At 46.0% G+C, this 59,612-nt stretch overlaps 3 protein-coding genes across 3 annotated transcripts in view; 1 reads left to right on the top strand and 2 right to left on the bottom strand.

The window, feature by feature from the left end:
• The first annotated feature begins 1,979 nt into the window (after positions 1-1,979).
• On the top strand, positions 1,980-28,616 carry LOC309873820 (alpha-2-macroglobulin-like protein 1). The gene is made up of 36 exons (XM_082751572.1): positions 1,980-2,066; positions 3,874-4,060; positions 4,379-4,541; positions 5,335-5,387; positions 5,671-5,691; positions 6,829-6,982; positions 7,425-7,509; positions 8,056-8,176; positions 9,018-9,135; positions 10,138-10,247; positions 10,586-10,753; positions 12,006-12,230; positions 12,341-12,404; positions 12,925-13,070; positions 13,214-13,363; positions 14,168-14,362; positions 14,834-14,918; positions 15,514-15,667; positions 17,512-17,740; positions 18,041-18,164; positions 18,326-18,447; positions 18,868-18,919; positions 19,324-19,407; positions 19,840-20,016; positions 20,342-20,423; positions 21,072-21,228; positions 22,085-22,159; positions 22,367-22,538; positions 22,967-23,181; positions 23,452-23,667; positions 24,393-24,508; positions 25,172-25,262; positions 25,562-25,630; positions 26,844-26,946; positions 27,663-27,704; positions 28,554-28,616. The coding sequence occupies exons 1-35, from the start codon at positions 1,999-2,001 to the stop codon at positions 27,701-27,703; spliced, it is 4,392 nt and encodes a 1,463-aa protein (XP_082607698.1). The 5' UTR covers positions 1,980-1,998; the 3' UTR covers position 27,704; positions 28,554-28,616.
• A 1,798-nt stretch (positions 28,617-30,414) lies between these two features.
• LOC309876867 (alpha-2-macroglobulin-like protein 1) lies at positions 30,415-53,544 on the bottom strand (the record flags this gene model as incomplete). Its single annotated transcript, XM_082757702.1, has 35 exons — positions 30,415-30,455; positions 30,595-30,697; positions 31,010-31,078; positions 31,699-31,789; positions 32,096-32,220; positions 32,332-32,547; positions 32,686-32,900; positions 33,360-33,522; positions 33,894-33,968; positions 34,368-34,524; positions 35,332-35,413; positions 35,554-35,730; positions 36,599-36,682; positions 37,717-37,771; positions 38,284-38,405; positions 38,991-39,117; positions 39,245-39,470; positions 40,154-40,268; positions 41,093-41,177; positions 41,401-41,553; positions 41,850-41,999; positions 42,388-42,533; positions 42,922-42,985; positions 43,224-43,454; positions 43,703-43,870; positions 44,346-44,455; positions 44,882-44,996; positions 45,964-46,075; positions 47,976-48,060; positions 48,519-48,678; positions 49,186-49,206; positions 50,854-50,906; positions 51,467-51,629; positions 52,363-52,546; positions 53,486-53,544. The coding sequence occupies 35 exons, from the start codon at positions 53,542-53,544 to the stop codon at positions 30,415-30,417; spliced, it is 4,302 nt and encodes a 1,433-aa protein (XP_082613828.1).
• Positions 53,545-58,948: 5,404 nt separating this feature from the next.
• LOC309873825 (alpha-2-macroglobulin-like protein 1) overlaps positions 58,949-59,612 on the bottom strand; it is a gene marked incomplete at both ends in the record, with an annotated part of 26,275 nt that continues 25,611 nt past the window's right edge. The window contains 3 exons of the mRNA XM_082751580.1: positions 58,949-58,989; positions 59,082-59,184; positions 59,396-59,464. Coding sequence (XP_082607706.1) covers positions 58,949-58,989; positions 59,082-59,184; positions 59,396-59,464 — 213 coding nt within the window. The remainder of the gene's footprint in view (positions 58,990-59,081; positions 59,185-59,395; positions 59,465-59,612) is intronic.

Raw genomic sequence — 59,612 nt, 5'->3', positions numbered from 1 at the left:
CCTCCCCCTCCCCCAAGAAACAAACAAACAAACAAACAAACAAACAAACAAAAAAGCAGAGAGCACATGGAAGCAAAGTGAGAAAGAAAACAATTATTTTCTGCTTCCCATCAACAAGCAATGTTTGGCCACGTCCTGGGAAGCAGGGCCTTGATATGTGTAGCAGTTGTTCAAGAGGACAGATGTCTTCATAACGAGAGCCCCCCATCCTCCTTCCCCTTTCCCACCATTTACTGCTGAGTGCTGAGTATGACACCCCATGGTATGGAATATCCCTTTGGTTGGTTTAGGTCAGCTGCCCTGGTAATGTCGCCTCCCCACCTCTTGCCAACCCACAGCCTACTGGCTCTGGGGAGCTTTGAAGACAGTTTTGATGCTGTGCCAGCACTGCTCAACAATAGACACAACGCTGGTGTGCTACCAATGCTGTTCTAGCTACAAGCTGTGATTCTGTGAAGTGCAGAGTGCAGCACTGTATGGGCTGCCACAGGGAAAGTTAAGTCCATCCCAGCCAGGTCCAGTTCACAGCTTCATCCAACCATAACGTATTTCTACACTGACACCACCACCAATCTGCTTCAGACTCCTACCAGGTACTGCAAACTTCTATTTCATTTTTCTGAATGGCAGCAGTGGCAGATGAAGTGAGCAGGGCTTGGACCTATTTGCCTTCTAGGTACAACCTTATTTGAAGGTTGTTGTCCTCATCTTGCTTTGGCCACAGCCGTGTTTTTGCAGATCATAACCAAAGGTACACAATATAGAATGAATCTGCCGTCTGCCCACTCTTTGATCCCAGCTGAAGCAATCCCATGGATTTACTTTGGCATGGAGTCTGTGTATGTGTATCCACTCTCTGAGCTCACAGAGCAATGTAACTGCAACGTGCACCTTTAACCTAGCACAGATATTCAGATAATCTGCAGGTTTGAAGCACTGTATGTCACTGATCTGGGAATACATTTGATTCTCTGAAATAAACAGGGTTTTGACTTCAAGCCTAAATTAGCCAGACAAAAAACAGAATTCGATCTGATTTCAGAAACATTCCCCACAGCTCTGCAACTCTGAATGGTCATCAAGTTAGCTGCCTCAGAATTTAAATGGGAACAGAAAGACAACTAAAACATAATAAAGTGTTAAAGTTCTTCCCTTCTTCCAGGGAGAAGCTAGGGGCATTATGAGAGCTGTATGTGGAGCCCTGGATTGGCTTGGCCAGAGGCTGCAGGTCAGGAATGAAGTTTCAACACAAAATGAATAGTACATAAAGAAGTTCTACAGAAGAAATTCAAACCTAAAGCAAAATTAAACTTACATCACAAACAACAAATTTGCCCAAACATGTTTCCAGTGTTTCCAGGTCACTTCTTTACTTTGAGGGTGACAGAGCATTGAAACAGGCTGACCAGAGAGGCTGTGGAGCCTCCTTCTCTGGAGATATTCAAACCCCACCTGGATGCCACCCTGAGCAACATGCTCTAGGTGATCCTGCTCGGCAGGGGATGGACTAGATGATCTTCAGAGGTCCCTTCCATCCTCTGCCACTCTGTGATTATGTGATTCTGTAACAAAATCCCACTAAAGACACCTTTGTAAAAATTAAGCCCCCATACCAAATCAAGTATCTGAGCATTCCTGCTGTCATCAGCTATGCTGCATAAGATAAGGCAGAGAAACACATCTCCCAGAGAAATATCAACAAGGCTTACAAAGCCTTGGGGAAAGTGCCTTCAGTGCCTCGGCAATAAACATTGTCTCCACCCCTTCCACCCGCCCACATCCCAGCCCCAGCCATGCACAGCATGATTTCCACCTTCTTGGTTTTGAAGCCAAGACAGGCTTTCGAAAGAGACAGGCACCCTGTCAGAGCAAGAGCTGCATAGTCCTTCATCTCTGGATGAGGGGGAGAGGGAAGAAAGCAAGCAGCAAAAACAGGGGCAAAGGGGGGACAGAGGAGAGGCTCACCTTCCTGTGGAGGGATTCAACCTGCATTCAGCTATGTGGAGCATCACTCTCCTGTGGGGCAGCATCCTTCTGCCGTGTGCGGCTGGAACATCTGCAGTGATGTAAGAACCTCAGCTGCTTCGCATACGCGCACTGGTCTGGGGGGTGTTCTTGGGGGTTGGCAGTGTTTCCAAAGAAGACGTAAGGAGTTTCTTCATTTCTCATCTGCCCAAGTTTTCACTTGGTCTTCATGCACCCTCCCCACCATGCTACCCCCATTACTTGGCTCTCCCTCTAGTGCCTTTGGTATAGACCAGGTACTTCTGCAAGGACTCAGGTCATACCAAACTTGACAGCTTTCTGCATGTGTTTAATTCTGACCTGCCAACATCTCATATGTGCTCCTGTGTTCCAGAATGTATTTCCTTTCAGGCTTTGCTTTTCTCCCCGGAGCCAGAAGTTGCCATTTAAACCTTTAGCAGATAAATCTGTGTGCCTTTACAAACTGGGCAAATGTGAGTCCAAGGTATCTAATACAGATGATCTTTGTAAAGCACTGTGCTGATTCTGCCTTAGCTGGCCGTGTGCTCCCTACGGTAGATGTAACAGTATGAAGTATGTCACTGGGTCTTAGCTGTGTTTCCTCAAGCCATGTGTGGTGTCAAATGCACAAGCGTAGTTTTAAAAGCCTGTTCTAGTGGGAGAACAGCCTTGGACATACTCTGTAGGCTGATACAGCTTCCAATCAAATAAGGCTTTGCTGCTGCTTGTTTCCTACTGTTGCCTTCAGCATGAAGCTTTCCTTGATGGTTATACTGCTGGCTTCAGCAGGAAGTCTGCTGTCACACCTGCATGTCAATGCTTTTTGTAGCTTTATCAGAAGGTAATCCAGCCTGGCTCTAGGGATCCTTGAAAAACAGCCTCAGAGAGGCTGTGTGATACTTTCATAGCTCAGCAGGCAAGGACATGGGAAGAATCAGCAGAGGGGTGTGAGACAATGTTCTGGAGTAGAGAGTGCACCAAGGGACCATCAGGAGCAAGTGAGGTTTAGGAAGTTCAAGGAGTAAGCCTTTAGTACACATCACATCCTTTGGCATTGTGGTAAGCAGGAGGTGCTGTGAGTCGTCCTAAGAAGGAAAATCAAAATGTTGGCACCTGTTACCATCTCCCCTAATATTAGCAGCAGACAGGCTGCTCAAGGCAGCTTGACAGCACTCAATTGTGAAAGCATTCAAGGCTCCTGGCCAACAGGACTTTGACTCTCTCTTGCTGTGGTTATGAGCTCCAGCTGAGAACTGCCAGCAGTTCACATCTGTGAACTTCACCATATCTGTGCTGTTCTGATCTTTCAAGGCCTTGCACTCCTGTTGCTGCAAAAGGTGCTGATGCTTGACACAGCCTAGGGACAGTAAGCAGGAGTAAGTTTTCAGACCTCCTTGAATGTTGGCATTTCTTTGGTTCTAACTGCTGCAATACCATTTAAGGTGAAACAAAACAAAAAGAACAGCTTGTTGGTATTACCCATGGGCACAGCTATGACAGCAGCCACAGATGTGTGAGATTTGGAATGAGAGCGAGGGCGGGTATGTGAGGGGCTGAAGAAAACGTGTTTATGAGATGCTGTGTCTGGGACATGAGGTCGGTACACTGGGTCTCGTACAACAAATGGCATTGGTTTTGGAAGCAGAGACTGTCTCTTTCTGTAAGTGTATGCAGCATGTACTGTAGCCTCAGTGGTAATGCCTACATTACCAGTAGATGAGAACAGTGTGATCTGCTCTCACCAGGATCTTGACAGTGGAATAAAGCAACCAGAAGTCTTACTAAGAAGTACCCAAATACCAAAGTCAAAACTCATCCCATCAGAAAATCAATTTCATCTGGGTTATCTATCTATCTATCTATCTATCTATCTATTTATTTTTAAAGAAATTATGCCGTGGCAATACCATCTCAGCTCTACCACCCCTTCTCAGAGACAGTGTGCCTCCAGCTCAGCAGAAAACAAGCAGTCCCAATCCATGTGACAGTAACACTGCAAAGCAAAGCTGGGAATGCAAGTCTAATCACGCAGACCATCTCTCAGCTCATCTTCTTCCATTGCACAAGCTTCCAGGTGAGAAGGATATTTTCAAGGATTGTGAGTAGGGTGGCTATTTCATTTTCTGCTTTTGCTGGACTGGAAAGACAGTTAACTGTGTCATCCCATGGGACTCTCTTAATCAGGCTCTGGATCTTCTGCTTCAGCCTATACAGGTTCTTCCTGCTGTGTACCTTTTTACTCTTCTAGAAAACATTCTGAAAAGTACTGTGATATCTTTCAGGGCAAGAAGGACTGGAGCAATAAGAAATCAGTATAAAAATCATTATAACAAAAGACTGGGGATCCACAAACGAGATTCAGCTTCAGTTATGGTTACAATTATGCCTGCAGGTCCCTCCCCCTGTTGGACAGCCAGAGGAAGTAGCTTTTATTGAGATCACAGCCTTGGGAGCCGATTCAGAGGTTCAGAAGAAACAGAAAGTCCTAATCAAGCATGCAGAGAAGAAGACTTTAATCCAGACAGACAAACCTGTGTACAAACCTGGACAGATTGGTATGGTTATAATGCCTTGTGTTGTGAGAGGAGGGACAGTCCTCAGGCCACAAATACAGGGTAGCCTCCAGCTCCTGCAGTGGGGCCTGCACCACCTCCAGCTCTGTTGGAGGCTGTTCCTGCTTTGAGGGATTTGGGGATACCTCTGCCACGTGTTGGCATGGCATGTTTTCTGCACTATTACCCATACTCGGACAGTGTGCCAATGTGAACAGGGCTTGTGTGTTTTGGCAGAGGCATGAGAAAAGGCCCACATGGCACGGTGTTGTAGTCATGATTGCTCCGGTCAGACATGGTCTGTGACTGCCCTGAAGCCTTCTCTCCCTCACAGACTTCCTCAGAGGAGGATCATAGTGCTGCAAGCCCCACCACTAACACAATTCAGATCACCTCAGTGCAAAGCTGTTTTCCCCATTATCTCTCCACCTGCTGCTGGCACTGACCTTCACTGAAGGCAATACTGAGGGCTTCAGTGTAGGTCCAATGTCCATAAAAAATGCTGTTTCTCACCAGTGCAATCAGCCTTCCCAGAAACCCCATACTGTCCCTCCTACCATTTTTTTTTCTTATTTTTTTTTTTAGCAGGCTACCAGCTCAGAGCAGGTCTTTGAACTTAGGCACTAAGCTTCTGCCCATACCCTTTCAATGAAGCACACTGGCACATCCATACATACTAACAGACTTTCATTTAGAATCACAGAATCATTAAGGTTGGAAAAGACCTTCAAAATATCTGGTCCAACCATCCCCTTACCACCAATGTCACCAGTCCTGTTTTTCTTTTGCTCTATAGTCAAGTTGCGAATCGTAACCTTGGATCAGAACTTCATTGCCAGCAATGAAACAGTAAGTCAAGAGGGGAGAAAACTTAGTGTGTCTGAAAGTGCTATGGGTTGCCTCCACGTTTTTTGGATCAGCGTTTAGCACTGCTAGGTGGACAGCTAGTCTCAGTCTTGGTTTCGGTGCTTAAAAACACCATTGGGTAATGCAGATACTGTTCATGAGATCCTGGGGCGTTGCTTAGGGAAGGCTCATGGATGACTGAGAGACAAAAATGCTGGGGAGGGGAGAGGGGCATGAGAGGTGGCTTTCCTGAAAGTGTCCTACCACTGTTATTTTCTTCCCACAGCACCGCCTAGTGGAACTGAAGGTAAAAAAACTTTGTTGAAAGTGGCGATCTCCACCCCTTGGGGAAGACAAAGGTTTGGAGATGACTGGGGGGAGGATATGGATGCAGAAAACCAAATACCTCAGAATGAAGGAGAACAGCACTTGAATTATTGCCCTTCCTTTAGTGTCCACACAAGTGTGGCAGTGCAATGTTATGACACCAGTCTCATAAGGGTTCCTGCACTGCCAGTGAGAATCAGTTAGCTGTCCAGCCAACTTTTCTAGAGTGATCAGAATACTTTTAGTCCCTCTATCGTGTGAATTGAAAGTTTGTGAAAATATAATATCTTTTTCAGGAGATTTTTATATTTAACATACAAAAAATAGAAGTTAGATCAGTTAGTGTTGTGGCTACACAGCTTCCTAAAAGAGCCAAGCTTCCTAAAGCAGCTCTCAGGATATTGACCTTACAATCTGCTAGTCTTAATACAAAATGTAAAATATGAACTACAATCACCCAAGCTGAGTAAAGATGCCCAAAAGCAGTGTGTTTGTAATAACCCATACAGAGAGGTCCCAGTTCCAAACAGCAACAGACAGTTGTGGGCCAACCATGACTATCAATAAAGCCTCAAAAGGAGCTTACAGCTCCACAGCCTCTGCTCAGCATCACAGGTCTTTAAATCCTGCTTTCTGTTAGGGACCTCATGTTGCCTTGCATGGTGTCCGGAACTTATTTCCCCAGACTTTCCCAGGGATTCAAGCTATCACACTCCCCAGTGGTCACTCTAGTAGATCATGCCTTAGGCAGCATGTGCTGTCAGAATTGACTACTCTCGCAGTGATCTTGGGGATATGCCAGCTCAGATCACCAAAGGGGCATTTGAGAGGAACCACCTCTATCTCTTAGTGAGACCTGCTGGCAGCAAACTACAGTTTTGCAGCAGTCAGTGAGATGGTAGAGAGCAATAACACAATAGAATGGCTTTCTCAATGAGACAGGGAGAAAGGCCCTATAGTCTTTAAGCTGGGACTCACCTGAGCACCATAGCTGTGTCAGAGGTCTGGTCTCTCAGGATGACTATGTGCACTCAAGCCATGCTGTGGTAGCACAGGTATTCTGGAAGTGTCTCTTTTTGCACTTGTAAATAACCATTCTCTATGACTGCCTACACAGGACCCCAAAAGGAACCGAATTGCACAGTGGCTGAATGTTACCCCTGTGGGAGGCATTGTGGATCTGTCCTTCCCTCTGGCTGCAGAAGCACCAGTTGGAGAGTATACCATCAAAACGCCTGACCGCACACATACCTTCATTGTAGAGGAGTATGGTAAGGGTCTAGGGAGCTCACAGCAACAGAGAAAAATTCATTCCCTCCAGATTCCCAACTTCTTGCAGGGCTGAATTGGCCTTGCAGCTGTGAACAGCTGTGCTAGTTGCGCAATTTGTGCTAGCACCTCAAATGTCCCACCATATGCTAATAGGTGTTATCACTGACTTTCACTCAGACCCACTGGCTTTCTCCTTCCACATGTCTTGAGGAGGGACTGAGGCACTGTCCTGCAACTGTGCTCTGTGAAGTGGACTAAAGCTGTCTACTCACACCACACTCTCTTAGCCATGCTGCTGTTGCATTCCTACAAGGCCTTGTGCCAGTCCTGTCAGGGACAGGGACTGCCTTTCTGTGAACAACCGTCTGGGGAGGTTCTGGACATCTGGGACAAACAAGCTCTCTCTCCTTACTGCATTATATTTCTCTTGCTTTCTCACAGTTCTGCCCAAGTTCAGTGTCTCCATCCAGATGCCTCAGGTGGTCACCATCTTGGAGGAGACCTTCCATCTCCATATCTGTGGCATGTGAGCTGACTTACCTTGGCAGAAGCTGCATTCTTACTCTTTTAGAAACTGAGCAGCTATCAGTAACCAAGCGCAAAAGATCTCTGCCAACTGTCCCCCTTGCTGATGTCTGGTACCCTGACATCCTCTGCTAAGGAATTCTGCTGGACTCTCACCTTTCTCTGTATTCTCTCTCCCTATTTATTTATCTGTGAGACTGAAAGTAAGACAGTGGATCTCCTTGGTGAGGCATGTGCCATACATTACAGTACCTCTGCTGCATTGATTACTGCCACTGGGGAGGGAATAATGACTCAGACTTGTGGCCAGCACAATGTCTGCTAGCACTGTCTAGTGGGATTAACGTAAATTTAGAGAGGAGAATTCACCCACCACTGCCTTCTGCCTTAATCTGATTAAGTCTTTGTAAATTCTTGGCTCATGATCCATGAAGATATTTCCAGCTGCTGGGCTGTATAGCTGCAAACCACAGGCTAAAGCAAATATCATTTGTCTTGAGTCATTGTTTCTATGCATGTATGTAAGCCCTCTCTGCTATTTCACCAGGTACACATACGGAAAACCAGTTCAAGGTAGTGTGAAGGCTGTGGTGTGCCGTAAACATATCCAGTATAAAAGGAAGTCTCCCAAAGCCAAGCGTAGTATTTGTAAGGACTACATTGGCAAGGTGAGCACATGGGCTACCCAATACTCCTGAAAAAGAGAAGAACAGGGGCAAAGAGAAGGAATAATGCTAACGTAAGATGTGGGGTGGGGATCAGCTGTTGAAGCAGCATGTTCTTCAGTCCAGTCAAGGATGATGGACCAATACGTTCTTAATTTCACTGTGAAATAATTGTAACCCATCTCAGTAATTTATCTAAATGCACTTTGGTGCACTCAAAGGAAGGAGCATTTGTAGATAAGCTATCTGCTGCAGATTTACCTACAAGCCAGGTATTGTGACAGGACAATAAAAATAGAGATACTGTCCACATCAGTTGATTTCTGATGGATGCCTCTTAGCAACAGATTTTCAACTGATGTAAAGAAAGATGTATATACTGTTTCCCAGAAAGAGCTGTTTTGGAAAGACAGAGATTACCTCTTATGTCTAAGCAAACAATTGCAGTTCAGCTTAAGCTTTACTCATTTATCTTTGGGGTTGAATAAATGTATCTACATTTGTTTACGTGTTTTTAAATAACCCAGCATATATATATCAAAGATAAATCCTGCCAGAGCAGAAAACATCATGTTTCAAGGAGAAATGGCAATTAATGTTTCCTAGTGGCAGGTGAATGTGTAAAGGATGTAAAGCATGTTTCATACACACATGCTTGTGAACCAGGATCTCCTATTCCTCAGTGCTCCAGAAAGAAGATGGTTCATGCCAGTATGGGCAGTGCTCCTTTATCTCAAGTGTCTTAGTCATGTAATTTAGACTTCTGGGCCTTGGGTTTAATCTGCACAACAGAAATGATTAGTGCATTCATAATCAGTTAACAGATTCAATTTCACTCCCTCAGACAAATGAGGACGGCTGTTTTACCACTGAGGTGCACATTAAGACCTACCACCAGAAGCGTACTGACAATTACGATTTCAACCTAGAAGTTGTGGCTGCTTTGAAAGAAAGTGGAACAGGTAGCAAAAAAAAAAAAATCTACATTTTGTGGAAGGTCTTTTTATTTACACTCTTACAATATGTTTTCATTTGGGTTTTCACCTGCAAGACTCCCTGTGTCTTGCACACAGGGAAAACGTGGAACTTTATACACTGGCTTCCAGGGGGCAGGTGTTCAGAGGGTTGTGTCTTTCCTGGAAGCACTACAGCAGCATGGGGCGTACCACTGAGATCTAACTCAAACAGGCAATGTAAGTTCTTCCAGTTGTAAGATAGGCTTTACCAGTATGCTTGCTACCCTAGAAGTTGGTGTGGCCATTCCAGCTCTGACAGTCACCTTGGTTTATCAGAGGTGGACTAGAGCTGCTGTTTCTCCTCATCTGGTTACAGGAGAAATGTGGACCAGGCCACATTCTTTTTTTTTTTTTTTTTTTTTTAAATCACATTTTAGGAAAGTCCTTTGGAATGAGGAGGGGCTTAGAGTAACCAGTGATAACCTGAGCCCCGACTGAGCCCAGAGCTAAATCTCCCATCCTGGAAGGTGTCCTCTCTTCCAAAATGTTACAAACCATTCCTTACAAGAAAATGTTTCCCAGCCCCTTGCTGAAAGCAGTAATATGTATTCACTTACCAAGCAATGACAGTGATTTCAGTTGGGCACCACATGACAAGACAGCAGACCGTAAAATAAGTTGTGTAGTCAAGGGGAAATGCTGCCTTATAGCGACTCTGCTGTGAGAATGGAAGGAGAATGAAAGGGGATAATTGGGAGTGGAACAATTTTAAACAAAGTCAGAAAGAGCATTTGTGTCTGGCAGAAACTCCCTGGTAGACCTCTGTCCTTCCAGCAGCTCACAATGTAGGAGACACTATTAACAATTACTGTGTGTTAAATGACTTCTGAAGCTAAATGGAGAAACTACAGTTCCCTGTGAGTGATACATTTACCTCCATCCATTCAATCCTTCTGCCTTTGCTCATACACGTGATACTCACTTGCATGCATCTCCTGTCTTTCTTAGGAGTGGAGTTCAACACCACTGAAAACTGCAAAGTCACTTTTGGTATCACAACTCTTCAGTTCTGGGGGACAAGCTACTACTATCAGCAAGGAGCTCCCTACTATGGAAATGTAAGCAAACAGAGCAAAAATGTGGAATGTTCAGCCTGAGGGGATGGCAGACACAGAAATAATGAGTCCCCTTGCTCTGAGCTGTCCAAAGCTGCCACAACTCTTCTATCCCAGTCTTTTCTTTGATGTCTCCACCAAGAGATAATCCAAAGGTGTGGCCACAGAATAGGTACATAGCTTTGCCAGGTGGGATGGCTTCTGCATAAATGGCGAGGCATTGGAGGAATTTGGGAGGCCACACTGAGAATCCCTTTGCAGAGAGGGGAACTGAGTCTTCTGCTGTGAAGCAGATTTTCACTCCCAAGGCCTCCAATTTTCTGTTTTCTGCATTGTTGCAGCTGGAACTCAAAAGTGGCAATGGGACCCACCTGAAGAACAAAAAGGTGATCCTTACAGTGTCCTATGGTAGCAGGAAGCAGACCAAGACCTACTTCACAGATGACACTGGGATGGCCTCTTTCATCTTAGAGACTTCAGCATGGAACAACAGTGAAGTTCGACTGCAGGTTAAGGCCAATGATTACACTGGATTTGGCTAGCACTAAGCGATGCATCCCTCAGATCTATAGTCGATGTCATTGTCTCTGTATAGCCAGGGAGGTGGAAGTGCGGAGCAGTGAAATGACAGACCTAGGGCAAGAGAAATGAGCCAGCATTCTGATGACACACACAGTCCTTGAACAGTCAGGAGACATGATGACAGACAGGTTTGTGGACAAAGGCTGTGTGATGTTGTGACTGAGGTCTATCCACATAGCACCTCTGGTTGAGGTGGAAAGGGCTCTGAGGCTGGGCAGGGACAGAAAAAAAGAGGAAGGACTCCCATGAGGCATGAAATGGGAAGTTAGGAAAGGAAAGGAGAGAAGCATCTGAAAATACATGTAGAGAGGAAAAAATCAGTGACCAGTTCACTATATATCACCCTCATAGCAAAAGAACTAGGATATAAGAATCTTGGATGTAAAAGGAAGGAAACTTAGGAGAGAAAGAAGGAAAACTAGTAAGGAACCAGTTGCTGCAAGACAATCTGGATCAAAACAGGTAACCAGGATAGAAGGAGCAGAGTGGGAGCTAAAGATGGCTGCCAGGTATAGGGAAATGACAGAGAAAAGTTCTGTCTGCTTTCCTAGGAACAAGGAAGGCTTGTCTGCTCCTCGGGGTAGTTTTCTAATACCTGCCATATCTACACTTCCTAGTCAAGTCACTTCAAGGCAAGTCTTTCCTTTTCATCATATTGTATTTAGTATCTTACATGAAGGATCTTGACATGGCTGGAAATCTGTAAAATGTTAATTAACATCACAGTCTCAGTACAGATAGATCATAGTTTAGAGATGAGCAAGGCTATTGATCTTCAGTTGTCCCCTGCCATCCCTACTGAATGGATCAGGGAAATTGCTAGAAGAAATATGGTGCGTGACTGGAATAACACTGAACAGTGAAATACATTATCAGGGCAGATCCATGTTGATACTTGCCCCACATGTACCATACAAATGTGAAGGGTTCAGTGGTTTGATCCAGGGACTATTACGCCACTCTGCACGACTGAATGATTTGGCCTGCTCTAAGGATAGCAGAAGCCTCCTCCTTGCCTCCTTCTGTACTTTTATTTCTCCTTCCTTCAGGTCAGTATAGTGGTGCTTTCAACACCTTACTGTGGGAGGGTTCAGAGGCTGCTGTCCCATCAGTCACAGTTTTGGCCTAGGGAGATTGTAAGAAATCTTTGACGACTGAGTCACCTTTTCTATGCCACAGGCAAAGACCCAGCCAGAGGAATTCAGCAGTCAGAACGCGAGGGTGTCTTATGGTACTGCATCCCTCACATTGAGGGCCTTCTACTCCTCCAGCCGTAGCTCTGTGAGGATCCAACCAGTGCAGGCAGCGCTGCCCTGTGGGGATGTGCAGCAGGTCACCGTGAATTATCATCTCCTGGCCACTGAGCTGGGGGACGGGGCTGCCGGAGCAGAGTTCTACCACCTGGTGAGTGCAGGGCAGCACAGGCAACGAGGTCAGATTTGCAATGGGTTTGTGTTGGCACAGTGCCCTTTGCTGGCCCAGATCAGCCCACTGCTCTGTTCATTCCCTTTTAGGTTTTGGCCAGAGGATCCCTTGTGCATCATGGCCAAACAAGAGTACTTCTTGATCCACCAGTAGGTAAGAGTGTCTAAATACCAAGAACAGATTAAGGACCCAACAGAAAAACCTACATGGGGAAGGACAGAGAGATCTGAGACCAACAGGAAACAACAAAGCTAGAAAAAATAATTCAAGTGGAATGGCAAATATGCTATCTCTCTTCTGCCTTCTAGTTTCCTTTTTTTTTTTTTTTTTTTTTTTTCTGATCAAATGAAGAAACTGTGAGAAGTTAGCTGCCAACCAGGAATTATCAGAGGCCTCCAAGAGAAAACTCAGAGAAATATATTTGCCACACTCCAGTGGAAAGTAATTTCTCTTGCAAGCATGCAGTGTTGCAAGATCCCTCATGATATAAGATCAGTGCTAAAAAATGGCACTAACCTACAGCCTGGTCTAGCCTCCCCAGAAGCAAGACAGAATAGCTTTTTATCCAAGTAACTGTACAGAAGTATTGCAGAGGAACCATTTTGCTGCCATAATCCTTACAGTCGGACCTCCTTGCCTCTTCCTTTACTGCTGTTTCTCCTTCTTTGCTTAGGTCAGTATAGTGGTACTTTCAAGATCAGTCTTCCCATTGACATCATTTCACCCATGGCTATGCTCTTTGTTTACACTACCTTCCCTGAGGGTCAAGTGGCAGCTGACAGCTTCAGCCTGAAAGTCTCCAAGTGCTTCAGGAACCATGTAAGTAACACGCAAAACATAAGGGGGTCATAGGCTGGAGTGTAGCCAATTAACTAAAAACTGACAACAAATGTCCAGCAGAACCCAGTAGTCACAGATTCCTCGTTCAATGTCTTCTGCCCCTTTTTCTTCTTCCATTTCAGGTGAAGCTTGGCTTTTCAGACGCAGTGGCTCTTCCAGGATCAGCTGTCCATCTCCATTTGCAGGCTGCACCACGCTCCCTATGTAGCATTCGTGCTGTAGACCAGAGTGTACTTTTGCTAAGGCCAGAGGCTGAGCTATCCAGGGCTAATGTGAGTTTAAGGCTGAGCCCTGCTGATATTGGAAAGATGCCTTTTGAATATCTAATTACAGTCACTGGGTAATCAGGCACAGTGGATATATCAACAGGTATTTAAATGGGGACAGGACATGGCTTCATGAGGAAAAAAAATGAAGGCAAACATCAATCATCAGCCAAAATTACTGGTTTCTGTGGATGGATCTAATAGAATAACCCACTGACATGCCCAAGTACAAACTAATGACACATTCTTGCCAAACTTAGTGTACTTTGCAGCAATGGCATCCAGATGTCTAGGGACTTCCATCTCCTGAACCACCTTATGACAGCGCTCCAAAAGAAGAGTTACGTTAGAAGATATGCCCAGTGTATGATAGGCTCCATAACTTTGTCCCAGCTCACATGAACTGGACAATCCTTCCATTCACAGACTAGACTGGAAATGGTGCTTTGGCAGTGGAAATGTCTAATTTCTCACCTAGGCCTGGGATGCATTATGTCTGAGGACACTTGAGCTGCATCTTGACACTGTCTTGGCAAATCCGGGATGTGCCCTCAAAGAATCCTTCTAAGGATTCTTACTGGCCTCCTTGCTGTTTGCATTAAGCTCTCAGGTGAAAACTATGAGCCACAGCTAGGCACATATTGTTACTGTTCATTCTACATATCTGAAACTTGTGAAGGTTTTCTGTGAAGATAGAAAACCTTTGGAGATGGATTTTTGTGGCAGGCAGGATCCAAGCTCTGCGTCCATCACAGAGAATCTTGCCAACCTCTCAAACTAACCCGTACTGTTTTCATTCTCTGCCTGCAGGTGTACAATATGTTCAGTTATCCTCAAGAGCACCCCAGTATCCTCACAGACTCTTACAGTGACTACTGTACTGTCCACAGGAGTTCAGGAACCACCAGTTCTCAGACCACACTTCCACCAACAACTACATCACCCTTTCTGTACAACAGCTATTCTTATGCAGTGTCCCAGCCAGATGTCTATGGACTTCTGAGGGTAAATTTAATTTCCATAAACCCTGAAATACTAGAGCTGTGCCCTTTTGTATGCTGGGTCAGCCCAGAGCAGCTTCACAGACTGTTCTTCCTGTAAAACACAGCAACTTCACGTTCTGAATTTGCCAACCTTTTGAAGTAATAGATTTCTGACATCCCATGCTCCAAGCTTTATAAATTCCCATTGATAAGGCACATCCCTAGAAGCCGGCTTACCACTTATCCAAGACTCTAGGCCCTCAGACTTTGTAGTGGTTGGAAGGAAAGGGAAGAGTCAGAGGAAATAGGAGGTTGGACCTAGGCTTTGTGAGTAGGATGGCTCCACATTCTCCCTGTTTAAATTTTCAAGTCAGTCAGAGGTGTTACAACACAGGGTGGTTGATATGTTGGGAGGTGGGGACAGAGACAAACCCCAGACATACCACTCCCTCCACTGAAATCTGCCTTCCTTTCTTCCCCTTCTCTCCCCCAGAATTCAGGTCTAACGTTTTTAACCAGCCTTAAAATCAAGTCTCCAATCGAGTGCCGCACCCAGACCACTTTCTACGACTACATGTGTACATTTTAATTTATCCTGCTTCTTTGGAAATCACGGGTAACATACAGGTTGCACAAGGGCAGCTAAACGTGCAGTGTGTTGAGGAACTGGGAATGGCTTCCAGAGATAAGTGGGACGTTGCACATGAGATGAAAACCACAGGAAGGGGAAGGGTCCTGACATGTCTAGTGCACTGGAGTGGCAGAGGGTTGACTGCAGTGCTTCATCTGCTTCTGGCAGACAGGAGGATAATATGGCCAAGGGGAAAAAGCTAACTCTCCCATAAAGGAAGATATGTTTTTAAGACTAAGAAAGGTCTCACTGTAAACCAGATAATGAGCCAAGATTGGCTCTGGGCAGTATAGTATCCAAGTCTTTCAGCAGAGGCTGAGAGATCAGAAGTGTGAGCAGGTGGAGTTCTTCATGGGGGAGCACACATATGCTGAAATCCACGTGCTGAGTAGTCCACTGGAAGTAGTGAAGTAGGTCAAGGGCATCTTGGAGAGGACAAGGGGGATCAGAGTGGGAGAGGGAGGGATGGAGAACTGGGTTTTTCCCAGCTGAACTGTATCAGCAAAGTAATGTCTTTGAACGAATGCTTATATTCCCAATAGCTTATGACCATCTGGAAGACTTGGAAGACTTGGATCTAGAACTAGATGATGCTGTTGAATATGCTGAGTCAGAGCACATTGAGCTGGGCAGCAAGGCAGGGCCAGTACGTGCCTGGTTTCCTGAGACATTCATCTGGAGTCTGGTCCCCATCAAGTGAGTAACTGTGGGCTGTGGCCCCACACGGACTTCCTGTCAGTCACAGCAGACAGAGAATGGGCAGGAGCAGAGCCAAGGCATTACCATCTTCCATGCCCATAAAGAAAAGGGGAGTGTGAGGAACTGGATAAGGAGTTCAGCACAGTTCCTGGATCTTGAGGTTTTCCACATGACCCTGGGGAACTTAAAATCACAGGCTCCTGTAGGATGGAAGGGGCCTCCTGAGGTCTGGAGCTCATCATCCTGTGCAAGGCAGATGAGGTTTTAGATCAGGTTGCCGTAGTCAAGTTTTGAGTGTCTCCAGGGATGGAGACACAAACTCCTTGGGTTCTGGTGTTTGACTGTTCTCATGGCATACTTTTTCTTGTCTCAAGTCAGAATTTTCCATGTTCCTGTTTGTGTTTGTTACCTCTCATTGTATCAATAAGCACCTCAGAAGAGATTGGCTCCATTGTCTCTACACCTTTGCATTAGGTAGCTGTAGAAAGCAGTGTGATTTTACCATAGCCTTTACCTTTAAATACTGAACCCCCTGGTTCTTTCAACCTCCTATTTTACATCAAATGTCCCAGCTCCCTCATCATTTTGATAGCCCTTCACTGTACTCATGCAAGTATATCAGTCTTTATTATACCATAGGACAAAAATGGGACACAGTACTCCAGATGTGGCCCCACAAGTGAGAAATATAGGGTAAAAATAACTTCCCCCCAGTAACTGCAGTCTTCTTAATATAGTCCAGAGGTAGATGACCTTCATTGCTGTAAGGGCAAATGAGATGACTCACACTCAATTTTTCATGCACCAGGATGCCCAGCTGAGGATGTCCTTTATCCTATTATCCAGATCATTAATAAAGCCATTAAGCAGTGTTGGTCCCAGTATAAATCCTTGAGGGATGCCACAGGCAAACAGTCACCGGTTGAATTTTGTGTCACTGTTCACCATCCTTTGACCATGATGGTCAAGTGAGTTTTCTGCCCAGCTTATGAGCCACTTATGCACATATCACTACTGTTGCTACAAGGGTACTATGGGAGACTGTGTCAAAGGCCTTTCTGGAGTCAAGTTCACTATTTTGCCCTTATTCACACTGTCTGTCATCTCAGCTTTCTTGATTTTGCCATGTGCCAACGTTCTCCATCTGTAAAATAGGATCTTTACCACTCCATCTCATCTGGCTGGACTAATCACAGTTCAGAGCAGGGACCATCTTCTGTTTTGTGTATGTGGGTCTGTAAGTGGCTCTTTTAATGATGACTGCTGACCTGTGGTGGGGAGTTTGGGAGTTAGTCTAGTCACAGCTCATTCTTGGCAGTACAAGGGAAATAGGTAAGGGAGTCTGCAACCCCATTCTTCCTCTGTCACTTCTCTATATCCCTGCTCAGATGAGTCCCTAATTCAAGAATATATCTGAAAAATATTTGTAGTATTGCCTTTTCCCCCAGCTGCCTTCCTCATGAACAACTTGGTTGTATTTCATAGGTGTTACATTTCTGTAATTTCCTCTATAACCTCCTCCACTGACCACAACAGCCCAAACAATACTAAAATGTACCACCTCTTCATATGGCAACCAAATGTGACAGTTGTAGGCATGGTTATTTTTTAATAGAGTGAACACTATTACTACTATTACTATTGCTATTACTATTCCTATTATTCAGGTTAAGGCTGTGATTTAAATTCAACAACAGGAATCTTTTTTCTGTGAGTACTGTCACATCAAAATGTGTTCTTCCAATCCTTCTCCTCCCACAGATGCCTAGAAATCTTCCCAAACACCATAAGAAGTTTTTACAGGGATAGGGCTCACCTCTTCTGCTCTGTTTCCTCCTCAGTGATTCAGGATCTGCTGAGTTATCTGTCACAGTACCTGATAGTATCACAGACTGGAGTGCCATGACTTTCTGCACATCAGAGACCCATGGGTTGGGAATCTCAGAGACCACCAGCCTGCGGAGCTTCAAGCCCTTCTTTGTGGAACCCATCTTGCCCTACTCCATCTTCCGGGGAGAGTCATTTCCCCTGACTGTCAAAGTTTTCAATTACCTGAAGCAGTGCATGGTGGTGAGTGGCTCCCTCCAGAATTGGTGTTGGGCAAGGGAATGTGTGGTAACCATACTTTACTGACTGAGGCCCTCTTCAGAAATCAGCTCTTCAGAAATCTCCACATACCTCCATCTCTGTCCAGGTTTTCCTTCCTGATAATCTCAACACTGTAGGGTTGTGATGCCCATGGGCTGTTGGTGGCCCACAGGTATTGCAACAGGGCCATTATCAAACTCACCCTGGGTCTAAATGACATTTGGATCAAAGAGCTTAAAATAGCAGCTCTGTAACCTGAACTCCCTTTCATTTCACCTCTAGCTCCAGCTTAGCCTAATGAACTCCAGCGATTTTGAATTTGTGCATGCAAATGTCAGATTCACCGTTTGTCTGTGTCCCGATTCAGCAAAGACATTTTTCTGGGATGTGAAAGCTACTAAGCTAGGTAAGAGGTGGACAAGGGAGGGGCAGCGTCTCAAGCAGGAATGGGACTGGTCTGGAAGGGAGAGTGACCTGTTGTGGGAACCATAAATGCGGCCTTAGGCTGAACAAACTGAAATGTAGGCACTGATGTGCCACCTGGCACCTTAAACTTTTGTTCTCTAGGGAAGGTGAATTTCACTGTCACTGCAGAGGTGATTGATCAGAAAGATGTGTGCACTGAGAGTACAGCTGTTGTGCCAGAGTCTGGAGGGAAGGACACAGTGGTTAAACACCTGCTGGTGAAGGTCAGTGTGCTTCAGGTTCCTGGTGGGATCAGAACTGGGTCAGACTCAATACAGCCTGGTGGGGTGGGTCTAGGAAGGGAAATCCCGCTTGTCTGTTGGTACATTTCCCAATGAGGCTAGTCAAGGAGAGGTTCTTACAGTAAGTTGTGTAGGGTTGAGAGCTGAATACCACCAGTCTGGATATGCTTGGTAAGACAGAGACATCAGAACTGATTGCTAGCAAGGCAATGTAGTCAGAGGCCATGCAGCAGCTAAGAATCTTGCTTCCCAGCAAAACTTCACCAGCAACATGCATATCCTTTTTAAAGCCCTTTGCAAAGCCCATGAGGATGGAAATCTTGCAGGAAGGTGGGGTGCTGTGCAGCTGATATCTCAGATTATTGCTCCCTCTTCTGCACTGACAAGCCTTTTCCCCACCAGGCAGAGGGGCTGCTGGAGGAAAAGACCCACACCTCGCTCCTGTGCCCTAAAGGTAGGTGCAGATACCAGAGAGATAGGGACCATCTCTCCATAGAAATGGGGCAGTACATGTGTGAGAACCATGGAGACCAAACAGAAGCAGGGTGGTCTGTGAACAAATCCAGGAGTGTCTAGAAGGGCATGGAGAGGGGCAGGTCAGGGATTTTGGAACTTTTATGGAGAGGCAAAGCCATTCAGCATTACTCAGTAGCACAAGCTCTTGGCAGCACAAAGCTGCCACATGACAGAGTCACACATCAGTGGGTGGCCTGATCTTTGTGTCACCCTGTCTTTTCAAGGCTGACTTCAGTACAGATGAGGTGATTCCAGCCTTTTTTACACCATCTCCTGTGGATGCCTGTGGCTCTGCACTCTCCCTCCTGCCTGTTGCTATGCTGATGCTTTTGCTGTTTGCAGGAACTTCAGCTTCAGAGACAATCACTTTCACTTTGCCAGAGAACATGGTCCTCGGGACAGAGAGAGCCCACATCTCTTTCTTAGGTGAGATCCAGAGGGGACTTAGAAAGTAAGATTTTTTCCTGCAGGATTCTTTTCTTCTAGTGCCACTTCTGTAACTTCTGTAGCGGCATAACAGGAGGAAATGTGTACAGGGAGGTGTAATATTGGGTCCCCATTCTTCCAGAGAGTTATCCAGTCCTGGTCTCTCTTATACAAGTGACACTGGGCTAGATGGGCTTGTAATTTCGCCAAGCCAAGAGACATAGATGAGTACCATATTGCTATTATTACAGGGCTGCACCTTTGATCATATAGCTCTGCATGGCCAGAGCCCTGTAGACATTAAAGTCACCTTAGTATGAACAGAGGTGAACTGAGCCCACTTTTAGCAGGTTATCTGGAGAATCAGTGAGCACAGATTTTTTTATATGCAAGAATTTGTAAAGCTGCCAAAGCTGTGATTCTGTTGTACAGGTGACATTTTGGGGACAGCACTGGACAACATAGATGAGCTCCTCCAGATGTCCAGTGGTTGTGGTGAGCAGAACATGGTTCATTTTGCCCCCAATGTCTTTATCACACGATACCTACAAGAGACAGGACAACTGACTCCGGAAATCAAAGAGAAGGCAATTGGCTATCTGGAAAGTGGTGAGTGTATTTCTGCTCATGCTGGGTTATCAAGCTGGTGATGTTCACTACGCTAGGTTGTACAGCGGGGACCTCAGGAGAGAGATGATGCTGAAAAGGATTGGTACAGTGTCATTTGTGCGATACCATGGGAATTACAGTGTTGTGAATCAGGCTGCCGTGTCTCAGCTAAACAAAGGGTTCAAGACACCTTTAAAAGCCCTTTGCTGAGTTCCTCCGAGACAATGCTTTCTATAGTGATCTGCAGACTTATTGTCAGGGCAGGTTGTCACCTTGAGAACATGCCAGACAGAAAATTTTCACTACCTCCACTCTCTTCCTGCAGGATACCAACGGCAGCTTCTATATAAACACGCAGATGGCTCATATAGTGCCTTTGGGGAAGGAAGCGAGCCAGGGAACACATGGTAAGCAGGGATGTCCAGACAGAGTTGAGGAACAACAGCCTGACCTGGTCAGGCTCAAGCTGTCCTGGATTTTGGCCTGGGGAACGTAAGGGTGTCTGGAGATGTGCAGGTATTTTGTACGGACACCACTTCTGAGGCTTTTTGGAAGAGCACCACGAGACAGTGAACTGACCTGAGGTACTGCTGTTTGACTGTTTGTGTTTGGACACCCTAACCAAGCCTGCTTTTGAAAACTTGGCTGCAAAGCCTTCTTCTTTCCAGCTTTTCCAGTGTGCTTTGTTCCCAGAGGGGATTTGGGAAAGGGGCTGAGTGAGCAGCCTTTATACTTACCAAATATCAGCCCTTGTGGGTTTAAATCACAGATGTGGATTGTGTTGGAATTGGAAGAGGTCCAGGGGAGCACTGAACTGTCAGTGAATTTTCTATCTCAGACATCCTCTTTCTGCAAATGGGTGAATCTGAGCTTGAGTTTCAATAGCATCTATCTCATGTGCATTGCTTCCAGTTCCCAGTCTGCTCAGAGGCTCTGACATGCTGGCATTTCTCCAGGGATGAGATAACAGAAAACACAGAGACTTTTGTCTCCTTCTGGAGATGGATGTCAGTAACTAATTCAGTCTGATTTTCTTCACCCTTCCTTGGCTCTAGGCTGACTGCCCTTGTCCTCAAGACATTCAGCCAAGCCCAGAACTTCATCCATATAGATGAGCAGAACATAAAGGATGCTGCCAGTGCCCTGATTAAAAGTCAGACTCCATCTGGCTGTTTCAAGAGTGTGGGGAAACTCTTCAACAATGGCCTGATGGTATGACATACTCTGGTTGTTTATTGGATACCTCAGGGCTGCTTTACTTTCTGGCCCAATGTGGGTGCCAAAAACAAATGAACCCTGCTGCAGGAGGGAGGCTCTGATGTGCTCAAGGTCACCCTTGAGTGACAGTCAGGGCTGTGCTTAGTCATGGTTGCATTTTTGTTATTCCCTTGGTAAACAGCTTCCTTTCCCATTGCTGAACTGCTGTTTCATCCTTCAGTCTGAGTTTCTCCCTGTACAGAGAGAGTCTGAAACGGAGTAAATGGCGATTAATCGCAGCCACCCATGTGAGACTCACCTTACCAGGGATTTGCCTTACTCAGTCAGAAACACAGCACTTGTACATGCACAGACACACACACACAGCACCATCAAAGCAGAGCCTGCAGCAGTTCAATGCACCAGACCTCAGATAATTACTCCTCCAAGTGAAGAGAATGGTACCTTTCATTTCCCCTTGCAAAAGCTATGTTTTATTTTGGTCCTTCACACCCTGGACCCTCGTCCAGGCCCTCAGCTGAGGCGCCACTGTGCAGCTGGGTTGTGGGAATATCACTTTCCCCTGGCGCTGAAATCTGCTGCTGCAAATCCTTTGCAGGGAAGGGAAAAGGGAAAAGGGAATGTGTTCTGTGTTCAGCAGAGGGTGATAAGCTACACAGAGGAGCTTGAGGTGCTTTTTTTGGGAAATGGGACCTGCTAGAATAGGTACCACCCGTGGCACTTCTTTAGCAGAGGAATGGGACCAGCATTGCTGTCTCTGCTGGCTTGGAGTTCACTTGAGGCAGAATGCAGTGGAAGACTTCTCCTGCTCTTTTCTCATGGCATCTCTCCTGTTTTGTGGTGGCTGCAGGGTGCAGTGGAGGAAGGACTGGGGCTGAGCTCTGCCATCATCACAGCTCTCATACATGCTGGGACACCACGTTCTGTGAGTAACAACAGCAGGGACACTCTGTATGTGCAGCCGTGCTGCAGACAGTACAATGGCACCCTGCTTTTGTTCACACAGGAGTGCATGATGTGTTTTCTCCCTGTGTGTCCCGTCCCTATTTCCACCCTCCCCTGCACACATTAAGGCTGCATTCCCTCCCCATACACTCTGCTATCAATTGGTGTGCTTTTATTTGCATCCTAGGACCCAGCTGTGCAGAAAGCTCTGAAATGCATAACGGACCTGGTCAATGCTGACAGCGGCAGTTCCAACCTCTACAGCCTGGCACTAGCTGCAAATGCCTTTGCAGTAGCAGGTGATAAGGCACTGAAGCAGAAAATCCTCAAAAGACTGGATAAGGCAGCCATAAGATCAGGTACCAGAGACTGCAGGACAGGAGAGAGGGGTGTTGGCAGGACTGCGTGGAGAACCCAGGGCTGAATCACCAAGAGAATGTGGGGCAGGAGGGGGGGAACACTGGCAGAGTTCTGGGGAGAGCCCAAAGCTTGGATAGGCTCTGTTTGCCACAGGCTATATCCACGCTGTGAGACAAACTTGCTCTGTGGATGATATCACAGTCCTGATCTTCCAGGCATCCAAACAAGGGGAGTGTCATGGATATTGTAGAGCTCCTCCACAGCCTGCAGGTCTGTTTTTTATTGGCAAAAGCAGGATGTGGAGGACAAATAGGAAAAGATGTACCCATATCTTGTCCCAGTTCATGTCTTTACTCAGTGCCTAGGAACTCCAAGGTCATTAGATACAGCTACAGGCTCAATAAGTCTTCCTACACTCCACCTCTAGATGCCCAAATATTCTGGAGTCAACAGTCCAAACAGGAAGAAGATTCCCTACATTGGTATCGGGCTCCATCTGTTGATGTGGAATTGACATCTAGTATCCTCATGGCTCACATTTCAAAGTCAAGCTTGTCTTCAGATGACATCAGAAAGGCATCCCAGATCGTGTCATGGCTCATCAAGCAGCAAAACCCTTATGGAGGCTTTGCTTCAACCCAGGTAATCCCCTGGGGCCATTGGCAGTAAAGAACCTGCTGTCAGCTGTGGTTTTGTATTAAAAAAAAAAGAAAAAGTTAAAAAAAAAAAAAAAATTAAAGTATGGATTTACAAGCCCCTGGGTGTTGATGAATGGTAAATATTTGTATTGCTCTGAGTTAATCCTGTGCTAAAAGTCCAAGGGGAAATCTCAACCAGGGAGGGAAAAGCTAAGGACTGGGATGCACAGGAAACAAGGATTCTCTTTTGCCAACTATGCATCTCTTCCATCAGGACACAGTGGTTGCCTTGGAAGCCCTAGCTTTGTATGCAACCAAGACCTTCAGCAAGGATGGCCCTGATCTTCAGGTTTCTCTCTCCTCTGAGGGCTTCAGTAAAAACGTCCGAGTAGACAATACCAATCGCCTCCTGCTGCAGACAGTGGAGCTGCCTGCCATTCCCAGAGATTATACAGTGCATGTACAGGGCCATGGGTGCCTTTTCCTGCAGGTAATACCAGTCCAGGGACAAAAGCTCTGTCTGGGGAAAAAACATGGAAGCTGGGGGCCTCTACCTTGCTGTTAAGTCAAGACTGAAAACAGCCTGCTGCAGTGATTTGCAAGAGTGTGGGGCTTCAGAAAAAGATGGAGCATGACTCTTTGCTCAGTCAGATAATGATAGGACAAGGGGTAATGGTTTTAAGCTAAAAGAGGGGAGATTTAAATTAGAGGTTAGGAGGAAATTCTTCTCTCAGAGGGTGGTGAGGCACTGGAACAGGTTTCCCAGAGAGGTTGTGGATGTCCCATCTCTGGAGTTGTTCAAGACAAGGTTAGATAGGGCCCAGAGCAACCTGATCTAGTGAGTGGCGTCTCTGCCTATGGCAGTAGGGGTGGAACTAGATGATTTCTGAGGTCCCTTCCAACCCGAGCCATTCTATGATTCTGTGATGATTCTATGATTTGGGGCTGGTAGGAGTAGCTGGGATCCAGCAGGGAGGAAACTGCAGTTCCCAAAATGAAGTCAAGATCATTGCCACCCAGTCAGAGCTGTATTTCTGCTCCAAGGAGTGCAGTGACCACCACCAGGAGCAGCACAGTAGCATCACCTCTGCTTCTGCCACATTATTTTCTCTTACACCAGTGCAAGACAGAAAATGGCAGCAAAAGACTAGACAAGGCTACTCACCATCAAAAAATTGCTGTTTTATGCCAACTAGCCTCTTTATGTCCTGACAGGCAATTCTGCAGTACCACATCCCTCCACTAAGGAAGGACCTCACCTTTGCTGTGTCTGTGCAGACAGAGTGCACAGCACCCGACGCCACCCAGTTTCCTGTCACCGTTCATGCTCGGTAGGAGACACTCAGTTTCCCCTCTCCTCCCCTGTGCTAAGAGGCTCCTGGCACTACACCAGTCTCTTGATAGCCAGGATTCCCCTTTATTCATGAGGTCCAAAAGCTAAGATGTCCCTATTCTTTTAACTATGCCACTCCTCAGCTGTGTGGAAGGTACAGGGCCATGGAGGGATGAGTTGGGCTGTAGTCCTATCTCATCATCATGCCAGTCATCACAAATTCTCCCAAGCTCTGTGAGTCTCACCTCCTTCTAAGACTAGGTCCCAAAACACTGGTGTTGTGAAGGTCCTGTGGGACTTCCTAAGTCTCCCTCCCTCCTGGTTAGCTGTCACATCACTCTCCTCTGCTTTACCATTGCCTGATTTGGGACAGAAACTACCAACAGGACAAGAGGAGGATGTGATATTCCCTGCCCTGACTAAAGAAGGAAACTCCAGAAGCCCCCAAAGGAATAAAATTCTCCTAGGCTGAGCATAATTCAAAGATAAATCAGGGGAAACACAAAAATTTATCGTAGTGCAGAAGCAGGTATGTTTACAGGAGGAACACTGGAAGGAAAGGCAGATTCCTCCACCTGTGTCCCAAAGCTGGGCTGGAGTATCTGTGGAGATCATGGCTCAGAAAGTAACATTAGTGCTGTCCCCTGGGTTCCTGCTGCAGCTACACAGGGAACCGTGTGTCCACCAACATGGTCCTGATCCAAGTGGAGCTGCTGTCTGGATACAGCCCCGTGGCAGATTCACTGGATGAGGTGAGACCACAAGTTTGCGTCCAGCTGGGATGGGAGTGGTGGCAGATGTGCGTTGTGCAGGTTTCTATGCAGAACCATCATCATTTCTGTGGACAGAGAAACGTTGTTCTTTTCCTTCTAGTAGATCCTTACACCCAGAGTCTCTTCCAAGCCACACAGTGATCTTCACCTTTTCTTCCTACTGCCTTTTCCTACCCCAAGCACTTTCTTGGCCATATGAACATTTTACCCATGCAAAGGTCAAATACCCCTGAATATTTCTGCTTCCTGCTAGAGTTTTTCTGACTTTTTTTTTTCAGCTAAAGAAAATGCCCTTAGTGAAGAAAGTTGAAAGTGAAGCTGACCGAGTCGTTCTTTATCTGGAGGAAGTGAGTGAATTTAGATTAATGTCATCACTAAGAGGACTGTGGGCTGGCAGATAGCTTTTAGCTTACTCATGCATTTTGGCTCTATTAGTATATTGAGAACTGCTGTTCTGCGTACCAGCCACATTTGCTAACCTGGAGAAGTATGTGTGTCAGCCTGCAGTATTTCAGCTTTAGAGACTGTATACGGGGCCACTTAAGTGAAATGCAGCTAACTGATGATAAGACTACATCTGCTGGCACTGTTCAGAGACTGCTGAAAGTCCATATACAGTGTCTGATCAGGTCTGGAGAGGTAGGAGTATCCACCCAGTAAATTCAAGCCAGTCTGAATTCTTAGAAAGCCCTTAAGTGGCTTGAATTTAGTAGGGCACATCCTGGATTGCACATGGAATTTGCCAAGATCACTCAAAATTAAACCAAGTGGTTGTGTGAGCTGCAGCGCTCACTCCACAGCCTCGTTAATCAACAGATTATCGACCACTCCAGGTTTTCTCTGGCTGTATGTAGACATATACAGCAAAAGAAACACGAGCTGTCATGAATTTAAAATTCTGAATTTCCAAGGAGCACTTCTACTGTTCTGTGATTCTTTATCTCCAGCTGTCATTCAGCCGAACCAAGTTATCCTCATAGAAAGCTGGTTATTGTAATGCATCAGACTTGCAGGAGGACTGCTTTTGTTACATGTACAGCACAGGGCAGAGAAAGATTTCAGCTCCAGCTGCCTGGTAGCACAAGATGGGACTGACCATCAGCATCTTGTGTAACTACCATCATCCAACAGATGTTAATCCACAGCTTGGATGTGGCTGCTTCATGGTGAGAGTTGTGTGAGGCTACAGAATAAGAACTGATGCAATAGGACTTCATATAAGCAAGTAGCCACTGTGGCAAAACACATGAAGGAGAAGAGCTGGATGGGAATGTGGGATTGGTTGGGAACGCCAACTCTGTATTTATATACCGAATGCACATTGACTCTGTGGACTTGATGCCTTTCATGAATTGAGTAAATTTTGGAGACACAAAATGGGAGATGGCCACAGAATGTGAAGTAAAAGTTTGGTTTTTTTGAGATGGACTAGAAGGCAGAGCAGATCTGCTGCAGTGGTGATGTCTCCACAGCAGATCTGCTCTCTGGTGAGAGCAGGTGGAAGGGATTGTCTTACACGACTTTGGTTCTGGCTCTAATCTGTGCATCTCTTGGTCTTAGCTGACTCGACAGCCTCATGCCTACACTTTGCTGATGCAGCTGGACATGCCAGTGAAAGATCATAAGCCAGCTAATATCAAGGTTTATGATTACTACATGCCAGGTGAGCTTAGATGCTGTACTGCAGAAATCACAGAAATGTCCCACTGGGAGGAACTTTCTGAAGCTGTCTTTCTGAAATTAGGCTTTCTGGTCTATGACAATACCATCCCTAGCGTGTTTATTTAACTGCCCCTTAGAAACTCTCTAGTGGTGGACTTACCCTCTTGGGCTTCAAAACAGTGGATTTTTCTTTCTCTGGACTCAGAGCTTGCAAGACTGATGTTGGCATGTGGCTCCACTTAACATCTAACTCTTCCAACAAGGGATAGGCAAGAAGCTCGGAGCCATGCTTTTGTACACTCATTTTGTGGGAGGCAACAAAGGAAAGGGACTGTAGTCACTGTGGTGAGGGGATGGCTTGGAAGAATGACAGTAATAATTTGTTCCCCGTTCCCTGAGGTCTTTAGCAGGAGGAAAAGCTGGAAATGTGTCTAGGATTGTTATTACTTCAGAAAGTGGGGAGTCCATAACCATAACTGACCTGTTTGGAACTTAAGGCTTCAACAGCTCACCAGCCCCATAACCTGAGTGAATCCAAGCTAGCTGCAGCACCGAATCTTTGCTACATGCAAGTGGTTCCATGTGTCAAAGCAGAGGGGAGACATGGGCTGTAAGCTAAGGGGACACCTCTTCTAGAAACAGAGGCATAATGCTGGGTTGCTTTAGGGAGTTTTTGGAAAATGTATCTCACTGGTATATTTTCCTCTCCTCTTTCAGAAGAAACAACGGTGATCAGCTACAATGCTCCCTGCACATGAGGTGAGGGCTGGACACCTGTTTTGTCATCACAGGCATGGTCCTGAAGAGTTTAGAGAGGGAGGGGGATGCAGGCAAGGGCTCTTGGTCAAGAAACTTTCGACACCACACACTGAGAGTAGGGAACAATTAGCAAGGTTAAGGGTGAATTCCTGTGTCCCAGTGATTAAACTGAGGAAAGGGAGAATTGAATTTGAAGTGGAAAGTTTGAGGTGACCAGCTCTTAATAGAGCTGAAGGCACGTTTCATAAAACAAGGGCTGACTGTCCTGAGTCTTACCACCAGTCCTGGCATTTTGTATTGAGTATACTTAACACAGTTCCTATTTATGTTATTTGTCTTGCAATTCTGCAACCCTCCAGCCCTGTCCATGCAACATGCTGTGTCAGCTTTACTGCAAGGCCTGACTTCTTTTCAATGCCAAGCCTTCTGCAGCCTTCTGAGCCGTGCCAGGGAATGGATACCTGTCCCATCCCGCTTCCAGGCTGGGCGAAGGCAATGCTTGAACTCTGAGTGTCTGGTCATGTTCTAAACTTTGCTGCATCCCCGTGCTTCCTTGTCTTCAGTCCACAACATGGAGAAAAACACCTGCTTCATGGGTCACCTGTGGGAGACACACAGCCCTGCCCTGGGATGCCTGCCACAAGCCCCACATTCTTGGTGAAGATGCTGCTGCAGGCTTTGTACAGGCAGCTAAGATGTACTTGTAGGACAGCCAGAGAGAGCTCTGTCCTTGACAGCTTGGCAGTCTTGTTTGGTCATGAGGCACAAAATAAAACCCTTGAGTTCCCAATGTTTAGTTTTAATACTTCCGGAACACAGACTTTTTTGTCCTTTTTTTTGTCTCCACAGGAACAGGAACAGACATTCTCTGCAGTCTCTGTCCATCAGTCCTTTGTCATCCCTGCTAACAGCCACCACATGGAGATGAGAAGCAAAGAGAAAATACTTGAAATTACCTTCTGAGCAATTAGTTTCCTAAAGGCTAGGACTATCCCAGCTTTCTTATTAAAAGTCAGTAGACTAGAAGTGTCTGGTTGAGTGATCATTCAGGTTTACCGTTTTTCTTCCAAACTAGGAAAATCATCTTTAGGAGAACATGGGCAAAACAACTCTGTTCTGTGTTTGCATATACAAGTTCTAAATTCTGCCCTGCCAGTAGCAGACTTGCTTGGGAGAAGGTAGAGCACATGCCAAGGCAGAGTTTGTACTTGGTGGCTGTGACCAACAGATAAGCTTTAGTCAAAGGCAAGGGAGGACTGGGATATGTTCAACAGTTCTCTGGCCAATAGCTACACTTAAAGAACTTTACCAAGAGCAATTGGCAAGGATTTACTGCTGAGAGGGGTTGAGAGGCTACAGTGTCAATCATACTGCATTCCTCTCTGGAGCCTGCTTCAAGAGCAGGAATACAGGAGCTTGCAGGAAGGACATATGAGATATGGCTGTCACAGCATGTACAGTTGCACCTTATACCCCAAAGCCGCCTGGGTCTTACTCAGCAGAAAGTGCTGGAGACCATGAGGAGAGAGCAGGGGAGGAGATAGAAAGATTGTACACCGTTGATGGCAGAATTAGTATCCTTATGGGCTAAGCCTGCAGTTCATCAACAACTGGCACAATGACAGGAAGGTCAGGGGTGATGCTTACTTTAATTCTTCTTCCCAGGAATATACCAGATATATAACAGCCCCCCCTCACAGCCCAGCCCCCTCCCAGTGCAGGCACAACTGCTGGACCGTTGTGATCCCTAAGTCCATCCACTCAGGCACAAGACCACACGGGCTCGGCTTTAATGGGGGCAGTGTCGTTCTACTGGGGGTATCTGGGGCATCTCCTTCCATTCGGTCCCCAACCTGAAACATTGGGCAAAGGCAGAAGTCATGGTGTGGCAGTTTCTCACTTCTCCTTTACCACAAAACTGTGACTGCCTCCTCTCCTTTCTGAGGAACCATGTGCATGTGGGAAACAGAAGGTAAGGCAAACAAGGAGGGAGTGATCCAGCACCTCCATGGCTATCACCAGACTTGTGTTGGATAGGAGTGCCAGTGGCTCTCTAGGAAGATCCCTAGGATCTGTATAGGCAGGTCCCACAGTGGTCTGTGTGTGGGATTATGTCAGGATGAAGCATATGCCATACCAAAATTTTGCTTTATTCTTCCAGAAACAACAGATCCAAACCTGTCCTCACCTCAGGCTGCTACTAACAAGCCATCCTCTCTCTAACAGCTGTTTTTGTCACCCCACAAGACAAAGTATTACGTCTTCCCAGCTTCATCTTGCTCCTTTGGCTCCCGGAATTCCCCCTTTCTACCCAGTAATGAAGGTAGCAGGGGCTGGGGACAGACTGGAGCAGTTGTCTGGGTCTGAAGACCCTCATTAGTGCAAGCCACTATAGCTCTGCATTCTCAGTCCACATGATGCAGTCACCATGCTCTCAGTCTTTCCTTCCTCACTCCCATTTTAAGACTATATCTGCTGTCAGCCAGAGCCTTTCAGCTGCTTTCCTGTCTGAAAAAAGCCTAGCTCTACACACCCAGCCACAGGCACCTGGCTGTTCCTCATTCTTGCTGGACATATACTCCCCAATGACTACCGTTCTCCTTCCCACCTCAGATTGCTCACAAGCTCCCCAGATATTCCCACTCTCCCACCCAAGACCCATCATTTCCTGATGCCACCATTTGTATCACACAGGGACTTGTTGCCTACCTCAGCTACAGACAGCACTGTAGTCAGCCAAGGCTCGCTCCTCTGCAAAAGGAAATGAGAAAGACAATTACACATACATGAATGTGCACAAGAAATAGCACACAATGACTTTACAAGTTACATCCAGAGAACTAGTAATCCAGCTCTCCATCTCAGAGTAGGAGGGGAATCACCAACCAACCTGGCTGGTAGTAATCATAGACTTTGACGGTGGCTGGTTTCAGGTTCTTCATCTCAAATATTTGTTCCAGTTGCAGACTGAAAGTCTGAGATTCATCATTGAGCTTATGGAGATTGAAAGAAATTAGCAAGGAAGGGAAGTAAGAAGACATTTCAGTTTTGTCTTCTCTACCTTGAATGCTTTCCTGTAAAAAATCTCTTTAATCCATCAGAGATCCTGGATTTTAGAAATGGAGTATGTAAGAAATAGCAAATGCTAACTGTACAACAATTAAATTAGGTAAGCTTCTTCTGCCCACAGTTCTACTAGTGTTATTTCCCCATGGCTAGCCCAGCCCTGGCCTTCTCACACAGTTCCTTGTCCTCTAGTCTCTTGCTCTCGTTATGCCTAACCTAATGCTGTCATTCCCATTTACCTTGTCCAGATAAATGTAGACCACATCAGCTTTCACTTCTATTTTCTTAACGATGGTTTTGCGCTCCAGCTGGGACAGGAAAGAACAACACAGGTAAATTTGTGTTGATGTTGTATTGATGGCACAAAGTAGAACTGGACCCTTTGTGGATCTTTGTCTTTCACATGTGTAAGGGCTTTATTGTCTCTATCTTGAGTAGACCCTCCTGGAGCACTCCTTGTGAGCCTCATCTCAAGGACAGACTAAGCTGTCCCTGCTCAGTTAGAGGAATCTCCCACTCTGGGGACAAAAGGCAGTAGATAGTATATAGGACTTAATGTGCTGGTCAGCAAAGAGGCACAAGTAAAGACTGTTGTTATCTTATCTCACTAACTGCTAGAATGCTCTTAAATACACCTCTGGGTGTTGTGCAAATAATTAATCTTTCATCTTCATGTGACAAACAAATACTGTTATTTAGCACACCCAACAGAATAGTGTCAATGGGAGAAGCTGAACCATCCTTGAAATTCCACGGGTGGTCCTTGCAGGACCTTGTATGGAAATGGAGAGATTTTGGTTCAATTTCAACAGTGAAGGGTCATTCCTAATGTAGTTGCCTCATGGCCTGAATGAATAGCTCCCAACAGCAGCAAGCAGGTGGGACCCATTTACCAGAGCCACCCTTTTTCTGATTCCAGACTCCTTACCGACAGCCTGGAGCCTGGAGCCAGGACAAATCCGGACAACAAGGAGACCTCCATGATCACCATGTTGGATGTGACTCTGCTGCCAATGTAGCTGAAGAAGATCACACAGTCAGATGGTCTGTCTAAGAGAATAGAGTCCCCCCCTTCCCTTTACCACCATATCTTGTGTGTAGGACCCTGAGCCATCTGGGCCTGGGGTCAAGGTAGACAGTTTATCATCTCACAGGAGGTGAGATGCAGGTAGCCAGCACCTTCCCCTTCCACCCATTAACTACTGCCAAATTTACCCTCTGTCCTGCCTGTGTTCAGTCCCTCCAGCGCAGCCCTGAGGCTTTTCCAGCTGTGCTCCCCAAGCACAGCATGTCTTGCTGGAGGAGGAAACAACCCTCAGGATTACCTGACGAGGATGCGGACAACGAGGGCACGCGTGTTGGCCTGGCTACAGTTGGCCAGCTCTGTGCTGACACGCAGAGTGAAGGTTACAGTGGTCCGCGGGGGAGACTTGTGGTACCTCAGCACTGTCTGCAGTTTGAGGGTCAGGATGGAAAAGACAGCCCATGCATGAGTTCATCCAGGGCGAAGAGGCAGAATCCTCCATCTATCATCTCTCCCACACTCACCCCACCACCTTACCTGAGCAAAAACACAGCTGCTGCCCTGGGCCTGCACCATGAACTGCCCTGGGATATCTGTCAGCTCTGCCTGCTGCACCAGGATCCGTTTCTGGCGGGTGACTTGGAATGTCTTCCCAAAGCCCCTGTGGGACTTCACCCTCACAAGCGCTTGGCCTGATGTGCTGAAGGTCTTTGCTGCATATTTTGCTAAAGCTTGCAGGGCAACAACTGTGTCCTAGGGAGAAAGAGACAGTCACCTCCCTGAAAACAACACCTCTAGCAAGGCCAGCTTGAGACAGGAAGACCTCGAGAAGACTTGCCCTGCCAACTTCAGGAAGAAAAGTATATGGACCCACATGGAGCTACTTGTTACCTGGGTGGAGGCAAAGCCCCCATAGGCATTCTGCTGCTGGGTCAGCCATGCCACAATACCAGCTGCAGTTGTCATGTCACCTGCGTGCACCCGTGGCTTAGAAAGGTACGCCAGGAGCACGTAGGCTGTCAGTTCTACATCCACTGACTGAGTGCCAGGCCAGAAGGCTGTGGAAGCTGGGGAACTTGGTTTGGGGCTCCAGTGTATTTGTCCTCCTGCAGAAAGGAAAGGAGTGTGCAGGCTATCTGGAGAGAAGGGAATGAAGGGTTCTGGACACAGAAAGCAAGCAGTAGAGGGCTTTCAGAGCTCCTTCTGCTCCTTCACTGTCAGGCCAGTATCGCTTTGTTAAGTTGGTTCTCCAGGACTTCATCCAGTCCTAGCACACAGGTTTCTACCCCCTCCCTCAATAAGATCTTTAAATCCTCCAGGCTGAGGAAAATATTTCTTATAAGTCACCCTCACAGCTTGCTAAATAACATATTGCAGTTAACATGGTGCAGTTCCTGGACAAATACAAAAATAGCAGGTGCATTTATTTTTCCCTCAGCACGCCTCTTGCATAGGTTAGCATATTCCACGTTTATCAGCTCTGTCTAGGCAACATGCATGGGTACATTGCTCCAATCCCAGCAGGTGAACAAGAGCTATTACTGCAACAAGCAGCCAGCACCTACCTGATTTGATGGCCTGTTCCTCCAACTTGTATAGCAGCTCCTGGGTGGTCTCATAGTCTCCAGCCAAGGCAAAAGCATAGGCCAGAACAGCTTCTGTGTAGATACTGGTGACATTGTGAACTGCCTGCTGCAGGCAGTGGAGGGTACTCTGCATCATCTTGCCCTGCATTGATAGAAGACATGTGCCAAACACTGACAGGGGCAAAGCAGAGGTCAGGCTCTCTCTGGGACTATGTCTTGCTGGTGTAGCTCCAGAGAAACCCGCAAAATTATCACCCTCTCTTGCATAAAAAAGGCAGTGCAGCCCCATTGTGCACTGGAAACTATGGCCACCAAACACTATTGCTCCATGCTAGTGCTACAACACCGTCTCTTATGAGGAATTACTTCAGTTCCACTAAATGTTGTCTCCCTCTCAGCAGCCCTTGATGTGTTCCTGGCCTGGAGAATGTCAACATTATGAGCTTTTTCCCCATAGCAGGGTGCAGGCATGGGAGAATAAGGGAGAGCAGGGGACAGCTGGTGTGTGCTCACCTTCAGTGGCTGACCCAGCTCCAGCAGTGCTGCAGCGACATATGCTCCCAAGGAGATTTCATCATCCACACTGCCCTGTGAAGGGAATCCATTGCCAGAGACAAACTGTGAGGAATCACCAGTCACCAGAGACCCTCTGCTGGTGAGGGATTCCATCTCTGCAGAGGCACAGCCCTGCACCTGGAGCCTCTCGTAAGCATGGTCTCCACGGCTCTCAGGTGTGTCATTCTGACACCCCAGGACCTGAAGCACCTTTCACTCTCTAAGGGGTGTTTCAAAGGCTCAGGGCATGACTTCCCAGAAGGATAGGCATTCTTTATGCTGTCTCTACCCCATTCCTTGCTCTCTTTAAGTCTAGTTGCATGACTTGCACGAGTGACTTTCCAGGATCGGTTGTGATCCTATGACCCTTTGCTGCCACAATGCCTGCCCAGCCATTCCCCAGCTGTGCTGCCTGAATTGTCTCTCATTTACCTTTATAGAGGAATGAAAGAAACTCCCTTTGGTGGCAAAGCAGCCGCTGGGGAGTTGATTTTGCTCTAGCCAGCGTAAGGCATCCTGGATGTTCTTATCATCTACATAGATGTATTTCTTGGCTTGGCCAAAACTCTTGACTACAAAAGCTGTCAGCCTAGGAAGAGAATGAGTTGCGAGAGAAATAGAAACACAAAAAGACAAAAAGAAAGCCAAATGCCTCCTGGTGCTTGTCTCTGAAGTTAACACTGACATATCAGGGTGTTTAAAAAGACTCTCTTATACGCAGAAAAAAAAAAAAAAAAAAGATCTCTCATACGCAAAAGCAAACTAAAAGTGGAAATGGTCTCTGGGACCAAAGCTTCTCTTCTTCAGCCTGGGTCCACACAATCATGTACTGCTTTACCCAGTCATTTCACAAATGAAAAACCTCTACCCCTTCTACTTTGCCTCTTGCATCTCATCTTCCTTGAATACCTAGACACAATCTTGAATACCCCATTTCCTTCATTTCTTCATTTCTCCCAGCCCAGCCATCATAGTGCCAATGCAGTTCATGCAAACTCTCCCAAGCAAAACCCTCCATGGGAAAAATGACTTTTCATTGCCCTTCCCTGATCTTCCTCCAGTCAGTATGTGCCCCTATTGGCTTGCTGGGGCTCCACAAGTAGAACCCCTTGCTCTGTTTGGGGCAGCAGCAGGACCACAGAAAGAAAAAAAAAAAAAAAATGATCTCCTTGACCCTGAGACCATATCTTTGTGTTCCATTTTCCCAGAAACTCTGCTGCCCTGCCTCATACCTTTTTCAAGTGTCTCAATCCCTCAATCTGTATCCATGTCAAACAGCTCCTCGGGGGCTCCATCCAAAAGAAGGAACATGCATCCTATCAGCTTTTCTTAGACACATTAGCTGCTCTGGCCCAGACAGTACAAATTAGGAGCAAAGGATGTTCCCAGTGCTTACCAAGTGTTCCCTTCCCCATCCTGCTGCCCAAAGACACTGTAGGAGCCATCTCTATGCTTATAAAGGAGTTGTGCCTGGTACCCTGGGGAAATACAAACAGTGATTAATATAGCACAGTAATAGAGAAAGGCCAGTACTGTCAGAATAACTGCAAGGAAGAGAGCTATTGGTAGATTAGACACGGGGGAAAGCAGAGGAGCAAGGTGGATCTCTTGAACTTACCATTGTGCAGGAGTCCCGTTGCCCTCTCCTTAATTTCAGGGGTCATCTGCCTCGTCTTCTCCAGGTACTGCAGCACATAGACAATGGGGGCAAACAGCACCATGTTCTGCTCCCCACAGCCATGGGGCAACTGCACCAGGCGGTCCAGGTTCTGTAACACAAGCCCCATGAGGTCACCTATGCAACAATATAAGAAACAAAGAAAGTCTGAGTATGATTTCAGATGCTTCTCAGCCAGGCCCTGGATAATAGTGTGTTATCTCAGCAAAGGAGAAAGAAGAAAATGGAAAGAAACAACTGAGTATAGGATGAAGGTGACTATTCTTCATCTTCCCAGTCTGGGGGGCATGCAATACAGGATAACCACACTGTGGAGTCTCTGAGGAACTTTTTCAGTGTGAAGGGCTCCAACCTTGTAAAGGGCTTTGAGCAGGGCTATAGTTGCTCAGGTTGTGTCATACAGACAGATAAATATAGAAGTACTTAGGAGAAGATTGAGATGTCTCAGGTCTTCTTTGAGGAATTATGGCAGGCCTGGTTTCATACCAGTACGAACATGGGGACAAAGGAGCACAGTGCAAAGAAACATATTGAAAACATTTGTCTGGTCCCAGTGGCCTCTCCAAATAATCCTTTTGTAACTTTGTAATGCTGAGAAGGATTTCTTCTCTCCAGCAGCTTTTATTGTAGCATTGAAACTTAGCAGGGGATGAGATGGTTATGAATTTTGCTGATTGTATCTACACTGAACTAGCCAAGATCCCAAAGTCCCAGATAAAATTTGGCCCCAAGGCTCTGCTACCAAGTCCTAGCCAGAAAAATGAGGATTATTCTCCTCTGCAACCTACTTTTCTCATGAAAATCTAAGTGCAAATCCAAAAAAAAAATTTGAAACCATGTTATTGGCAAACCTTGCAGGGCATTGAAACTTATTGTTTTCTCTTTCAAGCAGTGTCATTTCAAATGGATCCCCTGACATCATTACCAAGTTAAGCCCTGCTCATCTGTAACATTGGTCAGTGAGTTCACAATAGAAATGGCTTACCTGAGATGGAAATTGAAGCTCTGGCAGATCCTTTTACTACATTATCCGGGAGGTGAAGGGGCACAGGATCTTCAACCATGTTTCCTGATAACAACAGGGTTAAGGTGCAGCATGAAAAATCAAACCAAAAGTATCTAACCAGAGTGACAAAATCAGAACAAGTAAGTGGGACACTGCCTACATCCTGCTCATGCAGAGTGTTCTCTATAATCTGTCTCAGTCGTCACACCAAGCTCCACTGCGTGGAAACTTTTCAGATTAGAAGTGACTTGAGAGCTTATGGCAAGGGCAAGGGCATACTAAGCTTCACAACTCAATTCACCGTGCTTCACAAGTTCCACGAGGATCCTAGTTGATCATCACTTGGCAGGAGGACATCCTGCAGAGGCTTGTAGTGCTGCAGGGTTAGGGTGGTATGGCAGGAGCTTCTCTCTCTTGAGTGACTATCATGCTCCAGGAACACCCAGAGGCTACATTGTGGGAAGGAGGCTACAGAGCACGATTTTGCCACCTAACTCAGTGACAAATTCAACAGGGAAGGACGTGTGGAAATAATATTCCCTGTCCTTTTCTGTCCTAATAAGAAATTAAATTTCCGCTGTGAAAAAAAAATAAATTTTGAAAAAAAAATCTTTCATAAGCCCTCCCGCAGTTCAGTCCTACTTTCAGGTCTAGTTTTATCTTGTTCAGCCTGGAGAAGACTCCTGGAAGACCTTACAACAGTCTTTCAGTAACTAGAGGGTGCCAACAAGAAAGCTCAATACAGACTCTTTATCAGGGAGTTTGGTGATAGGACTAGAGTAATGTTTTTTAACTAAAAATGGGTAGATTTAGATTAGATACTTGGAAGAGATTCTTTAAGATAAGAGTCATGAGGTACTGGGATAGGTTGCCTAGAGAAACTGTGGATGCCCTATCCCTGGAAGTGTTCAAGGCAAGATTGGATGGGGCTTTGAGCAACCTGTTCTAGTGGAAGGTGTCCCAGCCCATGGCAGGGAAGTTACAATTAAGTGATCTTTAAGGTCCCTTCCAACCCAAAACATTCTATGATTTTAGTTATTTCAGGCTGCAGGACCTGAATAATAACCAGGTCTAGTTATTTCAAACTGTCCACGTACCTCCTCTTGGGCACAGAATGGAGCTGTAAGACTTCTCCACTAGCACACCTTCTGGCTGCCATGGCAGGAACATAAATATGAGACAGAAGACACAAGATTACACACAAAATTCCCAAACAGCAGTAAAATTGCAGAGCAGGTCTGAATTCAGCTTTTAGTTCCCACGTTCTCAGGGACTCCTCCTCACCTTTGGCAGGGCTGCACTGAGACTGTCTGCTTCACTGATCACGAAAGCAAAAGCAAGTCTGAGGGACAGGACTCTAGTCAGTGAGCAGATACAAAAGCTCATGTATGGTTGGTCATTGAGCAGGAGAATGTATAGGGAGAACCATAGGTATAGCATACAAATACAGCTCAAAAAAGAGTAGTGCAAGAAAGGAATAGACCTGGCTAGGTCCTGGGAGGAACAGAGTAAACCAAGCCCAGGCCTTGGTATGCTAATACTGGACAGAAGAAAAAAAAAAGAAAAAAAAAAAAGAGGAGAGAAAACTGTTTAGCCCAGCTCGGTCTCCTTTCACCCGGGGCAAGGACACTCAGGGAGAGAAGTGAGCCTGCTCTTATACTGACCCGAACCAGCAAGTGTTTGACCAGAACATGCCTCCGCCTCGTGGTAGCTGGCAGGGGCTTCCTGTCCCCACAGCGTGGTGTGGTGTCCAGTACCTCAGTCCTGATTGTGATATTCAGAGTCCCTAGCAAATAAATTGAACAGTCTGTTTCTTACGTCCGTAGCCAGAGTCAACTTGCTTTAACTGACAGTGGTCTGAGGTGCTTCAGGAGGCTGAGCCTCCCAGCTTCAGTGGCTTGACAGGTAAAGATGGGCCAGTCAGTGCCAATGGTTTGTCCAGACACCATAAGTATGAGGGGGCTAAGTAATGCCTCACCAACAATGACCTTAGTACTCTATATGTGACTATAGTGTGAGAAGGTTCGGCAGCCCCTTGGACCCCAGTGACCCCTTCCCATTGCACATGAAGCACAGCACCAGCCATACTAGGTTCTCCCAGTCACATACATGCAGCCCGTTCCTCCCAAGCTGGTTCTACACCTCTATCCCCAAGAGTTCTCCACGTCACCCATTCAGTTCCCACCCTCCCTGATGAGCCTATCTAAGAAGGGAGAAAGAAAGCAACCATGATGGTTTGCATTCTTGTACCACTAAAAATAAGCTTTGGGATCCAGGGAAGGCAAGGCTCTGCCAGCTTTTCTGGACCTCCCACTCCCTTGCAGTTCTTTCTGAGGGCTCCCCACCACTGCTCCCGTTCTGATTGCCACACCCAGCTGGATTGCTGTCATGTTCCACGCAAAGGTCTTGGACTCTTCTGCGCAGAGGCACTCTCTGTCCCTGCAGGTCCGGCACTGCTCCACCTGGAAGTCTGGGGATTTAGCCAGGGATACCTGTATCTAAAAGAGTGCCAACAAAGGAGAATGACTGGGCAACTGGGGAGAGATGGTGTGGTACATTTGCTGTAAAACTGGAAGGCATGATAGGTCTGTCCCACACAGTATTTGCTGTGGCACAAGCACATACCTGTATGCACTGCTGCAGGTAGTTGAAAACAGTAGCCTTCAGCGTGAAGGTCTCTCCTTGTATCACAGAATATGGCAAAGTCACATCCACAAACACAGGTTGTACTGTTCTGAGACTTGTGGTCGGGGCAAGTCCAAACCCCCTCCCAGCCAAGCAGAATGTCTTGACTTTCCACTCAGCGACAGCGGCAGGCACTGTGACTGGGATGCTCCTGCTCCCGTTGGAGCTGAAGGGAAAAGAGCACTTGCATAAGGAAGTCTGTCCCACCCCACTGCAATGGGAAGAGCTCAGGACACCAGGTGAGGGATGCTGTGCAGATCCTCAGACTGAGATCAACATCTGCCCTCTCATCAATTACTCCCACTTGAGTGGCTCAGAGTAAGACAGATATAAGAAATCTGTTCCTTAAAGCCATAATTGCTGCTTAAATGCTTCCAGTGATTAAGTTATACCCTCTTCCTGAGCAAGACACTCTCCTGGCATTCCAGCTGTATACACTCAGTCAACAGCATAATGTCCAGGAAAGCAGCAGCACCACATTCGCCTGAGTGCTGATTCATCAGTCCCAATCCAAGCATTGTGGCAACAAAGGTTATACATTTAGACAGTGCACCCACTAAACTGGGAAATCAGTAGAGTGTACACCACTGTGTGAGAAGAGGATACTTGGTGGCTTGATCATGAACATTGCTGTTTTCTAAACATGACTAAGCAGACTAAAGTTTTGCTCCTTGAAGTCTGCTAGTCATTCATTCGGATGCACTTTAAGTGCAGGGAAGAGCCATAAGATTTACATGCAGACCTCTCTTTACACCTATGGATGGCTTTTTTGAACAGATACAAGTCAGCCAAAACTTAATAGCAAAGGGTTCATCCCTCTGTCCACTTGTAAAGTCTAGCATCACTTACCCAACAGAGAACAGATTCCAGATCCAAGTTTCAGGCAAATAGTGGTGAAATCTTCTTTGGGTTGTTAATTGGGTTTGTTCCTTGGTCATTCTCCTGTATTCCATAGAGGGACCCCCTGAAAGAAAGAATAAAATTCCCACAAGAGTGGAAGAAGTGAGCCCTGACAATGATCAACAGCCAAGAACTGGGACAAGAGGCAAAGCAAGCAGTAACAGATGTGAGTCAGGCAGAGCAATACACAAGGGAGTGAGCTGAGTTGGTAGGAGGGGGAAAATAGGAAGGAGAAGAAAATGGTAACAGGAAAATCAGTTTGCAGTGAGCGGGCTGTGGCTATAAATTTTGAGTCTTGGCTAGGCAAAGCCTCTTCCCAATCTGACCCAAAATTGGTGTTGAAGAGACTATGGACCTCTAGAGGGCCCTTTTAAACCAACATTTCTGTAATTCTGGGAATAACAATATTCCCGTTTGCTTGTCTGCAGAAAACGCAGAGACCTCTGCAAACAATAGTAGTTTCAATATCAACAGGCAGATAAGGCAGTTTGGTATAATCACCTAGTGCAAAGCGAGACATTAAGGAAGCAGGTGACAGTTCCTGCAGCCAGAGGTGGGAACACAAGCCAAAACACAGCACGGTTTGTGGTGTAATGAATGGGAGATGCTCCCCTTCAGAAACCACTAGGTTTGTCTGTGCCCAGAAAGGGAATGACATTCTCTAATGTCAGGGAACATGCAGGTAGGGGAATTTTTCAAAGCTTTTAAAAAAGTGACCTATTTGTTCCTGCTGAGGTCTGACAGACCTGGCAGTGAGGCTGTGGCAGCAGCATCTGTTACACCTCAGCATGTTAACATCCACCACCAGCAAACCCCAGCGATCAGAAGGCTCTTCCATCTATGTGATATCAGGTCCCAGCACAAGGATAGTCTGAAAGTTCAGCTCACCCATCGTTGGCTTCCTACCTGCCCGATTAGAGCATTGAGTTGGCTTCCTGATTGCAAGGTTTGAGAAGATTTTTAGACCCATGTTCTGTTGGAGAAAGAAGGAGGGGAGGGGAAAAAGAAAAGCAGCTGTGAGTGGGGAAGGGCAGCCACTCTTCCTCAAAATGACTCTGAAAACCATCACTTTTAGGACAGCCAGCTGCCCAGACAGTCCAGGTCAACACTGGCCCGAATGGACAACATGCCTGGTTCCTTCTTTCTCAGAAGGACTCTAAACAAGTGTCTCACTGGGGAAAGACAGAGATGATTACCCAGAAGAGGTTGAAGATGTCAGGCTGAAAGGAATGCTGCAGTTTCCCTTGCAGCAGAGGTGACGTGGAGTGGGGCTGAACACAGTGATCTGGATACTCTTCAATTTGAGCAGGGTACCCATGTCGGTAGATAGCAGGGAACAAGCCATAGACCTAGGAAAACTCACAGGCAGAGGAGAATCAGGCCAGGAGCAGATATCTCCAAATGCTTCACTAAAGCCTCCCCAACATAGAGCCTGCCATCTTTCTAGGCAGACCCCACGTACTACTTTCACTCCTCCTCCACACAAAGACCCCCTCACCCATTAGCCTCCAGCTCCCTTTGCCACAGCCCTGCCTGTATTTGCCCAGCTCATATATCATGTCCGTTTTTTGTTGGTGGTTGTTTTTATGTTTTTGTGGTTTTTGTTTGTTTGTTTCTTTGTTTATCTGGCTGCACAGACACTCACCATTTGGCTTGTCAGCTCACTCTCTGGTCTCACAAGGAACATGTTTTCATCCACGGCCTGTACTGCACACACGGAGCCGGGGGCTGCCTGCAGCCGGAGCTGCGCTGTTGACTCTGGGTGGGCTTCTTTAGCCAGAAAACCTACTTTGACCTTGAACAGCACACCATATAATATAAATATATAAATATAAATATAAATATAAATATAAATATAAATATAAATATAAATATAAATATAAATATAAATATAAATATAAATATAAATATAAGAAATATAAAAAAGAGAAAAAGAGGGGTAAGGAGGCTGACAGACACAAGGCACAGACAGAAAGAGGGAGCTCAATTAACATCCTCCCGGCTCAACCTCTGCTACGAATAGAAGTCACTGCTAAATGGAAGATCCCAGTCCCTGGGCATTGTGCTCCAGACATCCCCTTCCTCTCTTCCCCCCAGTTCTCTGAAGGATTTGAGTGTTTTCTTTCCATAGCCTGCTGACTCCAGCTTGTCAGCTGTCCCTCAGCTCTCGGTGTGAGTCTCACCTCATTTTCAAAGCACAAGGCAATATCAAAGCGGATGCTATCTGCTGTTATCCCTCCACTGGGGAAGATAGCGTACACCACTAAAGAAGGTGACGGGGTGAAGTCAGCAGTGAAGGTCAGAGGGATGGAGAAGGAGCCCTTCAACACTGAGGAAGGAAAAGAAAAGTGTTTCCATCACAGCCCCACTGAGACCTTCTTTTGGTCTCCTTTTTTCTGCTTTATAATCCCACAGTATCAAACTAATTCCTTCTGTTTTTCTCTCTGTTCTCTCCTTCTGTTCCTTAACCCTGTGTGTTCCATCTCCACACAGTTCCTCCCAGTCTCTCCTCCCTTCATTGTTTCACTCACTCTGTCTCTTTGTCCTCTCCCAGCTGATATAATTGCTTCCTTGTCTCCATCCACCCTGTTTGTTGACTGCCCAGGAGGTGTAGCTTCAGGGAGTTCAGGAGAAACTCCAGTAACTTTCACCATCCAACCTAGGAACCCACCAAGCCCAACTGTTCCCCATGTTCAGGCGGGCCACTTCAGACTTACTGTTCAGCTTCCCAACCTGGACGCTCCTCTGTCCCCTGACAACAATGCCAGCCTTCCCAGTGACCTGAGGGAAGAGGACACTGGGTGAGCAGACTGCTGTCTGTCACCAGGGCACACTCATGCTTGCCCTGTGTGCATCTTGCACTCTTAAGCAACCACAGAAATAAACTGTGGGTCCAATCCAAGGTGACCCAGGTGAGAAGGGTGAGCTCTATGCAGGGGTAGAGTTCCCTGAGTTCTCCAAGAACAAGTCCATATCGTCATCCCTCCCCCCACCTCAGTTCTCTACTACCCTCACTCACATAATATGCAAAACCTATCCGGCTGGTGTCTTCTCCCAGGTCATCCCGACTGAGTGTGAAGGTCACCTGGACACTCTGCTTTAGTCCACAGGGCAGTGTTCCTGTGAGTGGGTGTATGTCCAGGAAGCTCTTCGTTGTGACATGGAAGGGTTGCAGGTGATGGTAAGCATTAGTGTAACTGACACCAGTTTGCCAGGGTGCGTGTGTGAGATCTTCCAGCGTAAACCTTCCCTGAGATGAGATCAGAAACATACGGAAATCAGGACATGGGAGTTGCACGCTTCAGTGCTTTGTTAGGTTAGGATGTCATTAGCTTGGTTTGGGAAAAGCCATTGCTTGACACCTTCCCCGTGGCTCTACACCAACAGAACTGTGTGGGGAACCCAGGAACAAGCTGTCAGGGGGCTGCAGGGCAGGAGCGGGGAGCACTGGCAGAGTTTGAGGCTTTTCACTCTCCTGTGTGCAGAGGTGAGATTTACCTCCAAAAAGACTGAGGAGCTGTTCCAGGCAGTTGTGTCCAGGTTGAAGGATGCTCTTCCATTGCCATCCGTGATATACATTTTGATAAGCCGACGTCTCATGAACTTTATTACGAGATAAACTTTTCTGTTTTTCATACCATTTCCATGGTGATCCTGAAGCTTAATCTGGGGACAGTAGGGAAGGACAGAAAAGTTAAAGTCAGATGTCAGTCACAGTGTCATACCCAAACCTTCCTTCCTCTGACAAGCATACTCCTTCTTGTTTAGGTGGCCTTGGCTTCAATCTGGCCCCAGGAAGATAGCAGACCTGTAAAACTCCCTCATCTGTAAAGTTAAGCTGAGGGTGGTTTTATCCTCCCCAAAAGCAGCAAGTAACTAGACCATAAGGAGCTCAGCTCCTAGCCAACAGCTGAGAAATTCCAGCAAAAATCACTCAGTGCTCTCAACAGAAGCCAGAAGTGTAATCACACCAGGGAATCTGAAATGCAGAAACTGGAGCCATGCTGCACCTATCAAGTAATGTCACACAATGAAAGGAAAACTGCTCTGAGGAACAGAAAATGGTTTGGGTCAGAAAAATTTGCTAGATACTAAATTCATTGGCAAATGATGGGGAGGGAAGAAGTATGGGAAAAGTCACCTTCCCCCTGTAGGGTACTCCGGGAATGTAGTAAGCATTTGGTGTTTCAAACACTGCCCGTACAGCTGTCCTGGAAATGAGGATTTGGCTGGAGGAGTTGATTTGGACCCCTGTTGGAATGCAGAGTACAAGGGATGCAAGATCATTATCAGAGGTGACTACCGTACCCTAGTTTAATCTCACTTTGTTACGCCCAGGCCTTCTGACTGAAGCATCTCAAAATTCACAGTACAAGTATATTTAATGTACAGAGGCTGTTCCTGTGGCAGCTCATTCCTTAGCTAAGGTGTTTCTAAGCCCCTTTTTGGCCTCATGGACCAAGCTCCCAGACACTACTCACCTGCCTGCTGCTGGCAGAGCAGCTCTCTGCAGATGCAGTGAGCTCCTCAAGCAGGAGCACCAAGTCCTGTGATGGCCCCAGCAGTGTGGAGGAGAGGAGGAGGTGTGCCTGCTCTGACCTTCACACCCCAGGTACGGACACTCTCATCCGTGGACCTTCTCTACACCAAATAACTGTAAGCAGACCTTACGGGTACCTGTGCCTGCCTCCAGAAGAGAAGCTTCTGCATAGATTTTGCTGTCCTCCTCACTAGGAGCCAGATTAAACACCGATGTGCTTACAGAAGGTGTGAAGCACCCCTTGCTCACTGTCTGCAATGGGAAATGGTAGATAATTGAGGCTGGGGAGAAGTGAAGGAGTTAGAAGTACACAATATTAATCATTCTGTCATAACTTGATCACAACAAGTAATAATGCAGACTCAGTCAGATAGAAAGTGTTCACATTTTAAAATTGGTATTTCCTATTTTATACGTATGCATGCATGTAATTCATATTGTAGAAATATAAAACAAATCACCATAGTTGCATGAAGTTTGCGATGTTGGTAACTTTCCAGCTTTAGCAGAAAACTGAAGGTTGCACTAACTGGATCACAAAGTAGTTATATTAGTATTTCAAGAGATCTGACTAGGAAAACTGCAGAATCAAATGAATCTAAAGAATCAAAGTAACTTATCGTTTTCAGAGCTGGAAGATTACAACTACCATATGTCCTGATGACAAATCATAAAACATGAAAAATTTTAATCATACATGCAGATACGAAGAGTCCAGTTATGACATGTTTTGTTAAGGATGAAAAGAGTGAAATAAGGTGGAAAAAAAAAAGTCAGTACATGATTTGGCTGTGGAAATAACTGTCTACACTGTACATTGGTAACCTTATGCATCTCCAGGGTAGGTTCACCTTAACATGGTATTTTTGCACCTGAGAATTTTTGCACCTGTTGCTTCTTTCACTATATCACTTCCTGGGTATTTATACTTCTTTACAGAAAAGAACAGGACTTTAAGGTCTGCATATGATTCCTCTTTTCTATTCCCTATCCTTAATAAACAAATTTACAAATAAGAACTTCTAGGGGTAAAGGTATCTCAGTTGGTCAGAGTAACCATAACTGCATTAACTGAATAAAAATGTTTACAGATTAGACTACAGGTAGAGGTTGGCAAACCTTCCTAAGTAGCAGTTCATTCCATTCTCTCAGGCATTGTCACACGTTGTCATATGTGGTGCTCTTCCACCAACCACGTATCCCCCAGGATTTTACTCACCTGACCACTGTATTCTCTACAGATATCCTTGCTGACATTTTGAAGACGCCTCCTTGCCTTCTGGCACAAAGTCACCCTCATGGTCCCTTGCACTGCTTTCCCATAGTGGTACCTGCAGGGAAAGCACCAGATGACCTGCCAAGCAGAGACACTGAGGAGAATTTTGTGGTTTGCTGAGCACATTGCTACACACAGGTGGGCTTCCTGATGCCGGTCTTCATTCAGTTTGTAACCAAGCAGGCACAAACAAAAACACAGTACAGAGTATATTTAGGGAGTGCACAGTCTTGCATCCAACACAGTCAGACACAGAGCCTAGGCAAAAAAAAATGGGACCATGCTTTCCAAAGCTCTCTCACTTCTGGGTGCTTTCTGTTCTGGAACTGCAGGCAGAAGAAAAGAGCTGGCCTGAGTTGTGTGCACACAGCATGGAGCAGCACCAACTGGAGATACTGGCTCAGGTGTGAAAGGAACAGAAGCCTATGTCCTTGTACACATGAACAAAATGTGCACGATATGACATTAATAGAGCTACGGTATTTCTGCTTCTGGTGATGGCCTTAGCAGCCACAGCTCATTTGTCTCAGCCCCCACAGCAGACACACCCAAATCAAAAACATTTTCCATTGTCACACTGACTCCTTGGTCACTGTAATTCAGGAGGTGGTGGGATGGTTGGTAGAGCAAAGGCAAAACTCATTTTCTGTGGTTTGAAAAATCTATTGTTTATCCAGCAGGCTTTCTGTGTGGCTTTTAACAGGTCTATTTAGTTGCAGAGGTGGAAGAACCTCTGCAGCAGTACCTGCCAGAGCCTTGGATGAACCAGCAGGCTTTGCAACCTCTTTCCCCTCTTTGGGAGCTATAGTTAAGCTCCAGACCTTAAGCTACATTATAGCTATACCTATGCCAGTGCACTACTTCTCAGCCTGACGCACTGGCTTGACTTCCAGGATTCACCTCAGTCCTTCCTCCTCACCATGGGTTTATCTTATGATCTGGCCTCTTCTTTCCATCATCAGACTCAGACTGACTCTGATTCTTTCTTTTTTCTCTTTCTTTCTTTCTTTCTTTCTTTCTTTCTTTCTTTCTTTCTTTCTTTCTTTCTTTCTTTCTTTCTTTCTTTCTTTCTTTCTTTCTTTCTTTCTTTCTTTCTCTCTCTCTCTCTCTCTCTCTCTCTCTCTCTCTCTCTTCCTTCCTTCCTTCCTTCCTTCCTTCCTTCCTTCTTCCTTCCTTTCTTTTCCTCAACTATAGCAGAGTCATGCCCTTGTCAATGTGGACTTTTCCACTGACTGCCTTGCTGACTTTCTGTGCTTCAGCTCCTCTCTGGTCTTCTCTTGGGGAGCAATGTTCCCTAACAGCACCAGTAACAGGAAGACATCCATGAATTACCCTGTTGATGAAGAGTGCTGTGCTGTTTTCTATTAGCAACTTAAATGCTCTGATTTGAAATGTTTTTTAATAAGAAATGATGCCTGTTCAGCAGCAAAGAGGCAGCAAAAGTTTTCAGAAAAAACAGCTCCAAATGTGGCTCTGTTCACCTCCTTTATCTGTCCACAAAGTGCTTTCCAGAGCATTCTCCTTCTTCCTTTGTGCTTACACCTTCTGAGGTCATGCCTGCCTTCACACCCTCATCTGCTCAGTGTTCACTAATGATTACAAAACTAGAGAAACTCTGCTACTAAGAAGGAAATAAGTTCAGCAGCATAAAATAAAATGAGAACCTTGTACTGATCCTTGTACTTCAACAGATCAGTCCCATATCAGATATGCATATTTCCCCATACAAGGTGCACCAAGGCCAGATGGACACAGCTTCCAGAGAAGGGTGTAGCTCAGGTACCTCCATCCCAAGCAAGAACCAGTTAGACTCTTGTACTATCTATTATTCTTTGAAAGCAATGCTTGTGTTTCACGCCTCTTTAGCCAATTCTCCTTGATGGACTCAAGAGAGTACATGTGTGGAAGAACAGACAAGATTTTGATGAGCCATTTCTCCAGAATTTTCTCCTCACCTGCCACATACACGCAGTGGGAAGGTTTTATCTGAAGCATAAATCTGAACCGGTCCTTCGAAGAAAACATCAAACTTCTGCAACACTAGAACAAAAAACACAAAGTTACTCTGTCAAAGGCAGCAGGCTACCTAGACATGGATCATGAAAGGGAAGAGTTTGTTACCATAAAGCTGGAGTCCTGTAAAGGAGCATGTTCATGAAATAAAAGCTAATTCAAATTTTTAAATTAAAATTACTTTAAAACAGGGAAACTAAAGGAAGAATCTTCTTTTTTTCCCCAACCTATGAAATGCTAGAGGTCTTAGGATTATTCTCTCTCTGTGACACTCTAGTAACTCTTGTTACTAGATGCCCTCTCCAGGAATCTCCAGTACAATCTCCCTTGTTGATATTTGTGATATTGCCCACTCTATACATTTTTGTTGAAATCTAGCTCTCAGACAGTAAAACTTAGTTTACAGTGTTTGGCTGCATATTGTTATAAGGACAGAAATAAGCAATTCTTCCATCCCATTCTTTGTTCTCCATACTCCATCTTACCATGTTCCTCCACCTTAAATGTACTGGACACTTTTGGGTTCACCACATTGATGGTGTAAGTCCCCAGAGAGAGTTCAGTAGCTAACTGGAAAGAGAGATCTGCAATGCCCTGTTTTGGTCTCACATCCAGCCACTGGCCAATGCGGTTTTGGTTTGGGTCCTGCAGTTGGAGGAAAGGAGACAAGAGACAGTCATCAAAAACATCTGCTGTTCTGTTCCCAAAGCCCACTGGATTCAAAGTTTGAGAGATTTCAGAGGCTTTCACAGGCTCCTGTTTTTTGTTTTGTTTGTTTGTTTGTTTGCTTTCTTAATGGGAGGTGCTGCAGCAACCTGAACACTGAAACAACGACAGAGACGAGCCCAACACACTAAAGGTTGCTCTACATTGTACTGCCCTTGAAAAAGAAAGTGTGAAAGATCCCAACATTTAAACTCTCCAGTCTTAATGTAAGTATAAACTTTAAGAGTTAGCTAAAGTCTGGATGGAGCTCCTGAACATTGAAAGGAATGAACAATTTGTCTCATCAATGCTTTTTACAAGCATGTGGATGCATATACATGTATACAGTGATGCTGAGAAAAGTAAGTTGACTCAGTAAGACAACGGCCTAAATATCCCTCCTGAAGTACCTTTCCTCATAACACTTGGGGAGTCCGACACACCCACCTGGATTTCCACCATGGAGTACTGCAAAGCAAACAGATAGCAATATCAGAAGCTGGCATGATATACCAACCTACATATAGACTTATCTTACCCACCTAGCCCACATGACAGTCCCAAACATTACAATACAAGAAACTTGATCCTACAGAAACCAGGAAAATGGTTTTGAAATAATATGGATATATTTTTAAGATGCGTTTAGACATATTCAAGCTTTATTCTGTGACCATGAAAGCTATAGTTTGCTATTTAAAAAAAAAAAGAAAAAATAGAAAAAAAATATAGAGAGAAAATTAGAGATACTCACAAATACAATCATTCCAAACTCATAAATATTAAAAGACATCAGTTTTGTAATACAAATCCCAGCAAGTAGCAAAACCGCATCATCTATAGGATGAATAAATCCCATATTTTCCTGTAAAGTCCCTGGCCTTGGAGGTAAGGCTTGGGGATAGGTAATGCTGCTGACTGCAGCAGCACATCCAGGCAGGCACAAAGAAGGGCCTCCTATGTCTATTAACTCTGTTCTTATATCACTCAAGCCTCATAATAGCTTTGGTTAAATAATTTTGAATTTTCGTCACAGCATTATTAACAGTTATAATGCTAATTTACGCATGCTTACAGATAGCCACCAAACATTTATGGCCAATTATCTTCATGAACCAAATGCAGGCATGGAAGCAAAGGTATTGCTTACTCTATTACCTAACTAATATAAGACAGATGCCTTCTATTTCTGGGGCAGGAAGTGAGTGCGTGATCCTAGGCCCTCATCAATAACCAAAAAAAAGGGGGAAATTAAGTCCACACTAAAGAAGCCAGAAGGATCTCTCCCTTCATCTCAGTCTGGAGGGATTTGATTTAACGCTCTGCACACTTATGCCCCTCAGCATTTATCTATCGTGGCATGAATTCCAGTTGGCTCTCCTTAAATTGCTTCAGGACAGAGGAATGTGAGATATTTACAGCCGCTGGCAGCAGGTAAAATTGCTCACTGTAGAGAGATGCTAGTCTTGCAGTTTCCTGGCTAGCACCTATGCAAGTCTCTGGCAACTTCTCACTTCCTTGACTCAGGCAGAACAAGCTGCTGCCAGCAGCAAGTCAGTATAATTTGCTTATACTGCCTTCTCTCTCGTCTCTTTTTATAATCAGTTTGTGTGCATCCTTTCCCATATCAATTAATTTTTCTTAAAATTTTGCAGACATGCTGTGGCTTGCTGCAGGCCCCTCCCACCACCTATAAGAACAACACACTGCAAAAAGCTGCAGAACTCAGTTCTGGCTGAGCCTGGGCACAGCCCGTCTGGTAACTGTGCCCACAGCCAGCAGCCTGCAGATTCCCTCAGAAGCCAGCTTTTTTCTGGCAAGGGGAAAGTGCAAGCAGCTTCTGAGCTCCTAACTCAGCTAGCAGGCAGCGCTGGCATGCTCCCCAAACCTCAGCAGCCATACCAGAGATACCACCAGCCAACAACCGTCCTGTCAGAGCGACAATGCAGCTGGGAGACTGAACTCAGCAAGGTTTGGTAACAGGTCAGCGTCTGCTGCCTTGGGTACCGCAGACACACAGACCATGTCTGCAGGCACAGTGTGGGGCTGGCAGAGGAGGCAGACTTGGCAGAGGAAGTCTGGAGACTTCCTTGCATCCACTTAGACAGGCTTTACCTTGCTGTTAACAGGGACAAAGTCTTCAGTCAATGTCACTATCCGAAATTTCACTGAAGGGAGAAAAGGAAAAGATCATGTTGTAGAGACAGTACATTCAAGACGGGGCTAAACCTGTGCTTACCTCAACCCCCAATCAAGGCTCTTACTGCCCCCACGCCTGCCTGCAGCCCCCTCTTGGTGCTTGTTCAGCCCTGCTCACCACTTCTCCCCTCCCCACACACAGCAGGCTGTGGCATTCCTGCTTTGCTTTTTGACAGATTGTCCCACCCGCTGGCACCACTCACCCGTGGGACAGGCTTGTAGGCACAGGCTGAGGAGGGGGGACACAAAAATCTCGCTTTGTCCCCAGCCTGTGGCTAGAAAGCCTGCTCCTACAGCCTGTGAGACCACAGCTTCCAGCCCCCTCCCTTCCCTGAAACACAAGCATAAATGGCCTCTGGTGCTGCAGATGGTGGCAGAAGCCTCTTTGGTCACACACAGCTTCTCCCTTTGTCCCAGCTAGGACTACAAGGCCCAAAGCACCAAGCACAGCCCTCGAGGGAAAAAGGGAACAAAATACAGACAGGTCAAGGCAGGGGAGCTTCCAGGGTGCTCCATGCAGAGCGCTCACCTGTCTGTCCTGGCCTATAGACAGGTTTATCCATTTGGATGAAGGTGCCAGTGCCAGTCCTACGAATCAGGACTTGCTTTTCCTCCTTTGCACTGAAATAGTGGCCATTGGAGATCTGCAGCTGGACAGTGCCCACCTCTTGGCTGCCTGCAGGTTTGGGGACCTGGGACAAGGAAGAGAAGTCACCAGGTTAGCAGGGAGCAGGTGAAGACATGATGGCATTAGAACATACACTCTTCTCGTCGCATATCCTGAACTGTGACGCCTTCTTCTTCCCCACCTTATTCTGAAGGCCAGCACAGTGTGTCCCTTCAGGGGCTTATTAACTCTTACTTGCCAGCACAAACAAAGAAAATAAGGTTGAAAGAAAATATGGCAGATCAGAAAGCTTCGTATAGAGCCTGTGTAAACACCCTGCTGTGCCCTTCCTAGTCCCAAAGCACACTTTACAAGAAAAGCTTAGGGAGATGCAGGTGTGAGGGGAGACTGCCTGAGCTAAAAGGTCTGGTTCTGCATGCATCACTGCACAGATGACATCCTGTCACACTGCATCCTTCTTAGTGGAGAGAATGAGGTAACAGCTGCCATTTGGGCGCTTCTGAGCTCCTCTACCTTCCTCGCTCCTTTGGTGACTAGCCAGGCACCTGTGGTGAACTGGGCCACCAGGGTGGATAGTAAGCTACCCAACAGGAACAATATCATGCAGACAGACAGAGGCAGGGAGGAAAGACACTAAGCTCCCACTAAACACTCTGCCTGACTTTACATTAACTCCTTTCCATGCCCTCTCTCCTCCCATCCTCCTCCTAATCCATTTCTCTGGCAACAAGAGTCATGAGCCAAAGGAGCACTTTGGGAGCTGTTAGCTACAGGCTGCTCCCAGGAATGGTCCTTACCTGAAACCTGGAGCACTCAAAGATCCAGTTGTTCCGGACAACCTTGCGGTAGATGCTGATGTTGCCAGAGGCATGCACAAGAGTTAAGGCCACGCGAATAGGCTTCTCCACACCACGCAGGTCCAAGCACACCCTCTGGGAGGAGGGGAAGGGCAGTTCAGCTGGGAGGATAATCAAATACTTCCTGCAGTGGGGAAACAAGACGATCAGCTAGTCTCTTTGCCTTGAGACTAATACTCCATGGTCTGAGGAAGCAGCAGGGTTTACCTCTTTTCCAGGAGCAACTGCTCTGCTTGGGGAGAGGGACAGGTGATTAACAGTGAGAATGTGCACCTCCCAGTGTTGATGGAAAAGTTATAATAAATTTCAGGAGACTACATGAAAAATGCTTTGAGGTGACCTCACATTATGCTGGTGTGTATGGAATTCTGGAGCATGCTACAGTAGCACAAGGAAGCATTTACAGCAGAGACCAACTCTGCCTCAGCAAAGAAAATTCTTTTTTAAGGGCTTCCCAGTACACAGGGAAAAGGGAACAGTACTATCGGACTGGGATATAGAAAAAGTTTCAAAGTTAAGACTTGGATCCAAAACCAAACTGCTGTATTCACTCAGGAAGTCGCAGCTGTGTAATTCTGATTCCAAAGCTCTCTATGATTATGGATCTGTTTGACTCCGACATCAGAAGTGCAGGATTCTCTACAGCTTTTACTGCAGCCTCAAGAGAAAAGGATCCACCTTTCTTGCTTCGAGAAGGTTCATCAATTACTTTGGCAGCAGTCTGGTTCCTGCTTAATTATTAGGGTTGCCCTGCAACCCTAAACCTCTTGCCCTTCTCTTTATCTTACACCTTTCCCTTAAGACTGCCTCAGGCTGCAGACCCATGTTCTTTTTACTCCCACTGACAGTCCTCACTTGGATCTTGCACTGCAGCAACATTCAAAGAAAAAATTCCCACATTTAGAAGGATCCTGTGCTCATATCAGGATTTGTGGCATGCATACCACCCCATATCTATCCCTTATAGGAGATGACTCACAGGGTCCCATACTCTCTCCCTACCATCCTGGCCCCTCCCTCAGCATTGGACCTGTCAATCACCAGACCTCAAAATGGCACTTACGGTTGTGCCACTATCGCCAGGGTGTAGAGCAGGCAGCTCAGGAGGAAAGGAGTCCACATTTTCTTGGGAGAGCCCCAGAGAGATGGAGAGCAGGTCAGGAGAGAAGATGGAGTGCAGCTTCTCTCCTTCCAAGGTCTCCAAGCCACCTGCTGTTTTTGTCGTTTCTCCCAGGAAGCAGACAAGAAGCCCCAAAGTTTCCTTTCTTCTGCCTCATTCCTATGTTTATAGTGCTCCAGGTACAGGGTTGTACCGTCCAGGATGTTCTCCAGCCAATCCAAGTCCTTTTGGCCTCCAGCCTCTGCTTTCCTACTCCCCTGTGGATGCACTAGCATCATTCAGACAAGTTTACTTTTTATTTTGCTAAGCAACAGCTTGTTTCCTTTTCACTGCACTGCCCCTGGTCCTTGTTCCAGCTGCAGCCTCTATTCCATTGTTTTGCCCTGAGATGGATTGTTGCTCGACCCCTTGGTGTGTGCATTCGGCTGGAGCTCAACTCAAACTCTTGTGGTCATACTGTCCCCAAACCTTTTTCGTCTGCATCTCCCCAGGCAGGTCTCAGTCTTGAAAGGGAGACTGGATTCTGAACACAAAAATTGCATATACATAGCACTAGGCTCCTTGACACGGTGCTCCCACACCCAGCGGGAGAGCAGAGAGAGAAGGAAAAAACTAGAATTCTTATCTCTGCCCTGCAGGCGTTTGAGTTTCAACAGGAAATCTTAACTGCAGTGCACTCCAGCAGTATCACACACCTCTGCTTAGTTCAGTCCAGGGCCAACTTCAGCATGCATTCACCAGTAGCAATAGGGTTTGGGCAATAGGCAGGCAGGTCAAAAACCGCATGTCTTGAGTCCTGTGGCTTTCCCCACACCCCAACAGGCTGTGGGTTTCTCTCTACAAAATGGCAACGCATGCTATCTGGTTTGGGAGCTTCTTTCTACAGGCCAATTTTAAACCTGTTATCTGCTGTTTATACTGAACTTTTACCCGAGCATGTTACCACAATTCAAAGGAAAATCTGGTTCTTGAACTACTTCCTAAATTAAGGAAGCTCTTCTATTTTAGTGTAATAGCCATTTCACATCTATATTATTTATATCATTTTTATATCAAAAAACGGTTTATCTTCAGGTGCTAAACTGAGATTTTAAACATTTAGGAATATTTTCTTTTCATTTTGGAAAGACTGACGCATTAGAAAGAAAAAAAAATGATTTTTCTGTTCTTGGCAGAGTGGGCAGATGCAAATTCTTTTTTTTTTTTTTAATTTTCTTTTGTTCCAGGGCTTTGTTCAGCTGAGTTATTCTGGTGTCAATGGCCAAGAAGAAGGTGAAAGTGCACCTGGATAAACAAATGAACAGGAACCAGAGAAAGAAAGGGAATCACTCTGACACCAGGCTGCCCTTCGTTTCTTTCAATGGGTCTCAAAAAGTACGGGCAGTGCCTGCTGAACAATCCCAGCTGACATTTGTTTGTTCACAGTAGACCCACAGCAGTTCCAGGGGACAGCCAAATTCCTCATAAAAGCATATGGGCTCACAATGGTATTTAGAGTCCTGGCTCCTGCTGATTTCTGTAGCTGTTTTGTGAGAGCAGAGTCCAAACATCTTTGAGTTCTCTACTTACTACTGATTGGAAACTCATATCCTGAGGGGAAAACAAACAAACAAACAAACAAAAACCCACAACCCAACTCACAGACAATGAAGCAGAATGAAAAAAAATGTTGGAACAGCAAAAACCGTGTCCCAGGCTTGGTGTGCACTATTCATCCAACTCAGTCCCATTTCCAGCCCCTGTGACCAGCATGGTGACCAGCTACTCATGGCCAGGGGGTGCCTTGGCAGTGAGTACCTCTCAGCAGGGTTCTGCTCCTGCTGCAACTTGTGGCAGGGCACAAGTTATGTGGCTGCTGTCTTTTGCTGTGGTCCTTTCTCTCATGGAGCCATTGACCGTGAGGACAACAGACAGGCAAGAGGCCTGCAAGCAGTTAGAATATAACAGAAGAGTTCAGTAGGAAGGGACCTGCAAAGATCAAGTCCAGCTGACTGACCTCTTCAGGGCTAACCAAAAGCTTAAGCATGTCACTGAGGGCATTATCCAAATGCCTCTTGAACACTGACTGGCATGGGCCATCAAACACCCATCTGAAAGCCTGTTCCAGTGTTTGGCCATCCTCACTGTAAGGAATTTTCCCCCGATGTTCAGCCTGAATCTCCACTGGCACAGCTTTGTGCTCTTCCTGTGCGCCCTGTCACTGGGCACCAGGGAGAAGGGACTTGTATCTCCCTCTCCACTTCGCTTGCACAGTGAGCTGCAGAGAGCAATGAGGTTGCCTCCTTTTCTCCAAACTAGACAACCTAAGTGTTCTCAGCCTCTCCTCATCGGACCTGCCCTCCAGGCTTTTTACCACCTTTGTTGCAGTCCCCTAGATGGGACTGGGTTTGTGTCTCTGAAGGCAGTCAGTACTCAAACAGTGGAGTTGATCAAAGAGTTGATCAAAAACCGGGTAGAAGAATGCGCACCACTAAGTCCCCAGGATAAATCACCTCACTCTCTCAATTTTCTAAAGGATAAACAAATGGATACTGTTAGCTCTAAGCAGAGAAGGCAAAAATTAAGCTACAGAGAAGTTGATGCATTTTGTACAAAAGTTTTTGTTTTTGTTTTCCTCTGTCTTTACTTTTTCCGTACTGGAACACCGCCACCTCCCTCCAAATGCTCTCTAGAAGCCAGACCCAACAGATACTGCAGTTTAAGCCTGAGAAAGAATATTTTGAAGGAACTGGAAGAGTTCTTAATAATGTGGGCAGAGAAACTGCAGTGGATAGCAAGTAAAAAATGTTGCTACGTGCAATTTTTACATTGCGTGTGTACACATATGCATGTGAGCGTTTCTGTTTTTCGGGGGTGTGAGCTCCTCTGGCAATTATGTGTTCAGGTATGAACTACCCCTTCTGGACTCAATAAGGAGGATGCAGAATATATGTGTGCGTGTGACCAATATAGCAGTTGCTTTGCCAATACATCCCTATTCCAGAATACAGGGACTTTTATCACATCTGTTGCCTGTGCTTTGCTAAGCAGTGCAAAACAGATAATTAGAACATTGTGCCAATGGCAGTGCTAAGGTGGGTCTTGCCTTCTCTGCAAAAGCAAAGGCTGTAACCAGTGGTTGCTCTCTAGGTACTGATACCAATACAAAGTACAAACCTCATGGGCTACAGTTCTGGTTTTGGATTAAGAGCAAGGATACAAGCATTGCCAGAGATAAAGGAAATGGGGAGATGAGATACCTGCAAAGGAAACTGCAGTACCTCTAAAGTTATTTTAAAATGTTTTAGAGAAAGTAGTATTCTGGTGAAAATCCTGCTCTGCTGAGTTGGGTTCTGTATTGCTCATGACCTGCTGAGGAAATTGAATAATGAGGTGGAAAAAAGCACCTGTTTAAACAAAGGTGCACAAACAGGGAGCAAGTGACTCCTGGAGTAGAAGCCAATTTCAGTGCAGACACTTCTGGCACTGCACAGGGCACTGGTAACACCTAACCACTATGCTGAATTTAGGCATTCATTCTGGTCTTATTATCCTGTACATGAAACATGGAGCAGGCTTTCAGTAGCCTGCTTTACAGGCAGGATTCTTCAGTGCTTTAAGGAGAGCATTCACTCTGAAACAGAACTTCCAGTGCTTCTGTCTTTGCCTCAAAGTGGGGACTTGCTGAGACTTTATGATTGCTCCAGAACTTTGAAGTTGGAATTTAAGTGCACTCTCCAAATCCCTCCCTCCAAACCACCACAAATCCCAGCCTTGCTGCAGAGTCTGGTCTGAAGAAGTTCCAGGGCTGTTGCCAAATCCAGACCCTCAGCTCCCTGCCTCTCTTCCAGATCTTCCACTCCTAAGCCTGACTTTGCAATTAGCCATTACACTGTCACAGCCAACTCTAGCAAGGTTCTAGGGAAACCTGTCTATCCAGGGACACAGCACTGACAAGCTTAAAAATCCTAGATCACAAGATGTAGTTCCTTAAACTGGGAGGTTTGGTTTTAAAAAGCAGTAATAGATGTTGAATTTTCACCTGCCCTTTGGCTGCTGAATTGCCCTGCCTCTCATCGTCTCATGCTGAGGAGACCTGTTCACTCTGTCCACTCTCCAGAAGCTCATTAGGAGGGATGGAGTCAAGCCTCATGCACCGACCCTGCTCAACAGCATGTGTTTCAATTGTCATGTGGAAGATACAGCTTCAGAGAATGAGAAAATAGAATCACTCCTCTCCATCTTTCTGGGCAAGGAGGACAGAAGTTTAGTGAGATCAGTCTCCAAAGAGGGCTGGAGTCCTCACCCTGTGCTGATGGCTGCACGATGTTGCTGGAGTGAAAACCAGTGCTGGAAGAAATGAATGCCAGGTGTATGGTTCAGGTACCTGTCTCTCTAAGAGTTTGCTTCTGCACTCTCCTCCAAGGTATAGAGTAAATATGATCTGTTATAGAGTACAAACACACCACAGGACCCAGATCTGTGATTTATATTTTATTTTCCTTCTTTTTACAAGCAAGAAAATCCCTGGATTAAAACAATCAGAATTAATCAGACACCCAAAAGAATTCACCAGGAAATGGCTGTCAGGATGAGCAGCATGGCATGGGCGGGGTTTGGTGCTGAAATCCAACTTGAGATCTGTCCCAGCACCAATATCCCAAGCCCACTGAGATGTGACTTTGCAGGTGGTGTATGCCCCATCGTACCAAAAGCAATAATGCAGCAGCCATGCTCTTCTAGGGCATCTCCCACTAATGGGACCCCTGGGGGTTGAAACAGTGGATAGTAAGAGAGCATACCGGGTCCTTGGAGAAAAAAAGACAGTACGAAGAGGGAGGAAGCCAGAGAGAAAATAAGATGACTGAAATGATTAATTCTGGGATGCTAACAGCTAGGGAGACCAGACCCTCAATAAGAACTCTCAGGGAAAGTGTTTCTCTGGTTTGATCAGGTATTCTTGTCCTAATTCAGCCTCTCCCCAGGAAGAGGTGGGATATCCACCCATATCCAAATAGTGTAAGCTGGAACTAGTACTATGAATTCTGCTTGGAATTTCTGCTGGAACAGTGAAAACTGTCTGCAAGCACTGTCACTCAGCTGGCAGGCAGACCCATCAACTATACCAAGCCCAGATATCCCCCAGACTTTACAGCAAGAGCATGTGTTAACCATTTCATGTGCCACCTACAGAGCAATTTAGCAAAGACAACACAAAAAAAATCCAGAAAACAGAGGACAGATGGAGGCCCAGGGAAGTCCAGATGTAGTTCTAGATGATGCGAACATGCTGAATCAGAGGTACACAGGGCTCCTCCTCTCAGGCAAAGATAGTGGGGCTGCAGAGAAAAATTCATGAGGCTGCTAGGTCTGTACAGGGGCTAAGGAAGGGAACAGCAAAACATCTTTGTGGGGCTCACACCTACCTCAGACACAGAAAACATTATAATCAGCCATGGCCTGCTCCTCTGCAACAGGACAGGAGAGACCAAAGTTATCCTTGCACAGAGTCAAGCACAAATACCCAGACAGCCCTGGTACCCCATGGTACCATACTCACCTGGATGGTAGTAGTCATAGACCCTGACATGGCCTGGCTTCAGGTTGGTCACCCCAATCTCCCGCTCCAGGTGCAGGACATATGTCTCAGACTTATGGCTCAGCTGAGGGAGAAAGGCAAATGGCAGTTCACTTATGAGCTGTTGTTTTTATTCCTCACCTAAATTTGATCCTAAAGACAGGCAATAACAACTCTGTGGGAGCCAAAGACAGGACTTCAAGACGAATCCTGCTCTGCTACCCCAGTCCTGGATTCTCCACACAGCTTTTCCAGTGTCCTCCACTCCTACAGCTTCTCTAGTAGCACACACTTACCTTGTCCAAGTAGATGGCAACACCTGCTTGGGTTTTTTCAGTTCTTTTCACAGGGTGCCAATGCTCCATCTAAGACAGGAGAGTAGAGGAGGCAATTTAGTTGAGTAATGTGGAAAAGAAGGTGTGAGACATCCTCAAAGGGTTTATCTAAGCTTGACTGAGCACATTCTCGTTCACTCACTTCCAAAATTATTTGGGGCTCTTAGACCTTCAGTCT

The sequence above is a fragment of the Aythya marila genome (genome assembly GCF_965140915.1).
Source record: "Aythya marila genome assembly, chromosome: 1".
Taxonomy (NCBI): Eukaryota; Metazoa; Chordata; class Aves; order Anseriformes; family Anatidae; genus Aythya; species Aythya marila.
This window is presented reverse-complemented; position numbering and strand designations above follow the sequence as displayed.

Bases quoted from the DNA above. Each gene is read 5' to 3' on its own strand.
- LOC309873820 (XM_082751572.1), top strand. From the start codon at position 1,999: ATGTGGAGCATCACTCTCCTGTGGGGCAGCATCCTTCTGCCGTGTGCG. The intron at 18,448-18,867 runs GTCAGTGTGCTT...TTTCCCCACCAG, and splicing joins TTAAACACCTGCTGGTGAAG to GCAGAGGGGCTGCTGGAGGA. The intron at 22,160-22,366 runs GTGAGTAACAAC...TTTGCATCCTAG, and splicing joins ATGCTGGGACACCACGTTCT to GACCCAGCTGTGCAGAAAGC.